The sequence below is a fragment of the Sphaerodactylus townsendi genome, linkage group LG01 (assembly GCF_021028975.2).
Source record: "Sphaerodactylus townsendi isolate TG3544 linkage group LG01, MPM_Stown_v2.3, whole genome shotgun sequence".
Taxonomy (NCBI): Eukaryota; Metazoa; Chordata; class Lepidosauria; order Squamata; family Sphaerodactylidae; genus Sphaerodactylus; species Sphaerodactylus townsendi.
The window spans coordinates 73214891-73286266 of record NC_059425.1 but is presented as its reverse complement, the minus strand read 5'-3'; the positions used below and the strand labels follow the sequence as shown (position 1 = coordinate 73286266).

Below are 71376 nucleotides of genomic sequence, written 5' to 3'. Positions count from 1 at the left end.
GGGGGGGGGTGGGGGGGGGGGGGGGTGGGGGGGGGGGGGGGTGGGGGGGGGGGGGGGTGGGGGGGGGGGGGGGTGGGGGGGGGGGGGGGTGGGGGGGGGGGGGGGTGGGGGGGGGGGGGGGTGGGGGGGGGGGGGGGTGGGGGGGGGGGGGGGTGGGGGGGGGGGGGGGTGGGGGGGGGGGGGGGTGGGGGGGGGGGGGGGTGGGGGGGGGGGGGGGTGGGGGGGGGGGGGGGTGGGGGGGGGGGGGGGTGGGGGGGGGGGGGGGTGGGGGGGGGGGGGGGTGGGGGGGGGGGGGGGTGGGGGGGGGGGGGGGTGGGGGGGGGGGGGGGTGGGGGGGGGGGGGGGTGGGGGGGGGGGGGGGTGGGGGGGGGGGGGGGTGGGGGGGGGGGGGGGTGGGGGGGGGGGGGGGTGGGGGGGGGGGGGGGTGGGGGGGGGGGGGGGTGGGGGGGGGGGGGGGTGGGGGGGGGGGGGGGTGGGGGGGGGGGGGGGTGGGGGGGGGGGGGGGTGGGGGGGGGGGGGGGTGGGGGGGGGGGGGGGTGGGGGGGGGGGGGGGTGGGGGGGGGGGGGGGTGGGGGGGGGGGGGGGTGGGGGGGGGGGGGGGTGGGGGGGGGGGGGGGTGGGGGGGGGGGGGGGTGGGGGGGGGGGGGGGTGGGGGGGGGGGGGGGTGGGGGGGGGGGGGGGTGGGGGGGGGGGGGGGTGGGGGGGGGGGGGGGTGGGGGGGGGGGGGGGTGGGGGGGGGGGGGGGTGGGGGGGGGGGGGGGTGGGGGGGGGGGGGGGTGGGGGGGGGGGGGGGTGGGGGGGGGGGGGGGTGGGGGGGGGGGGGGGTGGGGGGGGGGGGGGGTGGGGGGGGGGGGGGGTGGGGGGGGGGGGGGGTGGGGGGGGGGGGGGGTGGGGGGGGGGGGGGGTGGGGGGGGGGGGGGGTGGGGGGGGGGGGGGGTGGGGGGGGGGGGGGGTGGGGGGGGGGGGGGGTGGGGGGGGGGGGGGGTGGGGGGGGGGGGGGGTGGGGGGGGGGGGGGGTGGGGGGGGGGGGGGGTGGGGGGGGGGGGGGGTGGGGGGGGGGGGGGGTGGGGGGGGGGGGGGGTGGGGGGGGGGGGGGGTGGGGGGGGGGGGGGGTGGGGGGGGGGGGGGGTGGGGGGGGGGGGGGGTGGGGGGGGGGGGGGGTGGGGGGGGGGGGGGGTGGGGGGGGGGGGGGGTGGGGGGGGGGGGGGGTGGGGGGGGGGGGGGGTGGGGGGGGGGGGGGGTGGGGGGGGGGGGGGGTGGGGGGGGGGGGGGGTGGGGGGGGGGGGGGGTGGGGGGGGGGGGGGGTGGGGGGGGGGGGGGGTGGGGGGGGGGGGGGGTGGGGGGGGGGGGGGGTGGGGGGGGGGGGGGGTGGGGGGGGGGGGGGGTGGGGGGGGGGGGGGGTGGGGGGGGGGGGGGGTGGGGGGGGGGGGGGGTGGGGGGGGGGGGGGGTGGGGGGGGGGGGGGGTGGGGGGGGGGGGGGGTGGGGGGGGGGGGGGGTGGGGGGGGGGGGGGGTGGGGGGGGGGGGGGGTGGGGGGGGGGGGGGGTGGGGGGGGGGGGGGGTGGGGGGGGGGGGGGGTGGGGGGGGGGGGGGGTGGGGGGGGGGGGGGGTGGGGGGGGGGGGGGGTGGGGGGGGGGGGGGGTGGGGGGGGGGGGGGGTGGGGGGGGGGGGGGGTGGGGGGGGGGGGGGGTGGGGGGGGGGGGGGGTGGGGGGGGGGGGGGGTGGGGGGGGGGGGGGGTGGGGGGGGGGGGGGGTGGGGGGGGGGGGGGGTGGGGGGGGGGGGGGGTGGGGGGGGGGGGGGGTGGGGGGGGGGGGGGGTGGGGGGGGGGGGGGGTGGGGGGGGGGGGGGGTGGGGGGGGGGGGGGGTGGGGGGGGGGGGGGGTGGGGGGGGGGGGGGGTGGGGGGGGGGGGGGGTGGGGGGGGGGGGGGGTGGGGGGGGGGGGGGGTGGGGGGGGGGGGGGGTGGGGGGGGGGGGGGGTGGGGGGGGGGGGGGGTGGGGGGGGGGGGGGGTGGGGGGGGGGGGGGGTGGGGGGGGGGGGGGGTGGGGGGGGGGGGGGGTGGGGGGGGGGGGGGGTGGGGGGGGGGGGGGGTGGGGGGGGGGGGGGGTGGGGGGGGGGGGGGGTGGGGGGGGGGGGGGGTGGGGGGGGGGGGGGGTGGGGGGGGGGGGGGGTGGGGGGGGGGGGGGGTGGGGGGGGGGGGGGGTGGGGGGGGGGGGGGGTGGGGGGGGGGGGGGGTGGGGGGGGGGGGGGGTGGGGGGGGGGGGGGGTGGGGGGGGGGGGGGGTGGGGGGGGGGGGGGGTGGGGGGGGGGGGGGGTGGGGGGGGGGGGGGGTGGGGGGGGGGGGGGGTGGGGGGGGGGGGGGGTGGGGGGGGGGGGGGGTGGGGGGGGGGGGGGGTGGGGGGGGGGGGGGGTGGGGGGGGGGGGGGGTGGGGGGGGGGGGGGGTGGGGGGGGGGGGGGGTGGGGGGGGGGGGGGGTGGGGGGGGGGGGGGGTGGGGGGGGGGGGGGGTGGGGGGGGGGGGGGGTGGGGGGGGGGGGGGGTGGGGGGGGGGGGGGGTGGGGGGGGGGGGGGGTGGGGGGGGGGGGGGGTGGGGGGGGGGGGGGGTGGGGGGGGGGGGGGGTGGGGGGGGGGGGGGGTGGGGGGGGGGGGGGGTGGGGGGGGGGGGGGGTGGGGGGGGGGGGGGGTGGGGGGGGGGGGGGGTGGGGGGGGGGGGGGGTGGGGGGGGGGGGGGGTGGGGGGGGGGGGGGGTGGGGGGGGGGGGGGGTGGGGGGGGGGGGGGGTGGGGGGGGGGGGGGGTGGGGGGGGGGGGGGGTGGGGGGGGGGGGGGGTGGGGGGGGGGGGGGGTGGGGGGGGGGGGGGGTGGGGGGGGGGGGGGGTGGGGGGGGGGGGGGGTGGGGGGGGGGGGGGGTGGGGGGGGGGGGGGGTGGGGGGGGGGGGGGGTGGGGGGGGGGGGGGGTGGGGGGGGGGGGGGGTGGGGGGGGGGGGGGGTGGGGGGGGGGGGGGGTGGGGGGGGGGGGGGGTGGGGGGGGGGGGGGGTGGGGGGGGGGGGGGGTGGGGGGGGGGGGGGGTGGGGGGGGGGGGGGGTGGGGGGGGGGGGGGGTGGGGGGGGGGGGGGGTGGGGGGGGGGGGGGGTGGGGGGGGGGGGGGGTGGGGGGGGGGGGGGGTGGGGGGGGGGGGGGGTGGGGGGGGGGGGGGGTGGGGGGGGGGGGGGGTGGGGGGGGGGGGGGGTGGGGGGGGGGGGGGGTGGGGGGGGGGGGGGGTGGGGGGGGGGGGGGGTGGGGGGGGGGGGGGGTGGGGGGGGGGGGGGGTGGGGGGGGGGGGGGGTGGGGGGGGGGGGGGGTGGGGGGGGGGGGGGGTGGGGGGGGGGGGGGGTGGGGGGGGGGGGGGGTGGGGGGGGGGGGGGGTGGGGGGGGGGGGGGGTGGGGGGGGGGGGGGGTGGGGGGGGGGGGGGGTGGGGGGGGGGGGGGGTGGGGGGGGGGGGGGGTGGGGGGGGGGGGGGGTGGGGGGGGGGGGGGGTGGGGGGGGGGGGGGGTGGGGGGGGGGGGGGGTGGGGGGGGGGGGGGGTGGGGGGGGGGGGGGGTGGGGGGGGGGGGGGGTGGGGGGGGGGGGGGGTGGGGGGGGGGGGGGGTGGGGGGGGGGGGGGGTGGGGGGGGGGGGGGGTGGGGGGGGGGGGGGGTGGGGGGGGGGGGGGGTGGGGGGGGGGGGGGGTGGGGGGGGGGGGGGGTGGGGGGGGGGGGGGGTGGGGGGGGGGGGGGGTGGGGGGGGGGGGGGGTGGGGGGGGGGGGGGGTGGGGGGGGGGGGGGGTGGGGGGGGGGGGGGGTGGGGGGGGGGGGGGGTGGGGGGGGGGGGGGGTGGGGGGGGGGGGGGGTGGGGGGGGGGGGGGGTGGGGGGGGGGGGGGGTGGGGGGGGGGGGGGGTGGGGGGGGGGGGGGGTGGGGGGGGGGGGGGGTGGGGGGGGGGGGGGGTGGGGGGGGGGGGGGGTGGGGGGGGGGGGGGGTGGGGGGGGGGGGGGGTGGGGGGGGGGGGGGGTGGGGGGGGGGGGGGGTGGGGGGGGGGGGGGGTGGGGGGGGGGGGGGGTGGGGGGGGGGGGGGGTGGGGGGGGGGGGGGGTGGGGGGGGGGGGGGGTGGGGGGGGGGGGGGGTGGGGGGGGGGGGGGGTGGGGGGGGGGGGGGGTGGGGGGGGGGGGGGGTGGGGGGGGGGGGGGGTGGGGGGGGGGGGGGGTGGGGGGGGGGGGGGGTGGGGGGGGGGGGGGGTGGGGGGGGGGGGGGGTGGGGGGGGGGGGGGGTGGGGGGGGGGGGGGGTGGGGGGGGGGGGGGGTGGGGGGGGGGGGGGGTGGGGGGGGGGGGGGGTGGGGGGGGGGGGGGGTGGGGGGGGGGGGGGGTGGGGGGGGGGGGGGGTGGGGGGGGGGGGGGGTGGGGGGGGGGGGGGGTGGGGGGGGGGGGGGGTGGGGGGGGGGGGGGGTGGGGGGGGGGGGGGGTGGGGGGGGGGGGGGGTGGGGGGGGGGGGGGGTGGGGGGGGGGGGGGGTGGGGGGGGGGGGGGGTGGGGGGGGGGGGGGGTGGGGGGGGGGGGGGGTGGGGGGGGGGGGGGGTGGGGGGGGGGGGGGGTGGGGGGGGGGGGGGGTGGGGGGGGGGGGGGGTGGGGGGGGGGGGGGGTGGGGGGGGGGGGGGGTGGGGGGGGGGGGGGGTGGGGGGGGGGGGGGGTGGGGGGGGGGGGGGGTGGGGGGGGGGGGGGGTGGGGGGGGGGGGGGGTGGGGGGGGGGGGGGGTGGGGGGGGGGGGGGGTGGGGGGGGGGGGGGGTGGGGGGGGGGGGGGGTGGGGGGGGGGGGGGGTGGGGGGGGGGGGGGGTGGGGGGGGGGGGGGGTGGGGGGGGGGGGGGGTGGGGGGGGGGGGGGGTGGGGGGGGGGGGGGGTGGGGGGGGGGGGGGGTGGGGGGGGGGGGGGGTGGGGGGGGGGGGGGGTGGGGGGGGGGGGGGGTGGGGGGGGGGGGGGGTGGGGGGGGGGGGGGGTGGGGGGGGGGGGGGGTGGGGGGGGGGGGGGGTGGGGGGGGGGGGGGGTGGGGGGGGGGGGGGGTGGGGGGGGGGGGGGGTGGGGGGGGGGGGGGGTGGGGGGGGGGGGGGGTGGGGGGGGGGGGGGGTGGGGGGGGGGGGGGGTGGGGGGGGGGGGGGGTGGGGGGGGGGGGGGGTGGGGGGGGGGGGGGGTGGGGGGGGGGGGGGGTGGGGGGGGGGGGGGGTGGGGGGGGGGGGGGGTGGGGGGGGGGGGGGGTGGGGGGGGGGGGGGGTGGGGGGGGGGGGGGGTGGGGGGGGGGGGGGGTGGGGGGGGGGGGGGGTGGGGGGGGGGGGGGGTGGGGGGGGGGGGGGGTGGGGGGGGGGGGGGGTGGGGGGGGGGGGGGGTGGGGGGGGGGGGGGGTGGGGGGGGGGGGGGGTGGGGGGGGGGGGGGGTGGGGGGGGGGGGGGGTGGGGGGGGGGGGGGGTGGGGGGGGGGGGGGGTGGGGGGGGGGGGGGGTGGGGGGGGGGGGGGGTGGGGGGGGGGGGGGGTGGGGGGGGGGGGGGGTGGGGGGGGGGGGGGGTGGGGGGGGGGGGGGGTGGGGGGGGGGGGGGGTGGGGGGGGGGGGGGGTGGGGGGGGGGGGGGGTGGGGGGGGGGGGGGGTGGGGGGGGGGGGGGGTGGGGGGGGGGGGGGGTGGGGGGGGGGGGGGGTGGGGGGGGGGGGGGGTGGGGGGGGGGGGGGGTGGGGGGGGGGGGGGGTGGGGGGGGGGGGGGGTGGGGGGGGGGGGGGGTGGGGGGGGGGGGGGGTGGGGGGGGGGGGGGGTGGGGGGGGGGGGGGGTGGGGGGGGGGGGGGGTGGGGGGGGGGGGGGGTGGGGGGGGGGGGGGGTGGGGGGGGGGGGGGGTGGGGGGGGGGGGGGGTGGGGGGGGGGGGGGGTGGGGGGGGGGGGGGGTGGGGGGGGGGGGGGGTGGGGGGGGGGGGGGGTGGGGGGGGGGGGGGGTGGGGGGGGGGGGGGGTGGGGGGGGGGGGGGGTGGGGGGGGGGGGGGGTGGGGGGGGGGGGGGGTGGGGGGGGGGGGGGGTGGGGGGAGTGGGGTGTGGGGGTGGGGGGGGTGGGGGGTGGGGGGGGGGGTGGGTGGGGGGGGGGGGGGGCGGGGGGGGGGGGGGGGGGGTGGGGGGGGGGGGGTGGTGGGGGGGGGGGTGGGGGGGGGGGGGGTGGGGGGGGGGGGGGGGGGGGGGGGGGGGGGGTGGGGGGGGGGGGGGGGGGGGGGGGGGGGGGGGGGGGGCGGGGGGGGGTGGGGGGGGGGGGGGGGGGGGGGGGGGGGGGCGTGGGGGGGGGGGGGGGGGGGGGGGGGGTGGGGGGGGCGGGGGGTGGGGGGGGGTGGAGGGGGGGGGGGGGGGGGTGGAGGCGCCTGGGGGGCCGTGCAGAAACGGCCTTAGATTATTTTTCAGGATTATGTCTTTTCAAACATAACTACAAGAGATTGCTTTAGAGGCAGTTAAGATTATAACTAACATCCAGTTATTAACTACATTATTCATTAGTAAGTCCCTCTCAATGTAATGGGACTTCTTGGTAAGTACATCTAGAATTTCGAGCTTAATCACGCATTTCAGTATAGTTATGAGGTAGATTTAACTAGTGCATCTCCCTCCACAGGTTGAATAATCCTTTTAGTGCTAAAGGAGACAGAGACTTTGGCTAAGAGGAACATCAGACAACTAGGCCAAAAGCTTGAGAGTAGAACAGAACTGGGGCACCACCGTTCTTTGGCTTCTTTTATAGCTTCCCAGTATCTCTCAGCAGTGAATTGAGAAGTACCTTAGACTGTGCTGTGGTTCAACATTTTCAGTGCTAGAAAGACTAAGGGGCAGCTAGCAAGGTAGTTTAAACGCTGCTACTTTACAGTTTTTTTGGCCATTTGGCACTATGCAGGACACCTCTAACCTATCTATTGAGTGCTGGCAGGGTGTAGGCAGATCTGCTGACTGGCAGTTCATCTTCCTGACAATAGTTGATTAATAGAACTGAGCATTTTTCTGTTGATTTTGATGACTGATATTTAATGAAAGTGGCCTTTGTATTCAATTCTGTTGCCAATATCTATATATATTAGTCCTCTAAGACTATACCATATTTTTATAATTTTCAAAAAATGTGCATGAGTGTGGGGAAAACTGGCTTATTGATTAGTATCAGTAAGCTATATGGTACACATTCACAGGGCTGTATCCAACACAATGCAAGCAGAGCAAAATCCCCTACAATCTGTTCTTGTGGTTAGGAAGCCCTCTGCTGTGGGTTTGGAAACTGGCAAAACTTGCTTCCCTTCTGCTGAGGGAAGTCGCATTTCACCGAAGGAACATTTCAGTTAGACTCTTGGCCTATATTATCCCTCTGATATACAGTATGCTAGAGAAACCTTGACATCATCTGCCCAGGAAAAAGATACCTAAACCTTTTCTAACATTGTACAGTCTTTTGGGGGGTACTCTTTTGCACTATTTTGATTTGGCACTTTAGTGTGAAGTTGGAACATTGGCCCATTCCATGTGAACCTTCTGTAAGGGTGCAGGTTCACATACTGCTGCCGTGTGGCACAGAGCAACTTGTGGTGCAACAACACTGAAGTGCTGAGAGAATCAGTCATACAAACCTTCCTGTAATGTGGTACTCCATTTTATGGACACCATTCACTGATCTACCATGTTTGACATTGTTGATATATGAATTAATTGTGTTTTTTTAGAGGTGTGTATATGAGAAAGTAGGATGATATGATTGCAATAATAATGATATAATTGGTTTAGTAAAAACAAAATATTGCCATACTTTGATAGAAGCAAAAGATCAGGAATTATGAACAGTGTCTTTTTTGTGAAGGAGCAGTTGTCTGCATTTTCTGAACTGTGATGTGGTACTTCTTTTCCAGATGCAGGACATAGTGGTGGTAATGCCACACTTCTAGTGCATTCAGAGGCGGTTGCTGTTCCATGTAGTTTCAAGTGCTGTTAATTAAAACTTTTAACAGTGCATTCCTAAGCAGCGTTATACCTGTCGAAGCCTATTGAAGTCAACAGGCTTAGAAGGGTATAGCTGTTTAGGATTGCCATTTTCTGTCATCTTGGCATACAATCATCCCATTGAACAGCCAGTTCTGTTTTCCTGAAGTTTGGTCATATCATGAAGAAGAGGGTGCCCAAGAGCTTAATCTTGCCAGCACCATGAGAAAGAAAACAGTTTTGAGATCAACAGCAGGTTCAAGACATCTTTTAATGACAAGCCTTTTTAGCCATTATGTGGTTTCTCCGTGATTAGAGGCAAACATAGAATGCTGCTTCTCATAATTTGCTCTTCTCTTTTCACTGTCTTATGTTTAAGCTGCATCATTATAGGATCCCATGGAGAAAATCTTCCTGCAATCAGCAACAGCTTCTTCTGGCAAAACGACATTTACCCGCCTGTACAACAATTCCAGGAACTGCTGAGGATCTGTGACTCCAGGTTGCTGTTCAGTAGGTGCCATATTAATAAGCACACTTCAGTTATAAGCACAACCTCTTGCATTTCAGTTTTGCTTATCTTTTTAATGTTAAAGTTTGGAAATAGCCTTTCCTGAATCATTACACATTCTTAAAACTTCAGGAGTTTTGTAGCTCACCTACTATAATTTTATTGTTGTGAACTGATTTGTATAGCAAAGTGAGGAAAAATGCACATGTATACTTGGAAAATCACATTTTTTTACCATGAGCTGCTTCTATTGCAATCTTAGCTACTTGGGGAAAATATAGCTAGAATGTGTCTAGATGATTTACAATCTATATCAATCACATGGTCCAACTATTTCCTAGCAGCATTGTCAGCTGATACCTAATGAATGCTGATGTTGGATGGCATCCCTTTAATCAATCAAGGTGACAAATGCTTATTTAAAACACACATCAGGGACTAGATTATAAAAAGTCTCCAGAGACAAGAGAAGCAGTTACTTAGGACTAGGTGATAAAAGATACATTTTCCTGTGCAAGTAATAAGAGATTATTTTTGTGGTTTGCTTTTCTTTTTCACTATATAATGCTAATATTGTAGGAAAGTGCATAAGGAAGTACATGTAGCTTGACATAAAATAGCTTTTTCCTTATTTACCTTCCATGCCTCTAGAAAGCCATTGTCACAAGATTTGGATGGAAAACTAGAATAAAAATGTTCAGACTCTTAAATATATCCAACATAGATAATTAAACCTACTGTAGAAGCTGGCACAAATTCCTCATAAAATACTATATATATTTTTAACTTAAAATAAGATGAATAGGAAATAGCCTGTGGAATGTTCTGGCCATCTCTGTTAAATTTCAAGTTCTGAGCAAGAAAAGAACGCAGTAATTTAAGGTTGCTGACTTGAAGGCATTTCATTTGGGTATTTCAATGCAGAGTAGACATTTATCCTGCAGAAAATGAAATAACCACAGACATCAGATGAAAAGGGAGTCTCACTCTGCAGTATGAGGGTTTGAAAATTGACTTTATGTATTCGCAAAAAGGGGAGGCCAGTTTCACATCCTCCATTTGCCTTCTACCCTTTTAACTGATGCTCCATTTCCCTCCACATTCTGTACTTTCTAGAACAGCCTTCACCAGGGCATGATTTTTTCATTAGTGTTGCTTACTTGTTCTTGAAATCTGGTGTGAGAATGAAAAAGTGGGGAACCTGTGAGGAATTGCAAGGGAATATGGATTGGGATATTTCCCTACTTCCTGGCCCAAATCTTCTCTTGTGGGCTTCTGTAAGCTTGCAAGAGCTTAGATGGGCCATTTTTATCTGCCTTTTAAAAAAACCTGACACAGCAGCACTCAACATTCCATTCCTCTTGGAGGGGGCTCAGTCGTCAATAGGCCATTCTAGAGTGCCGTTTACTTTTTCTGTTAGCTAGTTTATGAAGTCGCATTTTTTCTATACACTTTACTATTGGATTTAATGAATAAGTAATGAAATAGCAAGTTTTTTTTTCATTGCATATGTTCATTCCAATGAATGAAAATGCTGCCCATTTTTCTGATAAATGTGTAGTGAGCAACAAAGTTTGCTGATACAAGGTGCAGTTCTATCATTTTATATTTACTGAAAATGGAGTTGTTACTGTAAGAGTAAAATTAAAAGTTGTTGTATGTGTTAGATAACGAAATGAAAGTCCTTGTTTACAATTGTAAAAAATGGTTTAACTTTGACAGTTTTCAATATCAAAATTTCCTTAGCCATTAAGAGAATATTTTGCATTTAAAAGTTCAGTTTAGTATCATAGTCCTAGTGATTAATACATCATAATACATAATAATGTTCTGCACATTAGACAGTTCACTGCACAAGTGTGAAATCTGATAGAAATATCAGATATAGAAGCTGGCATTGAGATAATCTGATTCTTCAGATTTAACAAAAACAAATCCTTGTTCATCATAATTGTTGTAAAGAAAAATTTGTCAGTACATACATAGTATCTGATGAAATCTCAGGTACTAGAAAAGAACTAATTTGGAAGGTTGTTGGTTAAAATGCTGAACTTCAGTGCCGTGTACTCCTCCTGCTCCATATTCTAAGGTTACTGTTCCTTCCCATCTAACGTCCTTCTTCTTTTCTACCTGCCATTGTTTTTGCAGTCCCTGTCATCGGGATTCTGGTAGCAGGATTATATACAGATTAAGTAAATATGTGCCAATGTACTTCATATGCACAATGTATTCTAATGATAGAATTCATGTCTGTTTATTCATTTGGTGTAAAGTGTACTCTGCACTGATCTTTCCAACTAGAGCCATTCATGTTAAGAATTGTAGTCATTATAACATGCAACATGAATCTGAAGACACAGTCATTTCCTCCAAATCACAGCTTGTCCTTAAGCCACACTTTGTGCATTTTCAGACTTGTCATCTCTAAACCACACTGATGCACACAACCTAGACTGCTTGTATTCTTGTGTCCCTTGATGTTCTTTGCGCCTGAGGTGCAGGGATTTAGCTACAGTAATTTCTGTTAACATATCATTCGTTACTAGACCCTATCAGGAACATTTTTACTGGGCTCAAATGGACTAAATACTGGCTGGAATGCATCTTGTCACACTGTGTGTTGCATGAGAGATCCGTGTGGGAGACCAATTTAGATGGGCCTGTAGCACTGTGAGAGGTTAGCCCTTCCCACACTTTTCCCAACAGAAATAACTTCCCACTCCCAGTTACTTAGATGTTTCCATATTGTACCACTATCTTCCTCTTCCAGGACTAATTTTGTCTCTAAAGAGCTGATTTTTACACAGGAAATAAATGAGGAAAGGGTTTGCCTCTGGCATATGGCCCCAATCCACTACACATTTATTTATTTATTTATTTATATTTCAATTTCTATCCTGCCCTTCCCCATAGGGCTCAGGCCACATTGTCTCACTTTGGCTGCTTTTAAATGTTAAAATAAATGTTAGGAAATCCTGTCAGCGAATTTTTGATTTACATCTCTGATGTATATAGTTTTTCCATACGGACTTGCTTGTGAAGCCACATTCTTTTCCTCAAAGAGCATTGAGACAGATATTGATCAGATTTAAAAAAAAAGAAATCAAAGATGCTCACATACAGCCAACATCTTTCCCTTAACATACATAATAAGACTTTTGCTTTCTGAAAACAGTGGCTGGAAGCATTTTTATAAAACAGTGTAAATAACAAGGGGTAAGTAACAAATAATTCAGCAGTGGCTTTCTTACGGCAGAAGCTCTTCCTTTCATTGAGACCACAATAGAAGTAGAGTTTGAATTTTTATGCCACCTTTCTCTCTTATAAGGAGCCTCAAAATAGCTTACAAATTCCTTTCCCACAATAGACAACTTGTGAGGTAGGTGAGGCTGGGAGAGTCCTTAGAAAACTGTAATTAGCAAAGGTCACCCCGTTCATCAGATAAGAGTCCACAACTAATATGTAGGGATGGGGGGGCGGGGGGAATCAAACCTGGATCTTCAGAATAGAGTCCACTGCTCTTAACCACTACATCATGCTGGTTCTAGAAATATGTCATTTAAAATACCTAGAGCTTGTATACATGAGAAGGTAAAGGAGCAGTGAGGAAGATCACTATCCCTGAGCCTAGAATCACTTGCTCATATTTCGCCTTCAGATCAAAGGGAAGTTGAGCTATCCATCTGTTGCAATTTTGCCCTGTTATTTCTCTAAGAAGTTCAGGGCAGTACATCTAGTTCTCCCTGCCTCCAGTTCACTCCCACAACAACCCTGTAAAGTCAGACTGAAAAGTGACCAGCCCAAGGTAATCTAAGAAGCTTCATGGCTGAGTAGGGATTTGCACATAGAACTTCCAGTTCCAAATATGACAGTCAAAATCAGCAAGACTGGCTGTGAAGCATATAAAGTAGGAGGGCGAGACTGGACTCAAAGGCTGTTCAGAGGCCACAGCCATCATTCCCCTGAATTGACTATGGAGGGGAGGCATTTTCCCCCACAGTTCAAACACACACACACACCTCATGAGGTCCTTAGCCATTAATGATTATATTTCCCAAACATTTGTTATGGAGATAATCCATCAAGAACAGGGAGGATGGCATTGGCATACCTCTGACCGCTGAAGTGCTAAGCAGTTGGACTGATTCAAACATTTACAAAGTTAGGTGGTGCTCTCTTTGGGACTTTGGCTTAAGACTTTGGCTTACCGTGTAGCATAACACAGCTACTCTGAATTTCTTATTCTAGTGTTTGGGGGTGGGGAGGGGGGGTCCAGAGGGCTGCTCCTATTTAGATCATAACTAGCTGAAGATTATAAAACACAGTAAGAATTTAAAAAGCTGTTGAAATGACTTAAAATACCACACAGCATGTTAAAATGAAGGGGTAGCTATACCTCTATGCCAGGATCATAGGGCTTTCTTACTCTTAAGACGGCATGACAATCCATATATGTAAAATGTCAGGTTTTATTTGAAGTATGCTGTCTTAGAAAAGTTGCCTGGTTCATGTTCGCAGGAGAATAATATGGCAAAGCCCTGAGCTGGTAAAATGCACTGCAGGTTGAATTGTTCTTAATATACAAAAAGATTTCCTTGCAAACAAAATCAGCAGAGAAAGGAGAAAGATTTTGGCCTTTGTTTAAAGATTTTGGCCTTTGTTTAATTGCTGCACTGATTTTCTACTTGTGGGGAGTTTTTAAAGTAAAGAGGAGCATTGCAAAACGTGTTCCTGTATTTGTATTTGCAGGCTGAAGTGGTGCAAGCCATTCTACTGCCCTAGAGCACTGTCACTTCATTTCCACCTCATTCTCCTGCATGTGTAAATCAGGGCTCTGAAAGACAACAGGTAATACTGGTAGAAAAGAAAAAGAAGCTAAGAAACAGGAGGAACTCTGGATCAAGGTGGTGACAGAGCTCATAGCAAGAATAAATTTTGCCTATACAAAATAACTATACTAATCCTTCATTTTATGAGCACTGCATTTATTCATCAGTTCATTTAAATGCAGGAACAGCTTCTGACCCATCATCTCATTTTGTTTTGTTATGTTACCAAGGAAATGACTGGCAGGTCTTTGCTGCCTGTAGGTGAGCAGATAAACATAAGAAGACACTTGTCTTCCTCACCTTCCTATGACTGCTACTCAGTGTCCTCCTCTAGCAGCCTGTGTACACAGAAAGGTGGGTCATTGCACATGTTTTGCAGCAGCAGTGTGTCTTAGAATCATGATGTAGTCAGAGCGGTGCCTGCCTACCTACTCTGGGCAGAGAGAGGGAGTTAGCAGTACTTCCCAGGGGAAGCCTGCTCTTCCACACCTTAACAGCACTGGCTTAAAACTAGTTACTTTATTAGTGCTTGTTCTTATATTATGATGTATCCCTTGGTTGCTGTATCTTGAGCTAATTGTGGTTTAGGTTGTTGGAATGTATCAGAAGTTATCTGTAGTCTATGTCCATATGAGGACATTCATCCAAATGTGCAAGTAGGAGAAAACAGGGAAATGCCATAAAAACCATGTGCACAGAGCCCTCTTAGTGTCTTCCAATTGAACTGTTGTCCAACCTGAGCTCTGAGGATGAAATTGGTCTACTATAAATAACTACTCATAGGAACCATAATAATTATTCCATCACAACACAGGTGGATGGTGATTTTGCCAGTGTTTTCTAGTTGTCTGTGACTGAGTAGGGATTTGAAACTAATCTTAAAGCACATGCCAGTCACAGAAAAAATATGACTATTCTTTTGTAGATGATGGGAAAGGTTAGCAGTATAATAATAGCGCATATTTCAGTGACCTGCAACTTTCCAGTCAAATGTTCCTATAACAACTGTCTGCCTCCCACCTTTGCATTCTGTCTGTCTATGTCAAGTAGATATACATGACATAACACCAGCCCCAGCAGATCTTAATGTTGGGCACTCTAGGGGATTATTTGAGCCTTTTCTTCCTGTAAACATCCATCTGGAGTACATGTTCTGAATAGGATAATGACACAAACCCCTCCTGCTCTGTGACCGTATTCAACTCAAACTTTCATCAAGGCAAACTGCATTTACTTACAATAGTTTGTTCCACATTTATGCAGGGAGCTGTGTGAGTACAACACACATTCATTTTCAGATTAAACCCAATTCTAAAGGTAAACAGGTCTCATCCACATTGTGAGGAGATGCACTTACCTTGTCTGATTCTGTTTTGTGAGGCTTTTTCTGAGCAACTGAAAGATATTTAATTCAGGGGTATAACTTAAGTAATAAATTAATTCGTAATTTCAATAAGATAGTCTGCCTCAGCTATGTGGTTGATGGTGAATACCTGATGTTCTAGATACATCTTGGGCATATCTTTTAGCTGCTGCCATTGGCATATTTTTCATGATGGTGCATCTCCCTGTAGTTAAAACCACCAGAGCATCCAAGCATGGTAAGATGAGAGCAAACATACAGGTCTGCAAGGACTATGAGGTGGTGCTGCCAAGACATCTAACTTAGTTGCTGCTGCCGTCTGAGATAATAACCTCACAAAAGAATCCTTTCTGATCTATTATGGCCAAGACATCAAGCAGCTAAAAGCCCCACTGGCCAAGGGGCATGCAGGCAGTAGAGCCATGGTTCGACAATTGTATCCATCACAGAGTGAAATAATCATGGGGATATATTTGATTCTAACAGACCTTTTCCCTGAGCACTGAGAACAGATTTGACTTTTAAGTATGTCAGTATGATCTAGCTCTGTCTCTTCTATATGTACAAAAGGTATATCACAATGTTGCCTTTTTGTTGGAAATATCAAAGTACAAAGATTGTAAACCAAATCAGTGTAATAAAAGCTTCAGATGATTCACGATGTCTGCATTTGTCCGAATTTCTGCATAGGATATGTACAGAAATAATAAAAATAGCAGTACATTAATAACATTTGTAATTAATCCCCTGCAGGGTCAAGTGTTGGAAAAAAAACATTTTTGTTACTTGTAGAAACATGGTAGTGGTTGGTATTTATGATCTCACAGTGTCTTCTCTCCTTCCCTATAACTGTTTTGCAGTGTTTTAAAAATTGATTCACTTTCTTGAAAAATAAGACCTGTTTGAATTTTGGGTTGTTTAATTATACAAATGGCACTTTGGAGAATTAAAACAATGTATAATGGCATAATTGACAGTGGAATTTAGCAAGGGAACTTCTGTTTGATAAGGGATGAGCAGCTTGCTCCAACTACTTCCCTATTACTGATTTGTCCCATGTTTAAAGCAGAGGTTTCTGTCTGAAGATCTTCCACAACATTAGATGTAACTTTAGGGAGCAAAATTTCAGAGTTAAAGTGATAACCTTTCTTATTTTCCGGGTATCTCTGGAGAGCACAGACAAGTGTGGAAGTCACATGGATGGTTTTAGGGAAAGTGCACCCACATTTTGCAACAAGAACATAATGGAAGTTTGTTTAAAACTGTCCTTTGCCAAAAGGTTAAAAAATGTGAGATATTTTGCATGCAATGGATAAATTTGAAGGCGTTATGGATGCACCTATATATTTAACTACCATAGACCAAAAAATTGCTCCTCTTCTAAACTAGTCCTTTATATGCAGAAAAACTACTGCTTAAAAATATGTTCATTTTATACATATGCAAGCCTCTCTGGATCTGTTTATCAGATCTCCTAGCTTTCAGTCTGTGGAATAGTCGATACAGGAAGACCAATATTTGATTGCAAAGTTTGCTGCATTCCTTATGGTTAAGTCCATTTTGTTTTAAAATATGTCTATGCAGTTCTGTGTTAAATGACCTGACTATACTAATGTCCTGAAAAAAATGATTGTTTTCTAATGAGAATAGCCATAGTCTTTAAGGTATGAGATACATATTATGTTTTGTGGTGGAGAGGCATTCTTGGTGGTTGTTTGGCATTCCATCATACTCATAGACTGAACCTGGAAATTTGACCAGACTTAAATAAGACATTTTCACTATGGCAGACATTTGGAAAAGTTGGGCTAATAAGATTATTGAATCACTAAAATGTGTAGCTTTTATAAAGCACACATTTTATCTTTTCTGTAAGATATTTAGAATCTGTACAATAAATCAGTGCTCTGTCTGACCATAATGAAACCTGCTTATAGCTTATTTGGGCAGAAATTTGAAATAATCAACTTTTGTGTTCCCCTAGTAGGGGCATCTTTGGAATAGACCTAAAAAAAACCCATTGTAGCATTTTCTGTATTTCAACACTGGTGAATACTAAAATAAGATATTGCTCGCAATAGAATTCATCACTAAAATAGGGTTCTGTTCTCTGCACAGAAAATGACATCATTAAAAATAGCAATACCAAAATTATCATTACTAAACATCTGAGTTAATTGCTATGGCAGAAAGCTTTTGAAGGGTAAGCCTTTCAGTATTAAGTTTTATTTATCCAAATTACAGCATTTTAAAATCTACCACAAGGCACTGTTTACTATTCTGTGTAAAGACTTCTATGTAAAGGCTATGTTGTATCTGATGAAGGGAGCTTTGACTTTCAAACGCTTATACCCGCCAAAAAATCTTGGTCTGTAGAATGCTACTGGACTTGAAACCAGCTGTAAAGACCAAGTAAGTTTAAAGGAATAAAAGAAGACAAGGGACGTTCATCAGGCATATATAAAATCTCAGATTACACACACAACTAAACACCTACGGGAGTTTTAAAAGACCACCCTGCTGTGCTAAACTGGGGCAGGATACAAATAAGAGGCTTCCGATCCTCTCCCTTATTTTCCCTGTTTAATTTGACATGCCGTCTCCAAAAACAGCTGCAAAAGCAGGATGCTTTAGAGGTCAGATCTGGGACATATCCTTTGATACTGGAAATGAAAATCTTCCCAAGGCAGATGACAGCTCTCACTTGCAAGGATGCTGTGTGGATCCCTATGATGATCTATGCATAGCCACGTTATGAAGGCTTTCCTGGGGCGGGGGAGGAGGAGGCAGATAACACAGCGTAAGACATAACTGGGTCTTAGAATGCTTTGATGCTTAAATGCGAAAGCAAATTGCATTTGGGAAACTATTTAAGTCACAGCAGATCCATTCACTGCCCTCACAGTAACTCACATTTCAGAAACACTGCCTGCTAGCAAAAGCAAGGGCATCTTTCCAGTCACAAGGTTTAGAGAAGTTGCTCATTTGCTTAGGATGATGTGTTAACCAAGGCCTTGTCAAAATTGTTTATACTCCTACAGCATTCTGCAGATGGAGAAAAATATTCTGTCCTTCTCTTCCATATATATGGAATGTAACTCAAGATGAACAATTACATTCAAATATAAATGACTTGGGACACATTTGTAATACACCTCCAACCCCAAATCTTTAGAAGCTGAGACATATAGGTAACTATCATGTGTACAAGGCAGGGTGAAAGGAAATATTACAGGTCACAAAATAGGTGATTTGTTAGAGAACAAGCCAGATGTCTGGGTCTATGGTGAGAGCTTGCTTATGCATCTCTATGATAAGCATCAGGACTGCTACCATGATTCAGCACCGCCAACTGCAGGGTCAAATGGACAGCTCCCTGAGGAGAACAAATTAAGAACGGGGAGAGCTGAATCTTCCCCTATTCATGTTTTCTCTCCAAAATTATTTGTAAAACCCATAACTAACAGGGGTCATTTACAGTCTCAGAGAATGCATCAAGAAGAGGGAAAGCACAAATAGAATAAAAGTTCAGCATCTCTGTTTTGTTCACCATGCAGTTCTAATATCCTGTGGTGAGCTTTCAGCTAACTTGTATTTCTAACATAGCCTTGATTTCAGTTACCAGCTGAAAATGTCAGGAAAGCAAAGAGAGAGATGTGTCTGATCTGAAAGACTGCCCTGGTCTCAGCAAAACCATGGTGAAGCAGCTGTTTATGGTCATGATGAAAACACATCTAATTCCTATAACTTCCTGCCTGATCACTAATTAGCATGGACCTTATTTATCTCTCCTCTGCTCCAATATATCACTACAGCCAAAGTTATCTCCTTAGCTATAGGACTTTTTAGATGTGTACATACAATAGTTTCCCCTTTATGCAATGCATTTGCAACCACTGATTCTTATCCTGAGATATAGGCCTTTTTCACATAAGTAGCCTATGTTTCCATCCCACAGATGCCTTGCTTTTTACTAATGAGTTTCACACACACCCCCACACACCTTGGTTCTAGAAACGTTTCCAACAAGCTTTTGTTTTGTTGTTTCTGAAAACACTTTAGCCTTTTCCGCACACAGCACTTACTACATTTCAAAAGTGTTTTCAATTCCATCATTTGCACTGGTGGTTTCCACACTCCCCTCCTCAAACCATTGTTTTGTGGCTGCTGTTATTTTCTTCCACTTCTTTCACATGTGTAGCAATGATGCTCCATTGATTTTATGGTCCATAAACATGAGGGGTGGGTGGGTGAGGAAATGCATGCAAACAGGAAAAATTAAGAGGGGGGAGAGGTTGGGGACCCCAAAAATGGTTGAACAAGTGCTGAAGGCAGGAGGCATGAAAAATGACCCACCGTTTTGGCAGGAAGAGCATTTCGGTATGATCACACTGAGGGAAGCCAGCTTGGAAACGTTTCAATGAGAAACACTGCTGTAAAAGTATTTTCAAAAACAACAGAAAAAACATTTTCACAACCAAACAGGAGGAAAACAATGCAGAACTCCATGGAGGGAATGTTTCATTTGTGGGTTGGGAACAATGTAAAAGGTTTGTGTAGAAAAGGCACAGGGTTTTTTTCTGTGAAACATTTCTGAGCTAGTTTCCTTCATGGTGTAGTCATACTGAAATGATTATTCCCCCCCCTCCCCCATCAAAAAGGTTGGCTGTTATCCATGCCACCTGTGCAGTTGCCCACCTCCCCTTCATTTCTGGGTCCCCCATTTTTTCCATCCCTCACCTCACTGCTTCTTCCCTTATTTTTTAAATTATTTATTGCATTCTCCTTTTTTTCTCCAATTTTTTGGATCATCGCTACAACGCATGCATGGAACCCCCCCCCCCCCCCGATGGCGGCCGGAAAGCAACATATCCCCACCTCATATTATGATGTCAATTATGACATTGCTAAATTATAAGAAAATATCTTTGTATGTGATAGAGTACATCACATCCCTTTCTTAAAATCTAGCAACATCATGGGTCTTACTTACAATGCTACTACAGTATCCTTATATTCATTTCTCAGAGGCAAACTGACCACTGACTTGTCCAGAAAGACACTTGTGGAAACAGCCCTACCAGCAGAATGAATGATAACTTCTGGCCAGGATGCTCAGCCAAAAATAAACTTTTAATCAAAGACAGTAGCTGCGAACACTGAAACTGAGAATGTTAGTCTAGCTCTGGATGTTTTCTTCAACATTGCTTGGGCCAGGTATGGAGGCTGGTTGCTGAAGGCTTTTCAGACGTGCTAGTTCCTGGTTGGTCTTTATGACTTGGTTAATGAGGTACTCACTCTCTTGTCCCACCTCTGCTAACCTCAGATCAAATTCCACCACAGTCTTGTTATCAGTCATGCCATCCAGTAGCTGTTTCCCTCCATCCTGGAATCAACAGAGATGAGGCTATCAGCAAGGGGAGGGAAAGAACCTTTGAAAAACAATGGTTCATATTTCCTTAGATTGCTTTCAACTAATATTTAAGGAAGACTGGGGAAAGGTTCGAATATGTTTCCTGCATATTCCTACACATGGTTCAGTGTATAAATACATGCATCCAATTTCTTCCGGAAAAAAAAAATTCCCAAACAATTGGGACATTACATGTGCAGTGGTAATCCCATGACCCTTGTCTTCTGGACCATTTCTGGAGGAGGTGATATGAAGTGGAGAAGTGGTAGATAGCAGGGATGGGTGCAACCTTTACTCAAGATTGCTTTCTTAACTTCAGATGCATGTTGATACTGTATTAATTTCCTGTGGTAGCAACCAATAGGTACCCTTCACTGCTGGATTTTCCCCTTTCATGGTGCGTTATAATGTGCCAATCTAGAGTTTTCTGTTCGTTAGATTTTTACCAAACAGCTCAGGGCTGCATACATAGTGCTCTCCTCCCAGTTTATTCTCCAGCTACCAGTGAAATGGGCTAGTCTGAAAGGTAGTGGCTCGGTCCAAGGTCACCAAGTGGTGTGAGCGCCAACATGGCATAGTGGTTGGATTGCTGAATGTGGATGTAAAAGTTCACTCTGCCATGGAAGCACAGTGGTCAGTCACTCTCTCTCAGCCTAACCTGCCACACATGACAGCTGTTACTTCAGATCCCCATTGGGAAGAAAAGGGGGATATGAATACCTAAATAAAAAAAATAATTTGTGTCAGAATGGGGATTGTTAATTGCAGGAAAATAAAATCTGAGACTAGTTTTCATCCTTGTTGCTTTGAGCTTCAGAGACGCATGGCATCAGGAAGAAAGATGCTTATTGTGGTGAACAAATCTGTGGACCCTTATTCTCCCCTCTTCACACACCTGTCACTGCCTAGTGACAAATGCTCATCTAATACACAATGTCTTATGCTCCCAGCTACGAAGATATCATCATGTTACTGTCACCTTCATATCTTCTCATTACAATGTCACAAGATGATGAAGTATTTACTTAGAATATACTCGACAGATGAGGCAGGCAGCTTTGTACGATTTTGGTACTCCGGGGAGAAAAGAGTTTTTATTATTTCCCTCCACCTCTGTGCTTTTGTAGACACATGTGACAGACCCAGTGGGAACAATATGGGCATGGCAAGAATTGAAAGCAGGTGACATCATTGTGTTGTACTTGCGGCCAGGCAGCTTTTAGAAGGATGCTACAAAAAGGAGTCATCATTGGCAGAGACAGGACTGAAGCAAAAGCAGGCTGGTGACTCTTCAGCAGTGACATGGGGTGGGAGCAGTGGTGGGATTCAAAGAATTTAACAACCAGTTCCGATGGTGGGATTCAAATAATTTAACAACTGGTTGTATACAAGCACAGTTTTAACAACTGGTTCAAACGAAGTGGTGCGAACCTGCTGAATCCCACCACTGGATGGGAGGATGCATATAAGCCTCCTGACTTGGACCCTACCATTTCTCCCTCTGTGTCCATTGATTTTAAAACAATTAAACACAAAAGTAAGCTACTGACACTGGGTCATAGACTCTGTAGGCATACAGAATATCGTCTCAGACCACAGGCGTAGCTACCATGGGGACATCTGGGGACCAGTGCCCCGGGCGCCACCTTGTGGTGGGCGCAAAAATTGGAGGTTCGTTTGTGGCTTTCTGATTTTTTACTGTTTTTTCAATTTTGGCCTGCAGGGGGCACAGATTTTAGGCTAGTGGCTATCGTCAGGTGACTCTTCAGATGATACCAGCCAAGTCTGGTGAAGTTTGGTTCAGGGGGTCCAAAGTTATGGACCCCCAAAGGGGGTGACCCCATCCTCCATTGTTTCCAATGGGAGCTAATAGTAGATGGGGCTATCATTTTGAGGGTCCATAACTTTGAACCCTCTAAATCAAAATTCACTAAATCTAGGTGGTATAATCAGGATAGTCTCCTAAAGATAGCCTAAAATTTTGGTAATGTTAGCTTAAACATTGCTCTCCTGACAGGCACCCTCAAATTTTCCCCAGGTTCTCTCTATAAATCCACCCCCTTTGGAGTGGATTTAAAGGGAGAGTCTGGGCTCCCTAGATTTAAAAAAACATTGAAAGTATTGTTGAAGGCTTTCACAACCAGATTCAACTGGTTGTTGTGGGTTTTACAGGCTGTGTGGCCATGGTCTGGTAGATCTTGTTCCTAACATTTCACCTGCATCTGTGGCTGGCATCTTCAGAGGTGTATCACACAGAGAAGTCTGTTATAAGAGAAGTCTGGACACAGTGTATAACAGACTTCTCCCTGTGATACACCTCTGAAGATACCAGCCACAGATGCAGGTGAAACATTAGGAACAAGGAACTGCCCTGACCTGGTTATCCCAGGCTAGCCTGATCTCATCAGATCTCAGAAGATAAGCAGGGTTGAAGCTGTTAGGTATTTGGGTGGGAGACCTTCAAGGAATACCTGGATTGTGATGTGGAGGAAGGCAATTGCAACCACTTCTGAACATCTCTTTCACTGAAAACCTCACAAAAGGTAGCCATAAGTCAGGTGTGATTTGTCAGCAAAAAAACACAAAACAAAACAAAAAAGTCCATTACTAATCTATTTTAAGAGAGAACATTTCTTACTGGGCCAATATGGTTGCAGGACAGGTTGATGTGAGTCAGAGCTGTGTTCTGAGCCAGGACTTGGGAGAAAAGGGTGGCTGTGGGCTCGGACAATTCATTGCCACCCAAGTGAAGTGTTGTCAAGGTGTTGTTAACCAGCAAGGCATGGCAAATGGCTTGACCTCCCTCATCCTCTATGCAGTTGAGGCGGAGGTTTAGGGATGTCAGAACAGCATTCTTGGACAAGGCATGGGCAATAGCCTGGCCTCCTTGAGCCCGGATCCTGTTATCACACAGATTAAGGGACACCAACTTGGTGCAGTTGATCAGTTTGCCAATGGCTCGGGCAGCCCGGTCTGCAAGCAGGTTGTGGGACAAGTTCAGTTCTATCAGCGAAGGGTGGTCTAATAAATGTCGGATCAATATCCGGGCTTTTTCATCATCCACTTTGCTACGAGTTAGCTTGAAGACCTGTAGCAGAAGCAAAAACAATATTTCAGACAAGTTTTTTGTTTATTCAATTTTCATGTAAAACAAGATGACCCAGGCAATCTATTTTCTTCAGGGTTTTTTTAATTTTCACATTTTACAAAGCATTAAAGGCATCTGTGTTATGCCTTCAAAGTATCAAACAATTTGTACCTTCAAACTGTTATTTGTAGATAAATAATTCTGTAATTACACAGAACAATTTTGTGTAGGTTTTTCACAGAGTTTAGAATTTAAAGTAAAAAAATGCCTTCATTGCTTCTAGAGAAACCAAGGATTAAAAGTTATTCTGAGATATAAACTGGGTTAAGTATGTAATATTAGGATAGTGAGCAAAGGCCAACCTGGGGAGTGGTGACCATTTTCACCTTTCTCTGCTATTCACAGAGGTGGGATCCAACCAGTTCTCACCACTTCTCTAGAATTGGTTACTAATGTTTTCTGAGTGCCGAGAAGGGGTTACTAAAGCAACCTCCCTGCCCAATAGGGACTGGAGGTGTGTGTGTGCGGCGGCGCCACTGTTTGAATCCCACCACCATTGGAACCTGTTATTAAAATTTTTGGATTCCACCACTGGCTATTCATCTTACTTTCTGTTAGCACAGATGATGTTTTCCCTGCGGGGATAGGGCAGAATATAAATCCAATAAAATAAATAAATAAATCTCATGTATTAGGCAACTATGATAAAACCTTCCATGTGGTGCAATATTGGTTACTTATATTATTAAAAGGGGTTACTAAATGATAATCAAGTGTACTCAATCATATGTTGGTGCATCTTGTTTCCTATTTACTGGTTGAAATCAGAGAGCTGATCTGAGCTGTTTAGATGTGTCTAAATGAATTCATATGAGTCTGTATAATTGCATTGCTTTCACAGCTGCCATCCCTCCCGCCACCTGTTTATGGCCACTGCCTCTAATTGTTAAAAGGTGCATTAAAGTTGCTAGTGTTGACATTTAAGGCTGTGAGCGGTCTTGGACCTACATACCTACGGGACCGCCTCTCCCCATATTGCCCCCCAAGACCCCTCCATTCACCGGGGAGGAATCTGCTGGAGGTCCCTGGCCCAAGACAGATCCGGCTGGCCACTACTAGGGCCAGGTCTTTTTCAGCCCTGGCCCCCACCTGGTGGAATGAGCTCCCACCTGAGATTAGGGCCCTGCGGGACATTGGTGAATTCCGCAGGGCCTGTAAGACCGAGCACTTACGCCAGGTGTAACGTAAAAAGGGGACACCACCCTGACTGGGGAACACAGACACTGACAGAAAGAAACACTGGAACAGATTTTAAATGAACAAAACTGAAAATGTTTATTTATGGCTTGACAGAGAGGCTTCTCAGGTAAACTGGAGAGGTTTTACGCTTGATGGTTTCTGAGATAGTTCGCTTAAGCTTAACGGTTACAGAGTCAGTTTGTCTTAAGCTTAGCGGTTGCAGAGAAATATTGTTTTTAAACTGAACGGTTTCAGGCACTTCACTTAAAATGTTACTTCAAAAATATTACTTTGGAGATGTTACCTCACAGACACTAGATGGTCTCTGTTCCACACACCCCTTTCTTGTTCATATACCCCAAGTCTAAGTCTGGTAGGACTGGCACACACTAGCCACCTACCCTACCAGTCCCCTACTCAGGCCTAAAATGCCCCCTTTCGGACTGGACTTCTGGTGACTGGGTTTAGAACAGGGGACGGACAGACTATGTCTGGGCAGGCTAGCTACCAGGCACCTGAGCGGCGGTTCACACTCCCCCAAGACTCAGGGCCTTCCTCTTGTCAGAGCTGACAGACTGCCCAACTCTGCTCTGCTCTCTGACAGCCTCTGATCAGAACTGAACTCCACTCTCCGTGCTGTAAGCCCACTGGCTCCCCCTAGCTTTTTCCCAATGTTACTGGACCTTTTTCAACCAATCAGGTTGGTTCTCTACTTGTGGAGCCTTTTTCTCTTTTTCTGGCTGTTGCTAAGGCCTTCTCCCTTTGGCCTGCTGTACGCCAGCCCTTCAGGGTGGGGCAAGTTCGTTACACCAGGCTTTTATATCTTGCCAGTCGGCCTGACTGGAACATTGCACCTCCCATGGGTGTCTTTTATAGGGTTTTATCGCCATCTACTTATATATTTTTTATCGTTGCTAAGTTTTAATTGATATGGCTAATTGTATATTGTTTTATTGTACTATTTGTTTGGTTTACTGATGTTTGCCGCCCTGAGTCCTGATAGGAAGGGCGGGATATAAATTTAATAAATAAATAAATAATGGGGGGGAAATCTATTAGAGATTTTTGATTTGGCACTTACTACTTGTATGTATCTATGTGCCTTAAGTATTTGCTTACTGATCTACCTAATTTTGTGATCATTTGTTGTGGTTAATCAATCTCTTCACAAAGAAATGTTAATGGTTGCAAATGTGCAAAAATCAGGCAATATCAATCATTTAAAGGAAGGGCTCAATTCACAAGCTCAAAAAGGAGTGAAACACTAATAATTCCATAGTTGACAAGGAGGTCAGTTTAATGATCTAACCATGATCCAAGGAGAGATGTGCCTCTTCTTTAGTAAACAAAAAGATGAGCAGCTCCATCCAAACTGGAGGCAGTGGGCTGCAGCACCACCCCACGACTACCATACAGGCTTCCTGGCTGTGTGGGGAGGCTCGCAAAGCAAAAACGTCTCCCTGCTGCCAAGAAGCCTGTATGGGCTGCAATAGACTTACACCACCTTTTCAGTGGCTTAAGACCGAAGGGTGGGCCAACTGTGGAACACCAGCAGGGAACTAACTAACATTGGCTCCAAAATCTCTAACTGACAGAACAGCTCTGACTGAAGAACTTCTTATTGTCAGAACAAAAATTTTAGTAATGTGGAAAATATATTTAAGAGCTCATAATTCTCTTTCAGTTTCCCCACATGTTTTTTTTCCTAAGAAGCTGTCTAAATAGTCTTTAGCTGCTTTTCCAGGGCACTTGGCAGGACAGTCTCTGAAAGAAAACTAAAATATCCTGTTGTCTTTCTGTCATGAACAAAATAAAGAAATGGCACCAGAGACTTGTAAAGTTGAAACCAGAAATTGAAAGATTTTATTTACAGGAACAAGTTTAAAAGAGCTAAATTAGCAAAGGATTAAGGAGGTAAAATATATGTAGGTACAAAGGAAGCTGGCTTAAGAGAGGCTACTATGTACAAGATTTTGTTTAGTAAGTTTTTCAGTTACTATTTACCCTCCGGTAAGTACTACGCACACAGAGTTCTTTGGCCACTGACACTAAAACAAACTTGCCCTTAGAGTGTATCTCACATGGTGCTTATTATAGAAGGATGGCCGCTCTCCTTGAGGAAGCTTCAATCCTCTCTATATAACTTTCCTTTTCTCAGAAGCTTCACTGCTCCATATCTGAGTGGGGTTCTCCTCAGAGAAAAAAATAACCAAGCCACCAGCATGATTAATCAGTATTACTATGTTCTGTTTAACTCCAGGAACTCTGGTACAGATTCCTTTACTGAATTCTGCCCTTCCTGGAACTTAATTCAGAGAAGCATAGCCCATTGTGAACTGGCTCTTTGCTTCCAGAGAACCGAGCTAGATCCAAGCTACTGTTCACTCTAGCTCTCACAACAGAACTCTCCCCCCCACCCCCAAACTCCCTGTCCTCAGGGTTTATAGGGTTGTGCGGCTCACAGCCAATCCTGTGGAGTTCTACATTAACCCTTTGAGCCTAAGTGCTTGTATACATTACACATGGCATCCAGCACTGCCTAAGTGCTTGTATACATTACACGTGGCATCCAGCACTGAATCTCAGTGCTGGGCGGGGGGGCTGTAGTGGCTGTATACTGGCATAATCACCCTCTACCAGGGCAAGTACCTTGGGGAGGACAAATCTGCCGGCATAACCATGTGCCACTGCCACAACCGGATTCACCCCTCCCTTTGGATTGGGCTCTTAGTTTGCAGACTATGCAACTGTGGCCTCAATCTACAACTTACTTGTCACTTATTACCCAGGCACTACCTGGCCTTTTATAGGCATGATGCTCAAGATGCATTTCAATCAAAGATGTTAAGGCAGTTTGATCAAGAACTTGCCTTGCATTTAAATGAGGAAGGTCAATCAAGGTAAGTTCACTGGCAGTCATGTTCAAACCAAATATAAATTCTCAGGAATGCTGAGAATTTTGCCTTGAAAATTTAGAGCTAGAGAAATAGGATCTAATTTTGGGACAGGCACTAGCCACCTTATATAAATAGTTTTTTTAACAATTTACTTTTTAAAGCTAATTGCCAATATATTCTATTTTAAAGAATGTAATAAAATTATGAATCTTGATCCCACCTGATTTTTATTTGCCCACTACTATGTGAAACCAAATAAATTCTAAATATTTCATAATAATTTGGAAATCCTAATGGAGTGAAAGGATGATTAAATTGGACTCTGACTTCCAGATATTATCATTCTACTATGCATAAGGTCACTAAACATTACAAAATTCAATCTGGGAAATTACCTTTAGAGTTAGACACTTCTTGAGAGCCATGGCCAATGACCAGCAATCCCGAAAGGTGAACTCAAATAGATTCCACTCAAAATTCATTCCACAATCTTTAACACCATAAGTCAGATGCAGCTCCTCTAGGTGACAGAGTGCTGGGACAAGCATACTTAGATCAAAATGATCCATGGAAGGTTCATCAATTCCAGCATCACTGTCAGTATCAGAGATATCTTCATCTTCCTTCTTCTGATCTTGTTTCACTGGTGGGAGGAACTGGTTGATCTCCAGCTTCTTTATATACTTCTTGCAGAGTGGAATAATATCTAGAACTTGGTTGGGGCTGGTTGTGTCAGGAATATAGAACTTCAGAATGTTCTCCATGTGTCGTTCAAAAAACATCCGTTTCCAGCTACCCCCATACTGGGACACATCACAGACAGTCCATCTCTCAGTGCAGGACCGTTTCCAGTAGCCTTCATCACTAATCATGTTGGCAGTCACTGTGAGGGGCAGATTTGTGGGAAGCTTCTCCAGCACTTTCTTTTGATGCTCAGGAATAAGACTATTCAAAATAGGATTTTCTGGTGGGAAAAAATATACATTAATGCTACAGGAAACTGTGGAGCTTATTGCAACTCAGAAACATTCAGTGATGTATTTCTGAACTAACTCTAGCTCACCTTCCAATTGATAATAGGGAGCAACATTCTAAGTTTTAACTCCAGTTTTGTTGGGGAGAGATTTTTTGGACTTGCTGCTTTTTATAACTGTATTGAGACCAGTTTGCTATGTTTACACTACAAACCTCTGTTGGTTTAATATCAAATTAAATGTAATGCTTATTATCTCCCTTCTCAAAGTCATGGGAATTTTAATTTGGTGAAGATCTGAAGGCTCCATAAACTCCCTTACAGAAGTATAATTCCTTAAGGAGAGGGAATAACTGTTAAACCAGATTACGTATGCTTTTATATATATTTACTGTATTCTGTAGTAGTTACAACTACGGCTGGTTATCTAGCAGCTGAAATAGAGATTCAGTGTGGGTGCATTTGCCTGGCATTTTGTAACAACTGGTTTCATTTTTCAAAATGTATTCACAATACTAGATCCTTTCATGTAAAAATGGAAATCAACAGTGGCACATATAAGATTGGTTTTGTCCAAGACTGCTGGGTCACCAGATTGTTAAATAAATAAAGATTTATTTATACTAGATTTAGTTCCATTTTTTAAAATCTACTGATATTTTCAGAGCAAGTATCTCACAGGGAAAGAGATCTGACTTACTTTCAAAGTTATTGATTATATGCTGGATGCAGAGTTCTGTGAGCTGTGGGACTATGGCTAGACTCCACTCAGGATCTTCGGCAATAATCCGTCGCATTCGCCTGGTATTGGCTGCAGGGTTTATTAGTGTCGTGTGGGCTGGGGGAGGGACTGCGTGTGGTTCTCCAGCAACTGGCTCCTGCATTTTGGGATGCTACTGTTTCTTTCTCCCCTAAGTGGAATGGATGAAAAGTTCAGTGCAGGAGGGATCACCAGCAGTTCTGCAGTTACTGTTCCTAGAAGAAGAGTTTACAAATGAAATAGAAGTCATCATCTCTTACTGATATTAATAAATCATGCGATGCAAAAGATTACCTGGCTAAAAGATGTAGAAATGTGCATTGTTTTAATTCATGGTGTAGGACTGCCAATAATTAGCATGGCACATGCAAAATGGGTTTGTTTGTTTTTTTGTCTATTCTGTGAGCATAAGATTCTTCAAAGGCTAGAAATAGCTTATATCTGAACTTGGGATGGCATGGCTTTACATTTTTCATTTAATTTAATTCTATTTAATGTAAATGTCCACTCACTGTATTTCAACCTTTCCTTAAAATGAGTGAACTTCTGCCCAGGTCATACCAGCAAGCTCAGTGAAGGTTCTGCCTCAGAGACCAGTATGTCCGTGAGTGTTCACATGATGCAATAAATAAAATAAAAGGCAAAACCCTGTGAAACAATTTAAAATGTTGTGTGTGTTTCTTCAAAATGAGAGGCAAATTGTACAAGGAAGGGGGGCTGGTAAAGGGGGATGAGAGAGCGAGGTGATTGGTCAACAGTGGAGAGTGACTGTGAAGGGTTTTGTACAGAGACAGACAGAGCTTAGTGTGTAGAAAAGAATGAATAAACATTATTTTGAACCTATCATATTTATTTACAAAGGAATAAGAGAGTGGTCATTGCATACTGAAACAAATAAACCAGAGAACAGAACTTAGGAATTCCTTCTCTTCTCTAGCCCCCTCAACAATCACAACTCTTAGGACTTCTGCAAGTGACCAATTATAATATTTCCGCAACTGCACAGTGTCCCTTCTCCCTCTAATGGTCAACACAAAGGTACAGTGTATATAGACTGCAGTGGAAGGTAACTTTTGATACAGAGGGATAAGAAAAAAACAAGAACCCGTCTAGATATAAAAGTGGCACAGAATCCCAAACTTGGGAAAAGACCTCTAAGCTTTCAAAGTGTTACAGTAAATGAAACATGGAATAGGACTGGAGAGACCCATATTCAAATCCTTATTCTGTTATGAAGCTCACTGGAAGATATCATGCTTCTTTCTCTCAACTTCTCTTACAGGCTTATTGTGAGGACTATCTATCTATTGCAAGATACTGCAATGACCTCCTTGTAGGAAGAACGGGATGGAAATGTAATAGATTAATTATACGTTAAAGAGGAAACAGTTACCATTGCCAAATGAGAAGTCGGCAGCCTTGTGGTTACTCATCAAGATCTTTTTAAGGCTATGTAAAGACTTTTACACTATAGTGATGTAGGAGTGGGATTCTAAAGCATTATAAAATAAATAAAACTCTAAGCATGCAAATCAAGAACATATACTTTTGAGCAAATTAGTTCATACTGCAAAAGTAACAAAACAGAATAGATGTGCAAAGGTGTCCTCCAACTCCTGAATTTACTCCCTTGCCTGTGCATATTAACCCCTAAGACTGGAAGTGGAATCTGGGTTATACCCTTGAGTACCAAATCATTCCCAGTTATTAAGGGCACTGTGAGGTTGTTGTGGACCAGCACTATTATCTCTTCTTTTGGCCGCTGGAACCAGAGCTGGTTCCTAGCCTGAGAATAGTGCTGTACACTTCCATGTGTTCAGAGCACCACGACTGGAGGGCCCTCTAAATGTTGCTCTTGATTCACCAGACTGGTGTGAACTGAAGTATAGGCTGCTCCCATATTCTACATCCTGACCAGCTAGTGCCACAAGTGGGCTATGGTGTGGATTGAGTACATTCTCAGAGCTAGGCACTTGTTTGGCCAACACCATGACAGAGCAACTGTATACAGGGTGACCAAGAAGATGAGAATAGATGGCCAAGAACTTGGACCCTTGTGCAGGAGCAGACGTGGGCATGCAACTGGGTTCTTTGCTGATTGAGCTACAGAAGCTTCTGTGTGTTGTGGCTTGAACAGTCATGATGCTTTTCCTGTGAGTGTACCTGGAAAAAGAGAATATGGTTATAGGAGAGGACTCAAACACACATCGGCAGAACTTCTAATAGGATATTCACTCAAGGGCTTCTCCTGGTCTTACCATGGAACTCCTAGCAGTGGAAGGAGCTGTTTTCCCTTTTCATCCTCCCTCGTGTTCTTCATGTAGGAAGTGGTACCTGGCATCAGGTAATTGGTTTTCATTGCCCAACCTTATAAACATAGCAATCAAGCTCAAAGTAGGAAGAAGGTCCTCCCCTAGTAGACTGCATCTACTCCAGTTCACCAAACACAGGTCCTTCTTTTTACACACCAGCATAAATTCAAATCTCTCACACCATGTTCATTCCCAAGATTTAACTAACAACCTAAGAAGCCTGCAGCCATATGACAGACAGTGCCACAGTCCTGGACACTTCTACTGAATAGTACTTTGACCCTATACAATGGTTTCCCCTTTGCAAAGAGAGATCCAGATGCTGCTGCATAGATCAGGCTCATTATTTCTTTCCCCTTCACGAGCCTGCTCTATTTTCCTGTCAGTACCAGCAAGAACAGGCTCTTTCATTATGCCAAAGATCTGTAACACTAAAACCTTTATAACAGGGAAGGGCTTTGACAATCCATCCAGCTTTCAAACTGTCTGAGGCAGTGCTGATAAAATAGCCTGCTAAATCATAAGAGAAAAGACCTGCAAGCATCAAGAAAAACTCAAGGAACAAAGATAAATGATTCATGTTATGTTGAAGATAATATGCCTGGAAATGCTTCCTGGACTGCATTCATAGCAAACAGCAGCTGCTTCAGGGGAATGATATGCTATGATGGTGGGGAACTGGAGATGCAGAGAAAAGCCACAACAAATGGATACTTTGGTCTTTGCAGAAATGGTGAGACAAAGCTGTCCAAGGGCCAGCTGACATGGAATGTTATTTTTTTTATTTATTTATTTCTTAAATTTATATACCGCCCGATCCCCGAAGGGCTCCGGGCGGTGAACAACATTATTTGAACATCAATGTTACCAGCTAGTGCTGATGATGGTGTCAGCTAATGTGGAGTGAACACTGTGCAGTTAATAATGTAAGCCTCTTTGAGTTCCCACTGGAGAAAAAGGTGGGAATATAAATGAAGTAAATAAATAAATAAAATTAAAAGTGACCAAAGTTGCTTAGCTCAAGAGATTCATACACAAACCTTCCAGGGTCTAAGCTGTAGTCTTTGCTGTTATAAACATGCTCTGAGTCTATGTGTGCTTATATGCATGTTCATGTGCATGTAAAACGTTTTCCTCTTCTTTGTGCCATTGCTCCGAAGTTAGTAATCCAGGTGTTACCAGTGTCTTAGGGGGATACTAATAAAGGCTGCCTCTGAGCAAGTGCACAGAGTTTTCCAGTTACTTTGGTCCTTCTCCGGTGTGTGCCTGTTTAAAGTGTGTTATGCATGAGGGAGTGATCTAAGGTATATGAGAACTTTGAATCACAATTTGCTCTCTTAAACAGGAAAAGACTTTATTGCTATAGATTAAGATAGATCATAAATCAAGGAAAATAATATATCAAGAATACAGATCTAGGGTTCCAGAGCTAAGGGAAAAAAATAGTAAAAAAATAGCACTAAGAATAGTAAAATAGTAAAAACAGCACTAAGCTAAACTGAACAAAACAGAAGAGTGACATCATCCTCAGATTTCTGTGGAACAAATGCACAACCTGACCTCCACCTGCTCCATGCTGGGGGAATCTGATCATCAAAATTTGAATGACTAATTGATGTAGGAATCTTTTAACCCTTCCTACCTTTGCTGGCAGGAAGCCTCTATCCAATCCTGATTTAGGTGACTTATATCCACATAGGAGGGTGATCCCAGTCTCCCAATCAAACTAGACTCACATCCTACACCTCTCAAAAGCCAAATTGTGTTTTACAACAGCTATCCATTTTGCTCTTCCTGCCAGATAGAGTTATCCCTCTGCAGGAAGACACCTCTGCTGTCTTGGTGCAGTTTATGGCTCTCATCCCTGTGAAAACAATCGGATGAGATGATCCCAAGAACTCTGTGGTGCACTTCACGCACTTTACATCTCTAGGGCATGACCCTTCTCCTTGCTACAACCTCTGCTTCTATCTCTCAATTTCACCGCAGCCTAATGCTGTGCCACACCCTTTGAACTCCCACAAATCTGGCTGCTAGGAGAAGCACTACCAGTCTTTTCATGTGCATTTTCATCAGCCTCCATTGCAGGGATGGGGAAACAAGGCAAAGAGCACAAGCACAGTCCTTGCTATGTTGAAGCATGACAGCTCGAAGCTTTAATTTCTGGCCCTCCCAAATACTTCAAGCAGCTAATGGATACAAGTAAATGAGCCACTGCGCAGATGCAGCTTCATAGAATGCAAAGCTAATTTCCAGAAAGCACCAAAAACTAAAATTTATGGGTAGCATTCCGATTTTTTCATGGTGACTAAATGAAAAATCTGCATATTTAGAGGTGTTTCTCTCCAAAACAAACATTTCCTGATTCAGAATTTACATGATGCGTTTCATACAAACATCCATCAACAAAAGTAGAAGCAGCAATTTGCATTCATAGCCAAGTGGGATGAAATTGGAAGTACTGACTGGGGAACAGTTTGTTATGCTCTCTTTTGCTATGTGTAGCTTTCAGAGGCTATGGTATGGTCTCAATCTAAAGAGCCTCTTTAAGAAGAAAGAAGCATTTTCATGCACAGACTTCTTTTGGTTCTAACTGCAACTCTTCTGGAGACTGCTCCTTAAATTCCCCTGAGTTTTGGGAGCAGCTTAGAGGCAGCATGGAGAATTGCTTTCAAAAAGGGACAGCCCAGAAGAAACCACACTGTAAGTAATTCACTCCATGCCTTTTTAAAGAGAAATAAAACACTGATATTCAATGGATTCTACAATGTTGAATAATTTACAAAAATATGTATACTGGCAGCTGTTGAAAAATTTCATAGTTGTTGCAGAATTTCTGCTAAATCTGTTGGAAGTGACGGACTTTGTGCTGTCGCTTGGCTTCAAAGGGTGACTATATAGAAAGAGAGAAATAGATCAGGACCTGTGCATTCTCCCTTTCTACCCTTTGTGGCTATCCCTTTGATGTGTAGATTGCTGCTCAAAGAGAATCTTCCTTCCGGCTAACACACACACACACACACACCCTTCTCCATCCTGCTGCCATGAGAGCAGGATATAACTCCTACTTCTCCATCCATCCTAGTAATTCAGAGTAGCTTAGAATCCTTTCTCTTCTGTCTTGTCTAGAATGGAGTTCCATACAATAAAAGACTCTTATTAGTTATCTAAGATAAAAAGTTTCAGTATGTAAATTTATTACCTCAGCAGCACACACACATATCAGGCAATTCCTCTGTGCCGTGTGTACGATTGCTATCCTCCAGGTAACTTTTTTGGGGGGTAACTTTTCTCAGAAACTTACTTCCCTTTGGTGCAGCTAGGCAGGCAGGCTCCGCCAGAGCCTTGCTGGAGCCATTAGTGCCTGTGTGGCTCCACAGATGGGAGTCGGAAGGGGAAGAAAAAAAACCCATAGCTGCATAATGTGCTTTGCAGCAATGGCCCTTCACTGGGCACCGGCTGCAAGGTGAGTTAAAACAAAAGAATCGCACATTGTGCGATTGTTGTAAAACCCAGGTTGTGGAGGAAAATGCAGAGTGATCCCCATTAGGATTGGGATCTGTGTGAAATTTCCCAGTTTAATAGGCCCATGCAGAAAGGACCCCTGTTTAAGAGCCTTCAAAGAAGGAATCTCCACCACATTCTGAAGCAGTGAACAGTCCTTACCATCAGGAAGCTCTTCCTAATGGTTAGGTGAAATCTCTTTTCCTTAATTTTGAATCCATTACTCCTTGTCCTAGTCACTAGAACAGCAGAAAACAAGCTTGCTCCATCTTCAACATGAAATCCCTTAAAATATTGAAATATGGCTATCATGTCACTCCCTAACCTCCACATATACCCTAATGCTATTTGAACCCTACAGCTTAAACTATGAATGGCTGGGGCAGTGACTATGCTTACAAGTGTGCAGTTGGACTTTATGACTTTCTGATACCATTCTAACTATGGAACTGCAAGGTAATTTATTGCAGCCAGGGTAGAATCAGTCACTATAATACAAGGCAGGGCTACTTATTTGTATCATGAAGAACACAACAGCCACCCAAGTGTTTTTGGCTGTTGCGCCCTTGGTGACGTAAACTCATCCCCAGTGCCCTCATAAAAATGATTATTCAAAATAGTGCTTTTGCCTGACTCACTAAGGAAGATAGTAACAATTAAATGAAAAACAGTAACAATTAATTGTACATCTATTCAAAATTCAAATAAAACTTTCTAGTTTAATTTATTCAGCTTTTCAAAGTCAGATTTTTTATAGTTTCTACCAGATTCGCCAGTATGATTCACCACAGCTTAATCTGTTGTAAATAAGTGAACAACAAAATTGAAGGGGGCACTCTGGAGCCCCCTGCCACCCCCTTGCCTCTTAGTGCCCCGCTAAGTAATCACACTGCCCCCTGGGAGCAGTGCCACCCACTTTGGGAACCACTGGTGTAGTGGTTAAGAGTGGTGAACTCTACTCTGGAGAACTGAGTTTGATTCCCCACTCCTCCACAGGAAGCCTGCTGGGTGATCTTGGGCCAGGCACAGTTCTCTCAGAGCTCTCTCAGCCCTATCTCCTTCACAAGGTGGCTACTGTGGGAAGGGGAAAGGAATGTGATTTTAAGCTGCTTTGAGACTCCTTAAAGTAAAGTGGGGTATAAAACCATTTTTCTTCTCTCACCAACATGAAACAGAGTTTGAGTATGATTGTGGAAGACATGGAAAACAGGAGATCTGTGGGCCAAACTACACATTTGAGTTAGCAATGAGTTAGCTCTAGGTTCCCCACAGTCACACAGCAGCTGTGGGACAAGGGTTGTTTTTGTTTTGTTTTTTAAAAAGAAGAGTCCATACAGGCTCAAGCTGCCACTACAGTAAAAGAATGATTTCTGCCCCCCTCCCCCCCACAGCTATTTTCATACCAAAACAGCACTGGGAAGTGGTAATTTCCCCATTTTTGCTGCCTTGTGAAGCATTCCATGTGAAGCAGAAAAAATGGAGAAATAATTCCTCCCACCTTGTTTTAGCACAAGAAAACACCACCTCTTTCTCCCCACACAACTGCATTCCAAGCTTAAAGTGCTCTTCTTTATTATTTTTTAAACCTTCGCCACAGCTGCTGTGTGTCTAGGGGGAGTCCAAGGTGGGCTCAGAAAACCTGGACCCAACTTGTTAAAAAATTGTAGTTTGGCCCTCAATAGTAGCCAACTATTTATGAACAGAATGCAGAAGGAGATTGGTGAGGCAGAAGGAAGCCTTTGGCCAATTATACACTGGCGCTATGTCCAGCAGTGAGGGTACATCTCTTTCAAGGCAGAGTTATGATTGCAGACGTGCTCAGATTTATGGTATGGCCAATTTCAGGAGCTCCATGGTTCCTGACAGCAGGAAACCCCAATATTTTCCCTGGCTTCAGGGTTTCCGCTCCTTTCAGTCTTCCTCCCCCACAATTCCTTGCAGGCAAATCTTGGGGATTGAGCCAGCTTTAAAAAACCCAATAATAATAATGAGCCTTGGCAACAGCAACATGAAAAATAGTGATGAAAAAAATTCTGGAAATGGAGACAGGCAAGCTGCACTGCAAGCAGTGGTGCACTTCCTCACATGTTAACAGAAAAATACGAGACCCCACTGCAACTCCACTGCAGACCGAAGAGCCTGGAGGAAAGTGCTCCATGCATAATGAGCCTTTGAGTTTTTCAAGTGGGGCTTGATAAAAAAAAAGTTTGAGAATTTCTTCTATAAAGAACACAGTGCACTCTTCCCATCCTATAAAATTTCATGCACATTCATTTTGTCCAATGTTGCAGGTTATTAATATATGCAATAAATATTACATGCAATAAATAATAAATGCGATAAATACATCTTGGGGGGCTTTGTTTTGGGGGCAACAGCAAGTGTAAAAATTAAAACAGATAAAAAATTAACTTTAGCCATTGCCAATTATTGCCAAAGATTTGTCCATTACAAGGAGGAGCAGCAGTGGCGTAGGAGGTTAAGAGCTCATGTATCTAATCTGGAAAAACCGGGTTTGATTCTCCGCTCTTTCACCTGAGCTGTGGAGGCTTATCTGGGGAATTCAGATTAGCCTGTGCATTCCCACACACGCCAGCTAGGTGACCTTGGGCTAGTCACAGCTTCTCGGAGCTCTCTCAGCCCCACCTACCTCACAGGGTGTTTGTTGTGAGGGGTGAAGGGCAAGGAGATTGTAAGGGGGGATATAAATCCAAACTACTCCTCCTCCTCCTTCTTTAGTAGTCACATTAGAGGCAACATTGCAGAAAATATGGGCAGTGTATTTATTATGAAACATGCATGCTTCTAATTATCTTCTGCCCTGACTGAGCATTCAGTGTGATCACAGCTGTATCAGATGCAACATTTCTGTGGTGTGATAACCATTCCACACAGTTTTTGAATTAATTCCATGATCAAGTGTTTGTGGAGGTTTGAGGTGCCAAGTCCTGCAGTGAGTCACTTATCACACTGAATCAACTGACAGTACCTTCTGATGTGATAATCATGTATCACCATTTCCATTCAATCACTTATTTTCTTATTCTGCCAATGTAGACATAAATCTTGTTGTACTATTTTGGGTTCACATTAATCAATATTGATGGGTGAAAAGACGATTACTTACCAACCATTAAGTAATATAACCACTTGGTAAACATGATAAGGATAAGTTTTCTATTCCACTGTTTCCCCAGATTTCTGGTCAGCTGTGGAAGTATGGTGAAATTCACTTCACCTCTTTGACATGATATCATTTGCCACTGGTTGTAATTGGTTGATCTGTAACAGGTTGACAGATCACACCCAAAGAGTGCTTGTTAATGGTTCCTCATCTCTTTGGAGAGGAGTGACAAGTGGAGTGCCTCAAGGATCTGTCCTGGGACTGATGTTGTTCAACATCTTTATACATTATTTAGATGAAGGAATACAGAGAATGCTTATTAAATCTGCAAATTATACTGAATTGGGAGTGGTAGCAAATACAATAGAAGACAAAGTCAGGTTATAGGCTTGCCAGGCTGGGAAAACTTTTGATCTCATCTCTTTGATTTTGGAAACAATATCTGCTAAAAGGGAAAATCTTCTGCTCCTGGCTATGGACCAGAGCTCATTAAAATGAATAGATTGCATACTATACCAACTAATATTTCAGTAAGACAATTTATCATACAGGAGCAAGTTTAGTTCATGTCTATTTTCAAATTGCAATTGTAAGAGGTTAGTAGTATATAGCAGTGGTTAGTGTGCCATACTAGTATCTGGTTTGAACCCAACTCTGCTAAGGAAGATTGCTGGGTGACTTTGGGCAAGTCACTCTCTTGCAACTTAACTTATTTCACAGGGTTGTTGCTGTGAGCATATGGAAGTACGGGGAACAATGTAAGCTGCTTTGAGTCCCCATTGGAGAGAAATGTGCAGTATAAATATGTAAATAATGACAGAAATCCACAGAAAACTCTCAAGACCATCATGTCTTCTGTCACTGAAGCAGTGATGTCATGCTTTTGAGGAACTGCAACATTAAACAAACATTGTACACACAGGGTGAAATAAAGAAGGATCAAACCTGAATTAAAAAATGGTGGGATCATTACCCAATTTAATAGTACTGAGTTCTGGTTCCAGAGGAACATGTGTGTTCAGTTTTACATAATGAATCCAACAAATTAACTTTCTAATTCTTACTGGGTTGAAGAATTTACTGTCAGCTGTCTGCCCCCCCATACAGATTTAGCTGTTTTACTGTCTCTGTCTATTTCTGTGGCTATTACCCACTCTCTGCATTTCTGTGAAGCTGGATACACTTTTTGCAAATAAAGGCAGCTCAGTACAAGGGAGGACAGACTTCAGGTCTGAGATATTTCTCTCCCCACACCTCCTTTTTTTGCACCAAAGATCACCATCTGGAGCCAAATGCAACAAAAGAAGTTATTCTCAAGGGAAGGAGCCAAATGCAACATGGGTCCCCACAGGGGATGCAGCTACTTGTTTATATGCTGCACTCTAACACCATACACCATACATAGGAGTTTCTGCCTGCATGAGCATATTTGTCCTATCTGAATAATAATAATAATAATAATAATAATAATAATAATTATTATTATTATTATTATTATTATTATTATTATTATTATAATTATTATTATAATTATTATTATTATTATTATTAATTAAATTTAGTATACCGCCCTATCCCCAAAGGGCTCACAAATAGCTGCATCAGGCCCTAAAATGATACACGAAGACCTAATCTAGAGGGAAAAAGTTATTAACTAGGGCTTCTAATCTGTAATTTTTAGTAGCAATTTGTGTCCACATTCTAATTTACGAGTCTCCTGAAGAATGGTTGTAGTGTGGGCTACTAAACTGGTTGCCATAGCATGGGGGAAGGGAACTACCAGTCCTCATCACAATGTGGAGGGAAGACCTGGTTTGCCCTGAGCCCTTTATTTTAGCAAAAGACCTTGGTCAATGAGGACCAGCTACCAGAAGCTCTAGAACAGGGGTCCTTAACCTTTGCCAGCCTGCAAATATCGATGGAATTCTGACACACAGTGGTGGGCGCAACTACAAAAGAGCTGCTGCAAGAGGCAGAGTGAAACCACAAAATGTCAGGGAGAAAGGTCATGCATAATTCTAATAGAACTTCTCAACAACAGGATAGCTTTAGAATTAACATAGTATTTAAAATATTGTTTTGCATACACATAGTTTAACTTCAGTCGCCCAGAGAAGATCCCTTGGGTCGTAGAAGCAGATGCTGCCACAGCAATTTAAATTTTTTTACAGTCAATTAGATTTCCAGAGGTCAGTCAGAAGCACTGTTAGGGAAAAGCCCCACCCGGTCCCACCCCCTTCCTAAAAACACTTGATTGGTGCCATGATGCCCATGGGCATCACATTGGGGATCCCTGCTTTAGTAGATCACAGGCCTCTCTTCTACCACCTTTGGGCAATTATTGCCATGAACACATCTCTAAAAGCTATAGTACCTTTGGGCACTTAAAATTCTATCACAGATCTAACAACAGAAAGCAGGTGAATAAGATTGTTTCTTTCGTAGACTTAATTCAAGAGGCTCTAACAGCCTCCATGCACTGCATGTGTAACCCCCATGCCCAGAATGGGTTGGCCCAGAATGGGTTGACCCAGTAAGGGGGTGGAGACTCAGAGCAGCAGAAAGGCTGAAAGAGCTCTTTGCAGAAGACAAGGAGGTGCAAGACTTCGGACCTTGATTTTCTATAAGCCCTCAACACCTCGTTAAGGGTTTTCTTTTGTGGTTGTAATGGGTGAGAGTTCTCCTGGAGACCTTCATCATGTTGCCACCTGTTCATCAAGCCCTTGGAGTCTTCAGGAGCTCAACCAACTTGCAAAGTAAAGAATTTGGACTTGGCAATATCAGTAGACTAATAAATAGAAGTGACTTGAAAACTGCCAACCTCAGGGAACAGGATAGCGAATTGTAACGTTCTAAATGTTGATGCTTATATGTTATATGTAAAGAAAAAAAGTAAACCACTTTTGTTGTTTTAAAATTGTTGTTGCAAAACTCATTCCAAGTACTGCCCCCACAGAACCCTACTACAGTTAGAGAGGTTACAAGTAAGTAACCAAGCGTGGGGCTTGGAAATGAGATTGCAAATATAAATTGCTTGCAAAATGGAAGTATTGCAACAAAGTTGGGGTTTTGATCCCCATATAACTGTTTTGTTATGTGATGTAAGTTCAAAGTAGAGATGTTGCTAAGTGTGAATTTGAAGCACATGATTCTGTTTGGCAGGTGCATGAAGGGGAGGGGATCAGCTCCAATTGTAGCCCCCCCCCCCCCCCATCCCTTCTGCAAAACCACTAATTGGCTGAATCGCAACATTTGCTGCGGAAAGCTTTGCAAACTTCCAAAGTGCAGCTAAGTTTGGAACAGTTGGAAATCCTTGCAAGGGAAAGACAATGTTCTGCATTCAGATGCACCCAAATGTGGTTTCCACTAGAGTACAAGGCTGTAATCTCTGGAAATTCATTGTGCAATGATTTCCAAGAGTTGCATTAGTAATTACTAATTAGTCGGGGACGACAGAGATTTTAGTGGGTGGGGAGAATGTAACCCCCCCATGCCCAGAAATGGGTTGGCTCCCAGAATGGGTTGACCCAGTAAGGGGTGGAGACTCAGAGCAGCAAGAAAGGCTGAAAAGAGCTCTTGCAGAAGACAAAGGGGTACCCAGATTCGGACCTTGATTTTCTATAAGCCTCCAACACCTTGTTAAGGGTTTTCTTGCCATGAACTTTGTAATGGGTGAGAGTTCTCCTGGAGACCTTCATCATGTTGCAACCTGTTCATCAAGCCCTTGGAGTCTTCAGGAGCCAGCCAACTTGCAAAGAAGAATTTGGACTTGGCAATATCAGTAGACTGTAAATAGAAGGACTTGAAACGCATAGCCTCAGGGAACAGGACCTTGAATTGTAACGTTAAATGTTGATGTTATATGTTATATGTAAAGAAAAGTAAACCATTTTGTTGTTTAAAAATTGTTGTTGCAACTCATTCCAAGTACTGCCCCACAGAACCCACAGTTAGAGGTTACACATGGGCCATGTTGTTCTACTACCTGGAAACTCTTCACTTCCACTAAGTTGTTTCTATATAAAATGGTGGCCTTACCTGGACAGCCCAGCCCAGGCTATTTTTTTGTTCATTTTTTAGATCAGACTAGTTCAATCTTGTCAGATTTTGAATGCTAAGCAGGGTCAGCCATGGTCAGTATTTGGATGGGAGACCACCAAGGAATACCAGGTTCACCATGCAGAGGCAGGCAATGGCAAACTACATCTGGATTTCTTTTGCTTTGAAAACCCCAATTGGGTTGCCATACGTCGACTATGACTTGACAGCAATACATACACACACATATACTCACCCATATAAAATGATTATTCATGGCTTTGAATGAGAAGCTTCCCTTTGTTCACATCATACATCCTGAAGAGCAATCAATACTGGCAATCCCAACTCTACTGCAGACTCCACTGTTAGGAAGCAACCCTCAACCAGTCTACTCCGAAGTAAATCCCTCTTTATCAGTTGGGTTGACTCCCAGGAAAGTAGTTTTAAGATTGCAGCCTCTATCACTATAGTGTGATGACATTCTTGGGAATGATAATCTAAAACAGTTCAAATTATCCCTTAACATAATTATCCAAGTGTCACAGTCCAGGAAAGATACACGATGAGGCTTGCCTAGTTTTTACTTAGGTGCTTGCAAATTAAAGGACTGTTCCAAGCACCTAGCAGCCAGCAAGGAGGTGGCAGTTATTCGAGAGCAATTAAGATGGGGTATAGTATTGTGTATGCGACTGTAAAGCTGCCAGAGGTGTAGTAGAGGTGGCTACTTACCTCTAATAGACATGGAACTCACACACACTCCCTTTCCACAATGCATTAGAAAAGGGAAGGGAAGCTTAATATGATGTCTCAAACATTCTTACGTTAGCTCTGCATCGATTGCTTTACTCAGCTCTACGGACGACATGACCCATCTCCAAAGTTCTTCCCCTAAATCCCGGGGCTCCCCTCGCGTCACTGGGTATTGCCAACACGCGGTCGCAGAGATGGTTGCTAAGGAAGCGAAGCGTCGTCAGGGGCCGGGCGACAAGGCCTGAGGGGAGCAAGAAAGCCTCCTCGTGGGCGGGAGTTCAGCACAGTCTCCAATCAGGAGGCAATTACCCGCTCCCTAGCAGAGATTGACGAAATGACACGCCCATACGCAGGGCGTGTGTCCGCCTGGTATCCAACGGACTAGGAAAGCCGTATTCAAGAATTCCTCCCTTGGGTCATTCTATACATCATATTTATAACGAGTTGCAGACGTTAAAATGCATTCGTTTTCCATATTTAAAAAGGGAAAACGAGTTCATTTATAACGATTGAAACGCGTCTCTGCAAGCAGTGCCAGTAGTACCACGTTTCCCTCCCACCTGCATGGTTGACAGCAACTTTCCTGTTTCCATAGTTACAGCGCTAGGGGATTAATTCTATTAAACTCAGTGATGAGGGCCGGATTGGGGGAGGGGGTGCTCCAGCCTCCAGGCTGGCAGTACCAAGGGGAGGCTCAATGGTTTGGAAGACATGGCTCATTCTGCAACATGTACACTCTGGCCTGTTCCTTCCACCGGTTAGGTTGCTGCTGCTGCTGCTAGGAGGTTGGAGAGACTCGATTTTGCAGAAGAAATGGTTCCTTCTGCAGCATGTGCCCCGATCCTCTGATTAGGCTGCTGCTAGGTGGCGGTGGGGGGGAGGAGAGGGAGACCCCCGGCCTCCTAGGGGGGGCGCAGCCCTTGGTAAGGCAGAAGCTGCTGCTGTTAGATAAAACTATAGTGAGTGAAAGGGCGGGGGGCTAAAGGTTCCTAAGGAGATGTTTAAAGATGTCAGTTCTAGGCAGCGGGAGACAGACCCCGAGGTAACCTTCCTGTTGGTGAGAGTGAGAGAGAGAGAGAGAGAGAGAGAGATTCTCAATTGCTTTTTATATGAGTTTACGAACTATAAAGGGAGGGTTACATAGAGATAAAATAAGAAATCCTTTCTTTCCTGTTACACATCTACATTACTGTACGTTTGGTCACATCTTCGTACCTATCTGCTGTCTCATCCTCAGTCATGATGGTGGTGGTGGTGTTGTGTCTGCTCAAAGAAATAGAGTTAACTTTATAACTTCAGATGTATGGGCTCACTAACATGTAAGCAATGGCTATCTGGACTGACCAATAGCTAATCAATAGATCAGGTCATAAATAGAGACTTCAGGAACTTGCTTACATACAAACAGTTAACCCTTTTATAACTGAGTTGCGAGTGCAAGACACTTGCAAAATCCCAACACTTCCTTGGTTACCTTCCGCACATGCAGAATAATGCACTTTAGATCCACATTGCAGCTCTGTGAAATAGCAACATCCACTTGCAAACAATTGTGAAAGTGGATTGAAAGTGCATTATTTTGCATGTGCGGAATGGGTCTAATATTTCCCCTCCCCTGACCCAGGCACCCTCCACTCTTCCACATTCAGGACTTCCCAATTCCTTGCCTTCCTGCCTCCCCTTCAAGGATTGTGTGTTGATAGTAGCAGGCTTTGGCATGCAAGACTTAATGAGGAGGGGGTGTCTTAGGGTTGTGAACACTCACAGTGGGAAAAGAGTTTTGGGGGCTAGTGACAGTTAATGGTTTAGACTGCCTGGTGTACCCCCTTTTTTGCCACCCCCTCTCCCGCTCTCTGCTGGGGTGCTGTAAGCCCCAGAGCAGCCTGGAGTGAAATGGGGCAGAGACCAAGAGAAAGGGTTCTGCCCCTTCCCCCGCTTGAAAACAAAGGGCTGTGATCTGCTTAGGTTTGCCAAAGTCCACGAGTAGACCTACCCCCTCACCTGATAGGTTTAGCCTTCCTCGAATAGCCTGATTTTACACCTCGGGAAAGAGAGAGGAGCAAAAACAGATGAATCAGTGACCTCTAAAACATCCTTTCTGTAATTGCCATGCTCAGGTCATGGAAACTGAGTGTTGTGGCTTCCTGTTCTATTGCAATGAATTAGCAGAGCAAATAATAGGGCAGAGATGCAAGCGAGTTGTAGAACTTTACTAGGTAACAAATGAATTCAAGGACATAGGTAAGGGGGGGTTTCCCGGGGTCACCCCCCGCCCACATTACATGTCTGAAGCTCTACCCACCGTTTGTGGGGGTTTTAAATATTTTTAGTGTTTTGTCAGTTTTTGGCCTGTAGGGGGCGCAGCTTTTAGACTAGCAGCACCACAATTTCAGGGAGTTTTTGGGAGTCTCTCCTGATGATACCACTCAGGTTTGGTGAGGTTTGGTTCAGGGGGTTCAAACTTATGGACTCCCAAAGGGGGTACCCCATCCCCCGTTGTTTCCAATGGGAGCTAATAGAAGATGGGGCTATTGAGGGTCTATAACTTTGAACCCCCTGAACCAAATTTCACCAAATATGGTTGGTAACATCAGGAGAGTCTCCTAAAGATACCCTGAAAGTTTGGTGCTGCTAGCTTAACAATTGCACCCCTGACAGCAGGCACCGCCCAATTTTCCCAGATTCTCCTTTTAAATCCACCCCCTTCTCCATGGATTTAAAGGGAAAATGTGAGGTCCCCAGTTTAAACATTGAAAGTGATGCTGTTTCAGGGTAGGGGATAATCCACCCCAAAACAGCATCACTTTCAATGTTGTTTTAACTGGGGACCCCAGATTCTCCCTTTAAGGTGGATTTAAAAGGAAAATCTGAGCTCCCTAGTTGAAAGTGATGCTGTTTTGGGGTGGATTCCAGCATCACAATGTCCACCCATGGGGGGGGGGGGGGCGCACAAAACTCAGATTTTGCACTGGGCTTCATTTTCCCTAGCTACGCCTCTGCCCGGAGTCTAGTCAAGTGCTCAGTCTGGATGCCTGTGCAGGCTATCTGAACCTGTGTGTCTGCCTCTCCTCTTTTGCTGGAAGAAGAAAGGAGAGATCTTTTCAGAAGCACATGTGATTCTAGTCATGGGACTTCAACAGTTAACTCTTGCTTGACTGAATGAATCAGGAACTTGTAAAATCCTTACACTACCCTTATTGAGTCCATTCATTCCATGGTGGGTTACAACACCTCCCACACCCTGAAGACAGGCAGAGGCCCAATGGTGTGTGTGTGTGTGTGTGTGTGTGTGTGTGTGTGTGTGTGTGTGTGTGTGTTGTGGGGGTAGATGTTTGATAGCTGTTGTTGGCACACATCAGCAGAGAGCAGGGGAGGGGGTGGCAAAAAAGGGGTACACCAGGCAGTCTAAACCATTAACACCCAAGCCCTTTAGTCAAAAACCCTGTCAGGAAGACTCATAAGCTGCCACCAGTTCTGAGCTAAAAATTGAACTTAGAGAGGCTTTTGAAAGATAAAACAAAACTAGATTTTATTTTACAAGCTTTCTTCTCAGGTTGTTGTTACAGAGAGGTTTTTAAGCATTTCTGGTTCTTTTAGGCAGATATTTACTTAAATGTTACAGAGCAAATGCCGTTTCTCTTAAATGGCTGTTTCAATTAAAATATAATGCTTCACTTAAATATGTCTGTTTTAGTTTCCAGATACCTTCACACATGCACAGCTGTCATTTTTTAGGGTAAACCTTTTCAACATGGTCCTGAACACTCTCCTAAAACACCCACCCTTAACTCCAAAGGGTCTCACATTGGCTTGGGACAGAATAAGCTCTGGGGTTTCACTAAACCCACACTTAACTCTGCCAATTAAGTTAAACATGCTCTCATGAACTCTCCAGTTCAGTATCTAGATGTTGTCTCCTCATGAGACAATAGTCAAGTCTTCTGTGTGGTCTTAGGAGTGTCCCTGTGAAATTAGCTTTCCCTCTTGTTTTCCACCCACACAAGGCCTCCTAGCCTCTGGTGAAAACAAGGCTTTTCCCTCCCAATCTAGCCATTCTCCCTTTCTGGCCCCCTAGCCGTTCTCTGTCTCTGTGGCTCTCGCTGCCTTTAGACAATATCTCTCAAATTGCTTCAAAATCTTTTCAGTCTCTTAAACTCTCATCTGACAGGGTTTTTCTGCTTTATATGAGCCAATACCTGGGTGGCTTCTGGCTACTGCATTTCAGCCAGACAATCAGGTTGCACTCTGGTTAACTCTTGGTGCTCCTGCTTTGACTAAACTGCACCTTTTATAATTAACCCTGTTAAAGCCTAATCCGTCACATCATGGGTCGTCTTCTTTTCCTACTGCTTTCAATGTTTCATAGCATTATTGTCTTTTCCAGTAGCTTCAGTTTAGTTATTTTAGCTTCTAGCAGCATAATTACCAGATAAAACATTTCTTGGGCTGAACTTTATGAAGCCGTGTAGGAGTGTGACATATGTTTGGTGTTTCCCATGTCAAAATTATGTGTACTATATTTAAAAAAAAACTGTTTGGGAAAAGGCTAAGCTGAAAAACTTTCTCCTGGGGTTGATTTTTATGTATGCAGAAGGGTTGAGGGAATATTTAAACAATATTGATAGATAAAATAATTATTCATTAACAATTCTTCAAGATCAACATAATTCATTCTGTCATTTAAAAATGTTGTTGATTATGTGTGTGTGTGTGTATTTGTAGTTTGCCCTGCATTATAGAGTGGTAAGCTGCAGTACTGCAGTCAAAGTTCTACTCATGACCTTAGTTTCAGATAGCTGGCTCAAGGCTGATTCAGCATTCTATCCTTCCAAGGTCAGCAAAATGAATACCCAGCTTGTTGGAAGTAAAATGTGGACAACTGGGGAAGGCAGTGGCAAACCAGTCCGAAAACACTGTCTGCCTAGTAAATGTGATGTGACTTCACCCCATGGGTCACCAATGACCCAAAGCTTGCACAGGAACTACCTTTACTTTTTTTTACCTTTAAGGCTGTCTACCTGCAACTTCATGGTGTAGGATTTCCAGCTCTTAAAAGGGAAATTGCTGGAGATTGGAGGTGGAACCCGAGGAAGGCACAGTTTAAGAAGGGGAAGGAGCTAAGCAGGGGTGTGATGCAACAAAGTCCAATAATTTTCTCCAGGGGAACTGTTTTCTATAGTCTGGAGACCAGTTATAATTCAGGAAGAACTCCATCCCCTCCACTTAGAGATTTGCAACCCTGTGGACTTTGAACCTGTGATCATTGCTCTACCTCTGCCCTAATGCTCACATTTATAAAGTAGGTGGGGTCAGCTGGGGCTTCCCATTGGTCACTGGAGATTTGATTGGCTGTGCAGAGTTTTTAAAAATGTATCTTCAGAGCCAATATCTTCAGAAGCAGCTGCCACTAAAGTGCAGAAGATCCTCACTGTGGTGGATTCTGCATGGGCCAAAAACAGCAGTGTGAAAACAGTGTAAAAGGGTTTAAAATGGTGTGAAAGGGTTTACACCATTTTCACACCGTGGTTTTTGGCCCATGCGAAATCCACCTGGGTGAAGGAAGGTAAGATCTGGTGGCCATTGTATGGTTGGCTTCACCTTCTGGGGTAGCCATTTTATGGCCATATCCAACACAGTATGTCAGCATTCTGAAGATGCCTGCAGGCTTTAAAAGGTTCAGTAATCCCTGATTTGAACGAATGTGCAGGTTGTGAGGAATAGTGCAAAGCCGAGAGAGAGAGAGAGAGAGAGAGAGAGAGAGAGAGAGAGAGAGAGAGAGAGAGAGAGAGAGAGAGAGAGAGTCTTTAAAGTTACATAAGTCCCCCCCAAAAGTAAATAGCACACTTTAGCATCCTCTTAAAGGACTGCTTCCTCCAGACTGGTTTTGCTTTCATTTTGCTACATTCCAGGTTGCTAAACTATTTCAGCTCCTAGTCCATGGTGGCGAACCTTTGGCACTCCAGATGTTATGGACTGCAATTCCATAACTGAGCTAGACACACCCCAGAGCTAGACACACATCACCTTTGGCACTCCAGATGTTATGGACTACAAATTTTTCTTACGCTACAATGACACTGCTTCTCATATTTAGGGTTTCTTAACTCTGTTTTTTCAAACTTGTTTTTAGAAGTTCAGCACTAGCTATATATACAGAATGCCCTTTGCATGTACCTCACCTAGGCTAAAATACAATTAGTTCTTTTATGTCAGAGATTAGAGGAAGGGTTTACAGTTCTGACAGATGAACAGTGCAGTCCAAAGCATGGTTACATTCTTCTAAAAATACTGGAACTCTGCTCCAGACCTCAATGTTAGAAAACTTTTCTAACCCATTCAGAAGTAAGTCCCACTTTATACAGGTTGGGTTGACTCCCAGTTTCAGGGCTGCAGCATCTATCACTTATACAGACTTGACCCAGTAGAATTTCTGGTTTATTTTTTTTAAGAAGAAGAAGAGTTTGGATTTATATCCCCCCTTTCTCTCCTGTAGGAGACTCAAAGGGGCTGACAATCTCCTTGCCCTTCCCCCCTCCCAACAAACACCCTGTGAGGTGGGTGGGGCTGAGAGAGCTCCGAAAAGCTGTGACTAGCCCAAGGTCACCCAGCTGGTGTGTGTGGGAGTGTACAAGCTAATCTGAATTCCCCAGATAAGCCACCACAACTCAAGCGGCAGAGTTGGGAATCAAACCCGGTTCCTCCAGATCAGAGTGCACCTGCTCTTAGCCACTTCTCTTAGCGACTACACCACTGCTGCTCCCCTTAAGCATTCTCTTTTGTATTGCTTGCCAGCAGAATACATTTGCTTCATAAACATTCATGGCCATGATGGCTGGTAGCAGCTAGACCAGGGGTCTGCAACCTGAGGCTCTGGAGCCGATGCTCTTTTGTCCTTTCACAGCAGCTCCGTGTGGCTTGGGTCCTCTCACGCTCCTTTGGAGAGTTGCCCTAAGGGTTAATGGGAAAGAGTCCCCATTCCTAGAGAGGCACAGCCTGAGACGGCTATCCCAAATCACTTCCAGCTTCCCTGTCCCAGCTGCCTGGTTGGCTGATGACGGCATGGGGTGGGGGAAGAGCACCGCTGGTGTATCCTCTTGAACAGGTGAGCGGCGAAGGGTGGGAAATGGGAGGGAGTTGCAGGAGCACAGATTTTCAGCGAAATCCTAACCTTAGTCCACCCCCCTTGAATGGGGGGTCAGGGGTCGACCCTGCTTTGGATGGCCTCATTTCCCCCTCCCCAGGTCCTTCTTGGGGGGGTGGAACCACATGGGGGACCCCAGCAGTGCCACCTTGGGTTGCAGACCCCCTCCAGCAGCCCCGCTGAGCTCCAGGGGCTTTCCTGGCAGATGGCAGCCTGGCTGAGTCCAGGTGAGAAAGACGATGTCAGGTTTTAAAGAGTTATTACCTGCAGCCCTGCAAGGTTGCACTCGTTGAGGCAGTTTGATGGGGAGGAGGGGGTGGGTGGGAATTGTTTGCTTCTGCATTGCCAAGGAGGGCAGGAGCGCATGGGTGTCTAGCTCATGTGTGTCTAGCTCAGGGGTTAGCAACCTTTAACACCCAAAGAGCCATTTGGACCCTTTTTCCACAGAAAAGAAAACACTTGGAGCCGCAAATACTTTTTGGCCCTTTCCCCACTCACCTTTGCACAAGGGTTGCTGCGGGCAATTCCCGGCGCGCGCAATTCCATGCTGCCCGGCATCCATCGCTTCGCCGCTTCATGGGGTCGTTGAAAGGCGCCATTTGAAAAGGTGCCAGAAATTCCGCGCGTCGAGGGGGCGCGAGAGAAGCAGCATCGGGGCGGCTGCGTTCTCGCCGCCCCTGAAGTGGGGAGGGCAGCTGAACCCCGCGCTACTTTAGGAGAGTAGCGCGGGGCTTAAGGAAAGTTGGGAAAGGGCCTCTGACATCTAAAATGAAGATAACACTGTATATATTCTCATGCAGGGAGAAGTTCCCTTCTTTGGGACCCATTTTTACTCATCAAAGCAAAAAGGGGGAGCAGGGGCAAAAAACCTATTTTGTACATGATTCAATGACCAGCAATAGAACCCCCGTTTCACACATTTCTCTTTTCTTGTGTTGAAAGACACTGATTATGCCCCCCCCCCCAGAACCCCCTCAAATTCCACTTGAATGGTGGATCAAAATTGTTGCCTTTAATGGGGTTGTCAACTTCCGGGGGGGGGGGGGGGGCTGAACTTCTCCCCCTGAGAAAATGTCTGCCATGGAATGTGGACTTGACAGCCATATTCCTCACTGAGCATGGCCCCCACCCTGGTCCCAAAAGCCACAGCTTTTGAGAATCTACCTCCAAATGTCCTGGGATTTACCCGCCGGGAGTTGGCAACCCGCGACAACCATGGCTGAGGATGATCTCGGCCTTCCTGCCTTCCACGATCTGCAAGCTTACCCTCCACTGGCTTACTCTGAAGTAAACCTTCCAAGATCCACGTGCAAGGCTTTCCCCATGCGCTCCTGCCCTCCTTGGCAATGCAGAAGCAAACAATTCCCACCCACCCCCTCCTCCCCATCAAACTGCCTCAACGAGTGCAACCTTGCAGGGCTGCAGGTAATAACTCTTTAAAACCTGACATCGTCTTTCTCACCTGGACTCAGCCAGGCTGCCATCTGCCAGGAAAGCCCCTGGAGCTCAGCGGGGCTGCTGGAGGGGGTCTGCAACCCAAGGTGGCACTGCTGGGGTCCCCCATGTGGTTCCACCCCCCCAAGAAGGACCTGGGGAGGGGGAAATGAGGCCACCCAAAGCAGGGTCGACCCCTGACCCCCCATTCAAGGGGGGTGGACTAAGGTTAGGATTTCGCTGAAAATCTGTGCTCCTGCAACTCCCTCCCATTTCCCACCCTTCGCCGCTCACCTGTTCAAGAGGATACACCAGCGGTGCTCTTCCCCCACCCCATGCCGTCATCAGCCAACCAGGCAGCTGGGACAGGGAAGCTGGAAGTGATTTGGGATAGCCGTCTCAGGCTGTGCCTCTCTAGGAATGGGGACTCTTTCCCATTAACCCTTAGGGCAACTCTCCAAAGGAGCGTGAGAGGACCCAAGCCACACGGAGCTGCTGTGAAAGGACAAAAGAGCCGCATGCGGCTCCAGAGCCTCAGGTTGCAGACCCCTGGTCTAGCTGCTACCAGCCATCATGGCCATGAATGTTTATGAAGCAAATGTATTCTGCTGGCAAGCAATACAAAAGAGAATGCTTAAGGGGAGCAGCAGTGGTGTAGTCGCTAAGAGAAGTGGCTAAGAGCAGGTGCACTCTGATCTGGAGGAACCGGGTTTGATTCCCAACTCTGCCGCTTGAGTTGTGGTGGCTTATCTGGGGAATTCAGATTAGCTTGTACACTCCCACACACACCAGCTGGGTGACCTTGGGCTAGTCACAGCTTTTCGGAGCTCTCTCAGCCCCACCCACCTCACAGGGTGTTTGTTGGGAGGGGGGAAGGGCAAGGAGATTGTCAGCCCCTTTGAGTCTCCTACAGGAGAGAAAGGGGGGATATAAATCCAAACTCTTCTTCTTCTTAAAAAAAATAAACCAGAAATTCTACTGGGTCAAGTCTGTATAAGTGATAGATGCTGCAGCCCTGAAACTGGGAGTCAACCCAACCTGTATAAAGTGGGACTTACTTCTGAATGGGTTAGAAAAGTTTTCTAACATTGAGGTCTGGAGCAGAGTTCCAGTATTTTTAGAAGAATGTAACCATGCTTTGGACTGCACTGTTCATCTGTCAGAACTGTAAACCCTTCCTCTAATCTCTGACATAAAAGAACTAATTGTATTTTAGCCTAGGTGAGGTACATGCAAAGGGCATTCTGTATATATAGCTAGTGCTGAACTTCTAAAAACAAGTTTGAAAAAACAGAGTTAAGAAACCCTAAATATGAGAAGCAGTGTCATTGTAGCGTAAGAAAAATTTGGCTGAGATGTCATAAGATTGCAGTGGGTATTGCAGCTGGGCATTCCAAAACCAGGCAGATTGGCTGGAGGGAGGAAGAGGGAAAAAGCAGTGGCATGAAGGTGAATCAGTGATGGTAGGGGAAGAGGAAGTAGGGGTGGTGCTATGGCAAGGTGGTGGAAAGGATGAGGTCTTAGAGAAAGAGGAAACAAGGAGAGGAGAGATTTTCACTCTCCTTTGTCTGTAGATCCTCCTTTGTAGACATCTTTGGGGAAACTGTAATTCTCTGCAGTACTTTGTTACTGGTCCCCACTTGTTATTTCATATTTTTCAAATGGATTCCTGCAACTGAAATCAGGGTCCGGGGCAAAGCCATGATGATCATGTAACAATCACTTCCTCAAGCTTCTCTTGGCATCTTTCAGGATTGGAAATTCATACTTTTTAAAAGGCTGAAGTTGAATCTCTTGGATACTTCTGTAACTCTCTGTATGTCAAATTCTGTGATACATTAGTCATAGCTATGCACTGAGCTACTCCGCCCTTACATTTTAAGATTCTTCTGTGGAATAATATGGGATAGATTGGGAGGTGGGGTGGGTAGGAGGACAGAAAAAAAATCTGCATTCAAATTCTTAAACTTAAGAGTCACATACAACATTTCCCGTGTCTCTACTCTGCTTCTCTTTGTTTTCTTCTCCCTGCCCTTCAGATATACATGATACACTGAAGAGTATTGTTATATCCTGTGCTGGTGGCAGAGTGTGTTTGTGTGTGTGTGTAAAGTGCCATCAAGTCACAGCTGATGTACAGCAACCCTTATAAGTGGTTTTCAAGGGAAGTGAGATGCAGAAGTGGTTTGCTGTTGCTTTCCTCTGAAGTGTCTTCTTTGTTGGTATCCTTTCCAAGTGCTGACCTCCCTTAGCTTCCAAGATTGGTGAAATTGGGCTTTACCATACCATTTTTCCCTCCTACTGCTGGTGGCAGAGATGCTAAAATTCAGGTTACCAGATGTTTTGGGTAATCTGAGCTGGGACATTCAAACCTTTACTGTATTCCCTTTCTGGACTGCTAGACAGCGTGTTGCTATAGACATGAAAATTAGCATAACAGGAGTTATTTAGGTCTTTCTTACTGTTGGGAGACCTGTTTATTCTGGGGTTTGCTTTTGCTGCTTTCTGGCTGTTGTGGGTGGTGGAATGGGTTAACTGCATTTCTAACTGACTTTTCTCTGTCTTTTGTGTGATGCTATGTAGTACCAGGTGCTGTCCAAGGTCAGTGCCTGGCTGTTTTCACTGTTATCTCATTTGCAGTTCTTTTGGCGGGCATTCCCACAAGGGGGGGTTGCACCCTGCTTTAATTATAGGGGTTTGCGCAGGCAAATTCCAGTTCTGGCTTTAGCCAGGGAAGATCCTTATTATCAATAAACTACTCTTCTTCTACATGAGTTTGTTGCAGTTTTTGGGATTCTGACACTTACATTATCTCTCAGCTAATATTCATTTGTATAAGTGAAATGATTAGGACTGTTCAGATCTGAAGACAAGTCAAGTCAGCCAGGACTGCAATGATTTGCTTCAACATAAACAATCTTATTATCGCAGGCTGATTTAGTGCAAGGCATTCTAAGTTAGCTTCCCAGCAGACTTTTCAAAAAGGGATTTGCTAATGTTGCAAGAGATTGCATTACAGAGCAGAGCAATTGGAAGGGACAGGCCACTATCCTTTGGATGTAGTCACTTTGACACCCTTTCCATTAGGCCAAAAAGCAGTTTAAGTAACAATCAGAAATGGAAGTTGAAGGAGGAGGCAGAGTAATCTGATATAATGGCCTATAGGGGAACCTCTGTACCACCTATTTCTGTGCTGGAGAAGTAACATAGAGAAAGAAGGGTGTGCTGCAGAAGAAGACTGCAGTAGCATCTTGCACCTTTGCCATGTTTTTTAAAATTTCCTATGAAATTTGATTTTAAAATTTAGGAGTTTTGATTTTAGAATTTTTAAAGGATTTCTTTGAAAGGACTGTAATCTTCCTTGTGTTTTTTTAAAAGCAAGATTGAAAAAGTTCCATTTGATCACAGACAACAACAAAAATTCAGTAAGTTGGTATCACAGTGGTGATTTAATCACTTTTCTGCCTGTTTCAAGTACTCTTCATCAAGAGGATACTGTTTCTGCTTGTAAGATCTGGTGCTTAAGTATAATGCTTTCTTCAAGTGTATTACAATCAAGCACTTCATTGAAACATACAGGCAGCTGATACTTGGATGCCCTGCAAAGATTTCAAAATCAACATAAAAGTGCCCCAGAAAAATAGTGTTGGATGATGCCCTTGTGTGTGTAAAATGCCATCAAGTTGCACACCTGTGTGTGTAAAATGCCATCAAGCACACCTTCAAGCGCCTTTTTGCGAAGGTGGTTTACAGACATAATTAACTTGGACTGATTCCACATGGGCCAAAAACAGCAGTGTGAAAACGGTGTGAAAATGGTGTAAAACAGTTTAAAACGGTGTAAAAGGGTTTATACTGTTTTCACACCGTTTTCACACCGCTGTTTTTGGCCCATGCAGAATCAGCCTCAGAAATGCTAACTGTTCTGTATGGTGTCTCTTCCTAAGACACATAGTTTGCGTCTCACTTCATCACAGACTGCTGCAGCTTGCCTGAAACATCTTTATTCTGTTTTACTGCATTTTGGGATCCTCCCCCGACTGACGTGTCTGTTCCCTTCACCTGTGTTTTAAACATGTTGAGATGGGTTTATCCATTCATTAGATAGTGTTGCATCTGTGAGTTCTGGTTCCCATCCGTACCATGTAGCCTTGGGCAAGGCATTCTCTCTCTCTCTCTCTCTCTCTCTGCTGTAGCCTTGGCATTGAAAGCAGACTGTCTTGGCTGCAATAAGGCTTGAGGCATTGGAGCAGCACAGTGCCATCTGGAAGAGAAAAGGCAGCACTAGACAGAGCTGTGGGTGAGTCTAACAGGTGAATCCCAGGCAAAATTAGATTCACGTGTTTGTGTTCTTGTTAATTACATGGCTAAGGATACATTATTGAAGCGATAAATACTGGTGAGTTGATCCATGTAGTCTTTTATATGTGCTGTTGGGTGAATTCAGCTCCCTCCTTCCAGAAGGGCTACAGAAGGTAAGGGGGAGTGTTTGGCAGGGAAATTTCAAGCATGGAGCTGCTCATACTAGAGGCAGTATATAAGATGCAGTGGTGACTGAATAATGCCACTTATTTTGTAGTCTTGGCTGATCAGTCACTTTGGAATTTATTAAAACATTTTTAAGCTACCTTTTCACCCAAATAGAGTCTCCAAGCCAGCATAACTACTGATCAGCTACTAAAGGGCTGTGCATGTTTGTGCATGTTTAACTGTCAACTGCCCAATCCTACATGAATTTATTTGGAATGCTTATTCAGTTAGACATTTGGATTTTGCTTTGTCCCCAATGGGAGACCCAAAGTGACTTTTCTCTCCTCCACCATTTTATCCTCCTAACAAACACCATATGAGGAAGGTTAGGCTAAGAGAATGACTGGTCCCAGGTCACCCAGCAAATTTCCATGTCAGAATGGGCATTTGGGCCTGTGTCTCCCAGATGCCAATCCAACACTCTAATCACTATACCAGGGGTGGCCAAACTTGCTTAATGTAAGAGCCACATAGAATAAACTTCACATATTTGAGAGCCATAAGATAATGACAAACATTACACATGTGTTTTGATCATTACATACACATTTTGTTACATACCTTTTTGTGCTGTTATCTCTAAGCTAGTATAAGCGTCCAAGGATGCAATCAGAAGAAGTGAACAGCCACCTCAAATGAGAAGTCCTCACTCTTCATAACCACTACCAAGGAGGAAATTCAATGGACCGTGTAGGACAGTGGTAGCGAATCTATGGCACAGGTGCTAGAGGTGGCACTCAGAGCCCTCTCTGTGGGCACGTGCGCAAAGAGTTCGTCATGTGGGGGTGTGTGTGGAAAATTGCCCCCCCACACACACATCTAGGCTGGCCTGGGCTGCTGTAGAATCAAACTGAAAACGGGAGCCCAGCTGCCTAAAAGTCACCTCTACCCAATGAGTCTGGCTGAAGCAGTGGAGCTCTGGGAGTTTCTGGACAAAAACCTCTGCAGGGGGTTCATCCGGCGGTGCACCAGCGAGTTTGCAGCACCAGTACTGTTCATGAAAAAGAAGGATAGAACATTGAGACTGTGCACGGACTACCGGGGCTTGAACGCGGTCTCTACTTGCAACAAGTACCCCTTGCCCCTAATCAAGGATGTGTAGGTAACCCTGTTAAGTGCTGTTAAACCCCACTGATTTTCATGGGAAGAACTAAAGCACAATCCTTTACCTGGGAGTAAGCTTGGTTGCTGGCAATGGGGCTTGCTTCTAAACCCTCCTAGGGTTGTGATTCACCCATTTGAAGCATTGCATGGTTGCTTCAAAAAAAAAAGCCACCGACTACCACCAAGCTTACTCCCAAGTATGTGGGCCTTGGAGCCAACTGTTTTTTCTAAATTAAAACCTCAGTATTCAGGTTAAATTGCCGTGTTGGCACTTTGTGATAAATAAGTGAGTTTTGGTTTGCAGTTTGGGCACTTGGCCTTGAAAAGGTTCACCATCACTGGTGTAGGAAGAAAAAAAAGGAGGAGGGGGAGGAGGAGGAGGAACTCAAGAGTTATTCTCCTTAAATTTAGGAGGTTGAAAACTGAATGTGGGAGTCAGCAGCAACAGAAGCACACAGTCCTTCCCCAATTTTATATATTGCGAGGATTCTGCAACCCATTTTGAGTGTGGGAGAGTGTCAGAATTTCCTTTAACCAGACAAGTGAAACAGTTGTTGATGAACAAATATTTCTTTATTGCAGGTAAGATAAGTCTCGTACAGTGCCAAGACATCTTTGCTGGCCCAGATAAATTTGATATTTTAGAGCAACCAGCAAACCCATCCCCCCATCCACTGTACAATTCCACAGCTGCACTACAGACCAAAGCATATGGCCTTCACTAGCTAGCAGAGAGATAAGGAGCCAAGAAGCAACAGAACAATTCTTTCACACAGCAGATTCACACAGACCAGAGTTCCCTTCCCCCAATATTCAAGCCAACCCGACAGAGAGAGCCAAGGGAGACCTCTTTTCCAGGTCAAAACAGGCCTGAGGAGGGAAGTGGCAATTGCGAATGCCCATCAGTTCAGTCTCGTGGACTCTGCTGGGAGGTTCCTTGCACCTGCCTTAAAGGCGGCTTCTGGTGTGCTTTCCAGACAGCAAAGTCTGTTTCCCACCCAACTGTTTTGGTCTCTGGTCAGTTTCACCCTTAGCTTCTGCTGGACATTTTGCATGCAGCTGAAAGGATTCTCCCTGCCCTCACTTTGTGCCACCAAGAGATGGTTAAGGGGGTCACCGCTGCCCTCCCAGACTGAAGTGGCAATGATTAGTTAGGTTGAGCTGAGCCAATCCTGACCTGCCACCAACCAAGTCCTTCAGCCAGAGCTGCTCAACTGCCTTTGCTTGGAAGAATTTGCTGGGGAGGTAGGATGCAAAATCAGTTTCCTGTGCAGCCCAGCCCAGAGCAATTGCTGTGGCTGCTGGGTTGGAACTCTACTTTCCTCCCTTCTCTTTTTCCTTTCCTCCTCATCTGCTCTATAGCCCCATGCGCTCAAGAAACTGGGCACATGCCACAGACAGAAAAAGAAAACAGTCACACATACTTGGAAGTAAATCAGAGGAGGGAGAGATCTGCCTCCCTGGCTGCAAGCTACATATTATGTTGAAAAGAGCCACACGTGGCTCATGAACTACAGTTTCGTCACTCTTGCACTATATCATTCTATCAAGTAGGTACACTCCATTAATCCAAGGAAACAACTTTCAAGTAAACATGCATCTGAGAAATGGCACTCTAGACTAAAATGAAAGTGCACGTCCGTGTGTGTGTGAAGTGCTGTTAAATTTCTTCCAACTCATGGTGATTTTATGAATCAGTGTCTTCCTAGAAGTCCTATCCTTAACAGCCTTGCTCCAGTCTTCCAAACTAAGGGTCATGGCTTCCTTTATAGAGTCAATCTGTTACCCACTGCCTGGGCAACTTTTATAGTGATTTCAGTGATTTCAGCTTGGCAGCAAATAAAATTGAAGCCACAAAATTCAAATTGAAAAATAAAATAAAGTTTTAATGCGGTCGAACAGAGTTTCATTCAGTAAAAAGTGAATTCAGCAGCTCGGTGAGCACCAGGCATGGCGCATGGCCAAGCCTGGCAAAAAGCACGCTGAACACAGAAAAGTACAGACTTCTTATAGTAAATTTTAGCGGTTACATCATAGATTGAATTATACAGTAACAATACAGGGTCCTCAATACAGTATTATACAGTATACAGTAACAATACAGGGTCCATTAAGCTTCTTCTTCCCAAGACATCCAGGTCTTATCTTTGGTGGGGAAGCACCTCCGGATAGTTGTCCTTGTGATAACGCAGCTATTTGCCTGCTGGCTCTTATGCATATTCACCTTGACGTTCCGCCCTGTATCTGGCTGTTAATGGGTTTTTACTGGGTGTGTGTGACAATTACTTTGGGCTATGTCAAAATGTAAAAGGGGTTTGCGTGATTCATTAACTGCCTGCATCTTGTTTCTCTGGGTCCACCTTTAGCACAATCTAACCTTTTTGTTTCAGCAAGCTTGTGACTTAGACAATGGTTTAGGGCGTGGTGGTGAACCTTTGGCACTCCAGATGTTATGGACTACAATGGGAATTGTAGTCCATAACATCTGGAGTGCCAAAGGTTCGCCACCACTGGGAGTAATACATTTTATAGCAGGAAGGAAATTTTTACAGAAAACCAAAATAAAACCTAAATTCTACTAACATTATCTATCAAAACTATATTAAAAACAAAATAATTATTATCTGTCCCTCTGGCTACAAATCCATCTCATGTCTTCCTCTTTTCCTCCTGTTTTCAACCTTTCCTAGGATTATTTGTCTGTTCTGCACAACACAAAAAATACATTGGGGGACATTTTTTTAAAGTGGTCTGTGGAGGGCAAGTCAACCCAGTGCTTCTCAGTGGAAGGTAGACAGGTCTTCCAAGCAGCTAAGATTCTACAGAGATAGCTCTTCGAAATTTTTTTAAAAATAGGAAAACTATATATTGCTGGAATCAGCAGGACCAGCTGAGTACAACTATATTATTTCCAGGCTAAAAAGGTGCCCAGGATCAAAATCTAGGGCAACCTTCAGCAAATAGCAGCAGGGAGAATCCCTTCAGCTGCTCACAAAATGTCAGGGGCAAGCTGAGGGTGAAACTGACCAGAGAGCAAAACGATGGGGGGGGGGGGGTGTTAAAATGTCTCCTGAGCTCTGCATTCCACACACCCAGGCAGGAGACATCTTGCAGGTGGCTTAGGGGAAAAGGTACACTTTGAAGCATTCTACAAAAAAGATGCCTTGAGCTAAAATAAGGTGTCCTTCCCAGGATGCCTTTTTTAGCATCCCCAGGACATCTTATTTAGGCTGTGTGGAACAGACCATTGTTTTTTCTAGTGAATCTTGTCTTCTCATTATGTGACCAAAGTATTATGTGACCAAAGTACTGACTAAGTTCAGTCATTTTTGCTTCTAGGGACAGTTCAGGCTTGATTTGATCTAAGCTGGAGTAAAAATGTGTTCAGACTCAGGACTGCAGCCCAGATAAACACTACTTTATAATACAATACAGTGATAGTCCTGAGGTCTGGGAGGAGGAGGAGGAGGAGGAAGAGGAGGATTTATATCCCCCCTTTATCTCCTGTAAGGAGACTCAAAGGGACTTCCAAACTCCTTTCCCTTTCTCCCTCACGACAAATACTCTGTAAGGTAGGTGGGGCTGAGAGAGGTCTGAAGAACGGTGACTAGCCCAAGGTCACCCAGCTGGCATCTGTTGGATTGCACAAGCTAATCTAGTTCACAGCTCAAGCGGCAGAACAGGGAATCAAACCCAGTTCTCCAGATTAGAGTGCACCTGCTCTTATCCACTATACAATGCTGGCTCCCAAGACCTTAAAAACAAAGACCTTAAAAATACATATCTAAAGATGTGTGCATGTATTGGGAGGGGAATCAGATTTGAAGTGATCTGAAATTGGAAAAGGTAACAGGCTAGGGCCCTTTCCGCACGGGCCATTTACAGCGCCCTAGGGACGGCAAAAACGCTGTCCCTAGGGAGCTGTTTGCATGGGGGGGCGCAGCTGCATCACAGCCACGCCACCCTCGCTCCCCCCAGCGGCGTGAAGCCACTGTTTCCAAACCTTGCTCCCCCCCTTTCCCAATCGACGTACCTTCCCTGCGACTTTCCAGCGTGTCACCCAGGCCTGGGGACACGCCCCCCTGCCCTGCGACTCCAGAGCTGTCACGCAAGGCAGGGGGGCATGTCCCCTGGCCTGGGCGACGCACTGGAAGGTCACAGGGAAGGTATGTCGATCGGGCGACACTGCAGCACTGCGCCGTCTTCCCTGCCCCTACCGGGACCGTTCGTGCGAATGGTCCCGCGGGTGTGTGGGTCGGCGTTGTATACGCCGATGCACCCCCCAGCGTGGCTGTGCGGAAACGGCCTAAACTTCAAGAAAAGGTTTCTTTTAAAAGCATTAATCTATGCAAAATTCTGTTCCTAGAGAAGTGGGGGAGCCCCATCATTTGACTATCCAGAAAGCATATGGGACACAGTCCTGGGAAATAGACTGCAGGCAAACTGGCATGTATAATGAGATAATTCAGCCACATAAATGATCACAGAGTGGGCTTTCTTTTTGAATTTGCTGCATAACTGTGCTCTGAAAACCAAGCTTTCTTTGAAAAGAATGTTGTCTCTTTGAGTTGCAAAATAACCTTCCAAATGTGATGCTGATAAAAAATGATGCCATCTTGTCTGCACAAGTCAAGCTGGTAACCTGAAGCAATCTCAGCTTGGACAAAAGGCCAGACTAACTGGCTGTCAGCTCAGTGAAAGCTTATTTATGAAATGTAATCTTCGTATTTCGTATCACAGCAACTATTAATTTTAAACTAGCAAGATAGAAAATGAAAAACTCCGCAAATTTAAAAAATATATTTCTTAAAAATAAATATGGAATAAAGAATGGAGGGAGGGCGATTTCGCAACAAAATAGATTTTTAAAAAAATACATATAGCAGAAACAAAATTATAACATCCTCTGAAGATGCCAGCCACAGATGCAGATGAAACGTCGGGAGAGAATGCTGCTAGAACACAGCCATACAGCCTGAAAACCACACAGCACCCAAAATTATAACAGTTATAACACATAAAATCCAGAAAATTTTGTTATCTTTCCCATACTCCTCATGTGAGTTTTAACCTCCTTGGGTTGGAAGGTTACCTTCTGCTTCCAGCTACAGATGCACAAATGCAGAAGGCGGGAGAAGAGTGGAGGCATGTGCGTATGTTGCTAAATTGATGATGGAAAATGCCATCAAGTCACAGTAGATTTATGGTGACCCTGTTGTGGATCTGTAATTCTTCACAAAAGGAAGCAAAGACTAGAAAACTGAGGTGAGAACTTTGCAGGATCTTAATCACATCGTCATGTGCCTGATGAGGTCCACTCTCCTAAGGTTCAGTAGCAGATGTCTGGAGATGAAAAGGCAATGGAAAGGCAGCTCAGCGAGCTGTGGCCTAGTCACTTTTCTCAGTCAGCAACTGGACAAACTGAGGCCGTTTATGCATGGAACACTTACCTTGGGGGATTGCAATAGTTAGACCAGTTAGCAGGGTCTCTAGAAGAAGAAGAAGAAGAAGAGTTTGGATTTATATCCCCCCTTTCTTTCCTGTAAGGAGACTCAAAGGGATTTACAATCTCCTTGCCCTTCCTCCCTCACAACAAACACCCTGTGAGGTGGGTGGGGCTGAGAGAGCTCCGAAAAGCTGTGACTAGCCCAAGGTCACCCAGCTGGCATGTGTAGGAGTGTACAGGCTAATCTGAATTCCCCAGATAAGCCTCCACAGCTCAGGTGGCAGAGCTGGGAATCAAACCCGGTTCCTCCAGATTAGATACACGAGCTCTTAACCTCCTACGCCACTGCTGCTCAAGTCAAGTCAGGCATGACACCATTGTCTTCTGCAGTATTTGCAGTACTCTCACTTGCCTTGAAATCTTTTTTCCTTTGTGTGTGTTCTTTTTTTAACATATCTCCAAATTGTAAAACTTCTGTCTTAGAGTTTATGTCATTTGTAGTAGGAGCACCATGTACAGTTTCCTTAGTGGTAGTTTCAAAACAGCATAGTCCTATTCTTGTTCGTTAATTGCTTTCTGTGTATTTCCAGAAGAACCTCTCTTGCTCCGTTAGCTCCTTAGCGCTTTCTCCTTTCATTTGCAGAACTGAGCTCCAGATTATTATTTTTTTAATCAGCCATAGCTCCCTAGAAAAATTACTATATTTTCTAAATAAGTTTAAGATCTGTCCAGGGAGAAGTCCAGTATTCAGAACAAACCCACTTTGTCCAAGCCAAGCAAGATCAGGAGACAGGTTTAGGGTATTCTACAAGAAAAGATAATCATGAACACCTTTATTGTGGTAAGGGCAGAGAAACTAGTCTACTCTAATCATATTTATTTGGAAGTCAGTCACATTGCTCTCATTAGAATTGCCTTCTAAGTAGGTTGCAGTCCTAAATATGCTTATCCAGACCAGCTTTAAGAAATTTCTTCAACATCCCTTAAGGATTTGCAATGATATGGAACTTTAGAGGCACACATATGAATCTCCTTTCATTTTTAAATTGCTGTTTTGGTAAACACTTTTCTACTTCAGACCAGCTAATTATAAGGCAGAAAACTGATTGACCTCTAAATATGATAGCAAACTACTACATTCATGTTTAAATCCAGGAGCAAAAATGCAGTGAACTGCAGAGTCACCTTCAGTTACAAGACTATGCATGGAAGTCCTCTGAATTTAATAAGACATTCTTTTGGGTAAATATGCATAGATTCAGGCTGCAAATTATCTGTAGGGTAGTATCATACTTTTCTATATACACCATTTCAATCCAGTCATGATTGTTCATGATTGGACAGAATTTCAGTGTGACTTAATCTCAAGAAAGTAGTTCAGGATTGCTGCAGCACTATTTCCTGTTTTGACCCACCTATCCCAGATTGCATTTTTGATTTACATGGCATCTTTGATAACTTTTAAAGATGTACTCCACCTCTGATAGTTGCATAAATTGGCTCTGCTGCTTCTGTTATCTTTTCTTGCAGGCATATTTGTGTTGCACCTCCTGTTACTGCAATACATTTTAAAGGCCATCTTGCCCACTGGGAACCCCCACCTGTATCGGTACAAAGAGAAGACACAGGTAAGTGCCAGCAAGAGATCCCAGTGAAAGACACTCCTTCCTGAGCTGTTACCTACTCCTCTGTGCAGAGCAATTATAAGCAACAGATGGGATTATTTCTGAGCTATCATCTTTTTCCCTTGATAAAGAACAGGGAGGAGGAAGGTGGAAACAAATCCAATCTAATTAATGATAATTACCATTCATCCCAGAGAGCTGCAGGAGCCTGAGTCTACTTTCTCTCCCATCTGTTAATAGTCATCAGCAATCACAGAGACCCTGCTGGGATCTAGGCACAGAAGTAAGTCTTAAGGATGTGAAAAGCACAAGGTATGCCTGTGTCCAGTACGCCTTATATCAGGCCAGCAGAAGATCAATCAGATGTATTATTTTCCTCCTTCTAGAATGCATTTTAGAGATACCTTCCTTCTTTTCAATCAGTGGCTCATGTACCACCATGTGCCCAATTTCCATCAACCCCAACAGCAACATAATGACAGACTGCTTTGTGTATCAGCCCCCCCCCCACTAATATATCTAATATTAAAATATAACCGTGACTGTAACTTCTTAAAATTGTCAGAGTACCTCTGACCAGGCAGGGTTATCTCTCCTAACTGTTGACCCTTAGGTAGCTCTTCTGCATCTGGAATGATGGGAAAGGCTTCCTTCTCTTCTTGTTCTCTCCTTAAAATGAGAAAAAGCAGCTCAAGTGAGAAAAACAGACTGCTAAGGTGCCTAGAGGATAACAAGCTGGCTACTGAGAAGGAGAAATAAAACCAGCACAACCCTACAAGGGCCAACTTATTTATTTATTATTTATTATTGGGTCTTGTATACCGCCCTACCCCCGAAGGGCTCTGGGCGGTGAACAACATAAACACACATATACAATAACCCTTAAATACATTAAAACAATTTAAAAGCAGCGATCAGTAACAAACAATGTCTGCATTAACACTCATTAAAACCCTCCCGGGGGGGGAGAGCAGGTCTCATAAATGACAAGAGACCCAAAGGTGAAGAAGAAAAGGAGAGGGGGCACCATCAACGACTGGACACTCCAAAAGCCCGGCGGAACAACTCCGTTTTACAGGCCCTGCAGAACTCACCAAGGTCCCGCAGGGCCCGGACAGTTGGAGGAAGAGTGTTCCACCAGGCAGGGGCCAGGGCTGTAAAGGCACCTGGCCCGATGCGGGAGGCCAGTCGCGATCATTGAGGGGAGCCAAGGGACCCCTACCAGCAGAGGAGCCTGGTAGGGGGACATTATGGGGTAATGCGGTCCCGGCGATACGAGGGTCCCAGGCCAGCGTAAAGGCCTTAACGGTGAGCACGCAAACCTTGAAGACGATTCGGAACTCAACCCGGGAGCCGCAATGCAGGCGGCGCATAATACCGGGTTGAATATGGTCACGGAAGACGCCCCATTGAGCACGCCGAGCACGCCAGACATGTTGGACCAGTTGCAATTTCCGGATCAAAAGCGCCAAGCGGTAGGCCCGCCAGTGAAAGCCGAAGTTACAACAGTCCAGCTCTGGAGGTGACCGTTGCGGTGATGTATCACTGTGGCCAGGTCTGGCGTGGGGAGAGTGAAAGGGAGCCAATCGCCCGGGCCTGACGAAGAATGGAAAAAACGCATAGTCTGGGTTGTATGGGCCACCTGGGTCTCCATTGAAAGAGACGCAATACAGGTGAACCCCCCAGGCTGCGAACGGAGGGAAGGTGGCCAATGAGACCCCTCCTCCACACCGGCTAAGCGGCTGGAAATTCTCGGACCCCACCCGGGGGCCAAGCCAGAGGATCTCCTCGTCTTCGAAGCGAGCCGGTAGTTTTAACCTTGCTCTGCTGCAAACCAACCAGCAACCGCTTCTCCAAACAATGCTGTAGAGTTTGCAGGGCGGTGACCGCTCCCCCCTCCATCAACAGAATGAGCTGAGTGTCGTCAGCGTACTGATGACAGATCAGCCCAAAGCTCCACACCAACTGAGCAAGGGGTCGCATATAGATGTTAAATAACAGCGGGGACAATAACGCCCCCTGGGGCACCCCACAATGAAGTGGGCACTTCCAGAAGGCTTGGTCCCCACACCACACTTGCTGACATCGGTTCCAGAGGAATGAGGCAATCCATTGAAGGACCGTGCCCCACACCCCAGAGACAGCCAGGCGGTGGGTCAAAAGGTCGTGGTCGACCACATCAAACGCTGCGGTCAGATCTAACAGTACCAACAACAGCGCCCGATCCGCCTCGGTCAGAGCTGTGCATACGGAGCTGCATCTGTGGACGGGCGGAGCAAGAACAGTCTCCGTCCCATGCCCAGCACAGAAGCCGGACTGGAAGAGGTTGAAGGCCGATGTGTCATCCAGGAAACCCTGTTGTGGTTTTGCTTTCTTTTCTCTGGAGCCAGCTTGCTCTTCTCTTAGCAGCCACCTGGGCACTGGAATGAAAGCACGGAGGCTGTGGGAAATGGTGGAGGATTTTTGGAGATGATGGGTTCATTACTCCAATCCCTGTCACAAGACATGCAGTTCAGGAAGGGTTATAGAGTCAGACCCTATGGAGGGAACAAACTGCCAACCACAAGTCCCAGCAGGCAACAGCTATGCCTATTCTTGTTGAACATGGGGTGGGGGTGGGATGGCACATCAGGTGACATCTGGTGCCCCCCACCCTGTGGGGAGGGTGCACAGCATCTGGTCAGGGCCCACTCATCCTGGGGAAGGGGGAGCATCTGTGGCTGGCACCTTCAGAGGCATGTCATGGTAAGATGTGTTTCTCTCTGTGGCACAGTGTGGAGTGATTTGTGTTGTTGGGTATCTGTTTTATCTACTGCACAATTGGAAGGGGAGTGAAGTGTATTTGCATGTGTGCAAGTGGAGTTCATTTACAGTTGCATTTGAATGTGTCCTCTGTAGTATCTTGAAGAATTTTGAATGGTGTTTGAAAAATCCTCTGGTTTTTTGTTTGGTGTTTCTTAGTACTGGTAGCCAGATTTTATTAATTTTCAGAGTCTCTTCCTTTTTGTTGAAACAGTCCCAGTGTTTGTGAATTTCAGTGGCTTCCCTGTGTAGTCTGACATAGGTATTTTCTGCACAGCACAAATAAAATGTCTTACCGACATTATAAAAAGAACCGTTTTCACTTTTTTGCTTGCATAGTGCAGAAAAATAAAGCATGCTGACTGCTATTTCCTGAAAGTTTTCCATGGACTTGTCTCTGCTTGCATCTCAGCCACCTACCATTTCAGCATTTAAAGTACTTGAATAAACTTAGTTTTGCCTGGCAATTCTGTGCATGTGTCTTTTTTCCATTTTTTTGAATGAGGTGACTTTGAAGCTAAGAAGACTTGACATGAGAATCGGCTGAGAGCAAAAAGTGGCAGGTATGATCAACAGAGAAAACGAAAGAGAGCTTTGAAACTGGATGTGAGAAATAAGACATTTTCTGAGCTCTGTACAACAAGCAGGAAATGTCTTGAAGCAGTCTTGGGGAAGAAAATAGCTAGTTTAGCATTTTCAAAATACATTGGGATGAGCTGAAATAAAACATCCTGAAGATGTCTTGGGGAAAAAGCTGTGTGCAGTTCCTCCCCAAAACGCTTCCCTCACGTCCTGTCTTCAAGACATTTTGTTTGTGCTGTGCAGAAAAAGCCACAGTAAAAATCAAAGATTGTTGTATTACTCAATCTTGCAGTTAAAAAAATAGCAATTTCAAGATTTGTGCTTTTCATTTTTTCTACAAGACATCTGTTTTTTGAAAACTGATTAGCAATGAAGTGGGGGTGCAAATAGTTAGCTGTACCTTGGGATCAAAAAAGCCTGGCACAGGTCCTGGCTCCATCCACTCAGCTTGGCAAGGACAGTGCTAGTTAGCCAGGGGGTGATGACAGGCTAAATGCTGACTGGATACGACAGCCTGAGAATTTGTGCTAAGAAGTCTGCTGAGTTGGCACTGCCCTGTGGTACCCTTTCCCCTGCACCCTCAGCCTGCCAGTGGTAGCTGAAAAAAATGATGACAAACCCATTGGGGCCTGCAAGCAATGCATCACTGTCCAGGCAAAGTGAAGTTGTATGACAGAGATATCTCCTCTGTTGCTTTAACCAGCTCACTGTTTCTGCCCCCACCCCCACCCCCTGCAGAGCTAAGTGGCAGTATAAAGCACTGCTGCAAGGGAGTAAGGGCTGGCAGGGAGTCCTTACTCCATCCTGAGGACAAACAGACTAGAAGGAAAAAGCCCAAAGCCAGAGGTGATAGTGCTGCCAACTGATTACTGCTTGAAAAGAGTTGGATGGAAAACTGTATGTCAGGCTTCGTTTGGGCATTTCTGATGTACATGGAGCCTCACCAGCTGCTGTAAGCTACAGGATTCACAGTCAAGCTAAAGGGCAGTGGGGAAGAACTCTCAAGAGGCACACTTTGAAGTATGTTTATTTCCACTAATGAGATGTTGCCTGGCCTTTTCTAATTTACGCATGGCAGAATTCCAAATGTCATGTATTGATTTTTTTGTACATCAAACATACTGTACAAATGAAAAAAATTATGCAGATATTTTGCTTTTGTATTATTGGCATAGAATTTGTAGTATTTAGGTAGATCTAGAATGAACGCTTTGCCCAGAACCTGTATGGTATTGAGTGCAGCCTCAGAGTTTGCTATAATTCACTTTAATTATCTTACTTTACAACTACCTGTCTCACCAATAGTGAAAAAGGGACTTATCCTTATCTAACTTCCTTGCAGCGTGCTCTTGTAACCTCTAACTGTGGGTTCTGTGGGGCAGAACGTGGAAGGAGTTGCAACAACTAAATTTAAAACAAAATTGTTTATTTAATAACACTTATCTATCGATATATACAAAAAGCTAACTGTGTATTTGTTGATGATAGTATAACTCAGTAACTGCTGGGCCAATTCCTCTGAAAATTACCAGCCACTATAGTCAGCCAGGTGAGAGTGTTTTTAGATGTTCACATACCTGAAATTTCACACCTGGCCCAGGTAAAATGCCTGGTGAAGGACATGCAGCTGCCTGTGTGTAACTGTCACCCTTAGAATGTTCGTGCCCTTCGAATGTTCACTCAGATGAGCAGTGAAAACAGTACATAGGCAGCAACTCGAGTGGAAGTGAAACACATACACACGAGGGAGAGGGAGGGAGGGAGGGGTGGCATGCAAGGGAAGAGAAGGAGGGAGAGGAAAGGGATGGAGGGGGAGGCATGCAAGGGAAGAGAAGTGAGAGGGGGCAGAGAGTGAGGGGTGGCATGCAAGGGAGGGGAGGCAGGGGCCCAGCATCTTGATATGACCCACCCACCCTAGCGGAGGGAAAGGGAAGGGAGGGAGGGGTAGGGGTGGTATGCAAGGGAAGCGAAGTGAGGGAGGGAAGAGTGAGGGGCAACGTGCAAGGGACGGGAGGGAGGGGCTAGGCACCCTAGATTCCCTGAATACTGCAGTTACAGTTAAGAAAACCAGGCACACATTACTCAGGAGTAAGCTCGGTACAGCAACCGTTACTTACTTTGAATGGCTGTGTCACACCCCTCAGAGGGTTTCCTCAGAAGCGACACCCATTGCCACCAACCAAACTTACCCCCAGGTAAAGGATCATGACCAGCCAGCCTAGATGTGTGGGAGGGGTGCCTTTCCATCCCCCCCAAGGAATGTGGGCACACACATCAATGACATCGCACAGTATCAGGCTGCGTGTTTGCATTAGCACGTACTGCTGGCCTCTGCAATTGATTTGTGCTACTGTTCCTTTCCCATTTCACCACAATAAGCCACAGCAACGCGTGGCCGGGCCCCACTAGTTAAACATTAACATTTAACATTAACGCTTCACAGTCCTGTTGAGTTGCATTTCAAACCCTTCTATTTATAGTCTTGTAATGCCAAGTCCAATTCTTCCTGCTGGTGGTTGGCTTATGAAGACTTCAGAGGCTTGGTGAACTGGATTCAAGATGATGAAGGTCCCCAAAAGAACTCCCATTAACTACATACACAGAAAGCCCTGAAACAATAAATTCTAACATTTACAATACAGAAAAAAGAAAAAAAACCAACTCCCTTCCCAATAGTTCTCAACAACTTTGCAGTTACCTTAAGCAAGGTGTTAAGAGCTTATAAAGATATACATCAAGGTCCCAGCCTGGTAGCCTTGCTTCCTCCAACTTTATGAGTTTTTGCAGCCTCCTTCTGCTTTGAGTCTCCACCCCTTTCTGGGTCAACCCATTCTGAACATAGGGGTTACAATCTCAGTGTTTCCAAAGCTACTTTTATCTCATTCCTTTGCAACATTGACTGAATTGGCTTCTCCCTGCCCAATAATGTAATTATTACATGACTTGCTTTTGTTTTGGCCTGCCCAAGATGTTATACCTGCTACTCTTGTGTGGGGATGTTCAGAAAAGTGAAGTCGCCTCCCAAACCAACCAGTGAGCTTTCACGGCTGATATCAGGTTAGGGATAGCAAACAATTATTGTAATTGTGAAAGGTAGAAGTGGGGCTTTGTTGATATTTCATATAAAATTCACATGGCAACTCCAATAACTTGTATGCAATAGCTCCAAGGAACTCCCTTTAGCACACAATCATTAGTACAGTTCCTGACAGCCAAGAACATGTTTTCAGAAGTTGGCACTTGTCACAAAGTCTGAATAAGGTGATTTTCAGAACAGGGAGTTCAAAAGATCAAATTTCAGATCTCTCAGTAATGATGAAAGAGTAGGTAGATATAAACCTACAGTGCCACCTCCATACAGCACCCTTGTTAGTATACCACCCTGGTTCAGCGGGGTGTGCGCGTGTGTGCGTGCGTGCGCTTCTCAGCCCCCCCCCCCCCCGGCTCACTTGCCAGCTTACAAAGGTGATATTGGCATTGCAGAGATGGACCTATTCTCTGACAATCGCCTGGTCAGCTTAAAAGAATTGTTTTCCAGTTCTCATGCTTTCAGCCAGACTGTTCTGTCAGCATATTTTCAGCTTCACAGCTAAGGCAGAATGTGTTCCCAATATGATACTGTATTCCAGCTGTCAAGTCACAGCTGACCTATGGTGACCCTGTGGTGTCTGTAAGGCAAGAGAAGTTCTAAGGTAGTTTGCCATTGTCTGCCTCTGTTTCACACCTCTGGTATCTGAGGCCGTTTCCGCGCCAGCGGCCCGAAGCTGGCTGGAGTCGGCGCTAACTGCTGCGCCCGACCCGAAGACGCTGGGACGCACGGGCCCGCATGGACGGTCCCGGGAAGAGGCGGGCAGCCGGTCGCCGGCTGGAGGCGCCGGAGGCCCATTGATGACCCAGCATCCTGGAGCCTCCGAGCATATCGCCGAGAGC

The 71376-nt window shown here is 47.5% G+C and overlaps 1 protein-coding gene across 4 annotated transcripts; it reads right to left on the bottom strand.

Moving 5' to 3' along the window:
• Positions 1-19801: 19801 nt before the first annotated feature.
• On the bottom strand, positions 19802-42967 carry TCTE1 (t-complex-associated-testis-expressed 1). 4 transcript variants are annotated; one of them, XM_048482838.1, is made up of 5 exons: positions 42854-42967; positions 28992-29202; positions 27714-28282; positions 22733-23182; positions 19802-20067 (listed from the first exon to the last, which is right to left on the bottom strand). In XM_048482838.1, the coding sequence occupies exons 2-5, from the start codon at positions 29173-29175 to the stop codon at positions 19861-19863; spliced, it is 1410 nt and encodes a 469-aa protein (XP_048338795.1). In that variant the 5' UTR covers positions 29176-29202; positions 42854-42967; the 3' UTR covers positions 19802-19860. The 4 variants fall into 4 exon arrangements, with proteins under 4 accessions (XP_048338795.1, XP_048338565.1, XP_048338719.1 ...); XM_048482608.1 differs by having other exon boundaries at positions 28992-29266; positions 42854-42966; XM_048482762.1 differs by lacking the exon at positions 42854-42967 and adding an exon at positions 42762-42789 and having other exon boundaries at positions 28992-29266.
• Between the last annotated feature and the right edge of the window lie 28409 nt (positions 42968-71376).

Coding starts and splice junctions, on each gene's coding strand:
- TCTE1 (XM_048482838.1), bottom strand. CDS start 29,175: ATGCAGGAGCCAGTTGCTGGAGAACCACACGCAGTCCCTCCCCCAGCC. Junction 28,283..28,991: donor TATAATCAATAACTTTGAAA/GTAAGTCAGATC, acceptor TTTTCCCACCAG/AAAATCCTATTTTGAATAGT. Junction 20,068..22,732: donor CCTGCAACCATATTGGCCCA/GTAAGAAATGTT, acceptor TGTTGATTCCAG/GATGGAGGGAAACAGCTACT.